This window comes from Manis javanica, chromosome 3, assembly GCF_040802235.1.
Source record: "Manis javanica isolate MJ-LG chromosome 3, MJ_LKY, whole genome shotgun sequence".
NCBI classification, from domain to species: domain Eukaryota; kingdom Metazoa; phylum Chordata; class Mammalia; order Pholidota; family Manidae; genus Manis; species Manis javanica.
The window spans coordinates 18,680,067-18,751,780 of record NC_133158.1 but is presented as its reverse complement, the minus strand read 5'-3'; the positions used below and the strand labels follow the sequence as shown (position 1 = coordinate 18,751,780).

The following is a 71,714-nucleotide window of genomic DNA, read 5'->3' as shown; positions in this document are numbered from 1 at the left end:
ACCGCAGAAAAGCTGGACTGATATCAGAGGAAGGGGTGTGTATGTACAGGGGGGGAGGACGGGAAGATCCCAAAATGGCAGAAATAACACATGCCTATTTGGGAGGATTGGGAAACCCTGCCCTGTCCTAACAAGCCTGGATTAGGCAGCATGTGGGCACTGAGACTCCTAGGTATGTAATACAGAGAAGAAGAAGACAGAAGGCCTTCAGCCATCCCACGGTGCTGTGGGGGAGGACCCTGTTTCTCTTGATAATGTAGGATAGCAAGAAAGATAGGGCTTCATAATCTGATAGACTGATAGGTTTGAAGGCAAGCTCGACCAGTTACTAGCTCTGAGGCTCTCGGACCTCCGGTTGTTTCATCTGTAAGATGGGAGTTGTAGTCCTCATCCCATAGGACCCTTCAGGATTCTTTGAGGTTGTGCATGTAAAGTGCCGGCAAAACACTGGCCTGTGGAAGCTAAAAGCTGAGACTAGGAGGGGGAGTTATGATGGGAGGCATCTTTATTCTCTATTCCACAGAGTGGAGGACACTTTCCCACTGCCCATGTTCTCTGTTCTCCTATCACTTGATGCACTTCAGAATCCCCACGCGGGAGACCCGCCAGGTGAGGTCAGCACCCCTTGCTTGACCCACCAAGACTGTCCAAAATGGGGGTGGAATGGTTTCCCAGAGGAAAACCGAGGTGGTCTCTAAGAGGGAGATTGGGTGCTGGGTAGGACAAGCCTAGAAGTGCACTGCCCACATCCTCCAGTGCAGGGTTCTGGGCAGCCCTGACCCATACTTTAGCCCCCACTTGGCTCCTTGTGTGAATTTTGTTGACTGGTGGCACCCAGAAAGAAGGTGGAGGGTGATTGTGGCTGACACTGTCAGCACCTCCCCTAAGGACTTCTCTACCCTTCCAGTCATAGTTGGCAGAGCAAGGGTTACGTCCAAGAGTGCACCATCCCTTGTGAGGAGGGCAACATTGCTTAGTCTTACTTGATTGTGACAATGTTACTACCCTTGCCAGCACCTCGGGCATTCAGCTGTCATGGCCAATGGGATTTCAGCTGGTGGGTGGGTGTTGGAGGAGTGCTCCTGAATAAGAGGATCCTCATGGAAGAAAACCCTCCTTCTCTTCCAGCAGATATTGCTGGGTTCGCATGTGACACCCGGAACTGTGGCAGCCATCTTGGAATAATGAGGAGGCTGCTCAAGAGCAAAGTCAGCATGATGAGGATGGAAGAGCTTTAGAAAGATGGAAAGAGCCTGATTCTTGATCAAGGTAATCCTTTGCTGATCTACCCAAGGAAATTCCTAACTCTAAATTTCTTATAATGCCTTATTGCCTAAACTACACTGAGGTAGATTTCCTGTTGCTTGTGGACAAAGGATATGAATGACATCAGCCCATTGACCTAAGTCTCCAAGAACTAAAGGGAAGACTTTCAGATCTTTGGTTCTCCAAGTGTGGTCCCTGGACCAGCAGCACAAGCATCATCTGGAAACACCTTAGAAATGCAGATTCTCAGGCCCCCGCCCAGTCTTCCCGGATCAGAAAGGAGGGATGGAGACAGTAGCAACCTGTGTTTTAAAAAGCCACCCTAGTGGCTGAGATGCATGTGGAAGTTTGACAACCCCTGCTTTCTGTGTTAACCCTGTTCTCACACTCACATCAGAACTAACCAAGAGCGTGAGGGTGTCACTCGCTCATTATCCCTTCTAATCCACACTCAGAAAGAAAACAAAGAAAAAAAGAAAGAATTTGAAAACTTTCTCTTAAGGACCAAATAAACGTGGTACCCTAAGTTTCAATTTGCTCACTTGGGGTTATCACCTCCTTGCAGACAAGTTATTGGGTTTCCAAGCAAGTCTGTAATAGCTAGAATGTGGCAGATGTTGCCAAAATGTCTAGAAACACAAATAACCTTTGTTATTCATAACGGTCTGTGGGGCTCTCCTTTGAACTCTGGGAAGTGAAGTTGGTAAGGCGTGTTGAGGGTCTGCACTCTCTCCAGGGCAGGCAAAGAAAAAGGGGGATACAGAGGAGCTCTGAGAATAATGGAAGAAGAAGGTGATGAAGAAAATCACTGCAAAGAAAAAAAAATAGGAAAAAAGAAGAGAAGACAATCATTTTGGTTGTGGGAGGAGCTAAAGATGGATTTGTTCTGTGGGATTCAGTGTGTTTAAACAGACGGAAACTGGGGAGGTGATCCAGTTGGGGAAGGGGCGTCAGCAAGGTATCAGGGAAGGGGGGCTTGAAATGTGTCTGGACACCTGGGCAGCCATGGACACAAGACAGAGCAGCCCACAGGAGGCGCTGCATGGGACTGAGCCCCTCGGCAGTTGTGCTGGGCAGCTTCCCTGGCTCCTGGAAGCCTGTTTCCTCAGTACTTAATGCGCTCAGTAATACTTAGCACAGGCTTGGCTGGAGGTTTGCAGGAGCCAACGTGCTATTGACTTCATTGTGTCCCCACCAAGATCATATATTGAAGTCCTAACCCCCAGGGTGGTGGGTTTTGGAGTTGGGGCCTGTGGGAGGTAGCTAGGGTTAGACGAGGTCATGAAGGTGGGGGCCTCATGATGGGATTAGTGGCTTTATAAGCCGAGATCCTGCTGTCTCTCCACTGTGTGAAGATAGGGAGGAGGTGGTGGCCTGCAAGCCAGGAAAAGAAATCTCACCAGCAACCAAATCAGCCAGCAGCAGTGAGATATCTTGGATTTCCAGCCTCCAGAAGCGAGAAACTAGATATCTGTTGTTGAAGCCACCAGGTCTGTTGAATGGTGTTAGGGAAGCCTGAGTAGACTGAGATACGACATATGTCAGGGACCTGGCAGAGTGTGGCTCATTGCAAGTGCTCAGTAATTAAATAAATAAGATTTGTAGCAATAGACACACTACTAGGCACTGAATGAGTTTTGCAGATGAGCTTGCTGAGGTCTTGGAATAGAGAGGCTGAGGGAATAGTGTAGACAGCAGGGAGTTTGTGAGAGGGAGACAAAACGCAGTGGCGTATGTGTGTGGAGTTCTGAGGTCAGTGCGACAGTCGCGTGCCATATAAGGCAGCGTTCCACATGCCTTAACATCCAAAGCTCCTGGGGCCTTTTTAAAACACAGCTCCATGCTGCGCCTGCTCTCTCCCTTGGATGCAGTAGGTCTGGGATGGAGTCTGAGTTTTTGCATTTCACAGAAGTTTCTGGGTGATGACAATGCTGCTGGACCAGGGACCACACATCCAGGGAGGGAGGAAGAGAAAGATGAGTCCAGCATGACCTTTGGGCAATGACTGGCTGCCTGGGATAGCAGCAGGAGGCTTGCCTTGCAGATGTTCAGTCCACACCAGGGTAGATGATGGCTAAGGTAGGTGGTACGTGGAGCTGCCGAAAGAAATTGCTGCAAGCATGGCAAGCAGTTATGGCCTTGGGTTTCTGTTTCTGCCTTAAGGGTAAATCACTGTAATTATAAAACTTGCAAAGCCCTGATTTATGAAGTGAGTAGATATAGGAGGTGAAGAACCACGGTTTTTCTGCCTTTCCCGAATTGTGGATTTCTGTTCAGGGATGACTGTCTGGGGCCAGTTGCCAAAATGACACTGACTAGTTGCAAGGGAGCATCATAAATAAGGCTGGCCAAGTCAGCCGAACCCACAGGTTCGTTAAGATGTTGGGTTGAATGTAGATGGTAGGAGTGAGATGGTCTGTCTTTCATGTTATTTTTCTTATGGCCCTGAAGTAAACATGTGTTGTTTCTTCCTCAGCCTGCCTTCCTCCTTTGTACGTGAACCTACACTCTTCCTTCACCTTCTTTCTTTGGGAAATTGCTTGTCACCGTAGAGCTCCACATGGTGTGGAACTTGTCAGGTTGCCTGACAAGGATCTACAACCTCCTTTGTCCTCCTTTCTGGCCACAGGATGGACACGTGATTGAGGTCCAGCCAATCATAGCATCCCATCCCTTCAGTCCAGGGATTGGGCTGAGGATTAGGCATGTGACCCAGCACAGCCTATCAAAATCCTTCTCTGGGATTCATTCTGTGGGCATCAGAAGTGAGCACCTCTCTGAAGGTGCTAAGATGGGATGATGTGAGTACAGCCTGCAGCTTACCCAACTCCCATAGACATGGCTGAGCCTCTTGTCATAGGAGGGAATGAGCTCAACCTGCAAAGAAAAGCGAAGCTGGGACTTGGAGAGGGAGAGAGGGAGGGAAAGGTCCTTATCATGGTATCACTAGAACCCCCAAACCAGTATTACAGGCAAGTGCTCATTGCAAAAACTTCCCCTCTTGACTTAAGCTTTGAGTTGGTTTCTGGCACTTTTAACTAAATGAGTCCCAACAATAAAGTGCATTTATTCAACCTGGAGCCCTCAGTTCTAGAAATCGGATTGTGCCCTGGTAATTGCTTGTGCCATATTCACATGCATACTTTGTCTGAAATCTCAGGGCATTGTCCCATAGGAAGCTTTGAGCATTACACTTGGAAATGTCTGTCAGGAAAAGAGAAAGGAAAAGTTTAGCAATCTTCAGATGCCCAACTCACTATATTTAGGAGAGAAATTGAAAGGGAAGGTGGTGAGGGGGTGCTGGTCGTGTTTTTAGGTGATGAGATAATGGAGGGTCTTCGTTTTCAGATAGTAGTCAAGAAATTTCCTCCAAAAAGCACACTGGTACTTTTCATGTTTTTCGGGGAGAATAACACTCCTGGAGGCCGATCAGAGGGAAGGTACCTAACTTACACACGGAGCTAAAGTGAATTTGCCCCGACGTCGTCCTCAAAACGAGCAAGAAAAGGGAGTAACACATTCGCCACTTGAGACGGTGAATTCCTGCCTGTCCCAGTTGAGCGTCTTGCTGGGCTTGTAGGCATTTGAAGGGATTTTCCGAAAGCAATTTCAACTGTACCTAATTTTCATCTTTGTGGAAATTTAGAATCCGTCTCCCTAACTAAGATGAAATACCGCTACAACAATGCCCGTTTCAAATTGTTACTGACACATATTCAGAGGGCTTGAGGTGTGTGTGCGCATGTGTGTTTCTCTAAACATGTCTGGTGATTATTTGCGATTCATTGTTAATAAGCCATATAATAACTGGGTTCTGTGGTATTTGAAATCCTACTCGGTGTCAGATTCCTCTCCTCCTCGGGGTTGTAGTAAACGATAAGAACATCAAAATGCCTTGTGATGGTCATGTGGGAGGATAATGCTCTCAGCCCAATTTGCCCAGCAGCTTTTATCCCATTGAATAAACTCGAGATAGTGGCTGCCACCAGCCACACGTACGAAAGGCGGAACTTCGGGGTCGGTCTTTGTGTGAGGTGGGCGCTTGCTGTTCTACATGCCCAGTGGTGCTTTTTAATTGGAATGATTTTCATCTGGTCTGATTTCTTGAAATAGAACACATTGCTTGCTAACTCCAGAAGGCCTGTCAGCCCAGAGCACAGACTGCCCTGGGTGGTTCTCAGCTTAGTGGTTTGGGGAAGAGACGTGGCTGTGGGCAAGTGGGGGCAGGGGATGTGGCCGCATATTCAGATCTGCTATTGAAACAGTTTGTGTGTGTTTAGGGAGTAACCACAAAATTTGACATGCCATCTCCCCCCTGAACCCCAAACCCCAAGCTGGTTCCAGTCCAATAGCCAAGCCTGCTCCAGTCAGTGGCCTCAAAGCCTCTTTTGAATGGTTTATTTCTTCCTGTTTACAATTCCCAAAGTGAGCTCTTTTTTTTTTTTAAGGGAAATTCAGTTTCTATTAATGTCTAGGACCCTGAGTGGGTCTCTGCTTCTTCTTTGTTCTGTTTTGTTTAGGTCAAGGAACACTTTGCATTGGTAACCAGGCGAGCAGGGGCCTGTGACAGGCACAATCACCTGAAATTGATTTATGCACAGGGATTCAAGGAGCAATCAGAGTTTAAATAAGGTTAATCAAGCTGTCTTTTTTGTGAAAGTCCCCCAAACCACACACCAGCCTCACCTTCAGCACGTTCTCATTTCCATTGAGGAAAAGCAAAGGCTTATTAAGAACCTGATGCCGGCACAGAGAGTGAAGCAGATGCTGGCCAGCACGTGGGCACAGCGGAATTCTTTCCAGAGGGAGGATGACGAAGGGGCAACGTGGTTCTTGCAAATTAAGGGACTTGATGCATTCCTCTGGGTGTGATTTTTCTGTCTCAATTGAGCCACTTTGGATCTCTTCCCTTACTTTGTTTTGGTTGACTATTTTCCTTTATCATAATTTTGCTGCTTGATTATCCAGGCCCCAGGCTTCCAAGGCAACATGCCAAGAAGATCAAGTTTATTTTTCAAGTCTGTCGCCTCTTCTTCCTTCTTTGCTCACCTCTTTTCATGCTCCTCCTTCCACCTTCCATGACAACCTCTGAACCACGTGCTACCTCCAGGTGGGACTCCTTTTGTAGACCACCCAAGTCTGTCATTTGCTTTAAAGCTACTATTTATTGAGCATCTACACTGTGGCAGTGGTCAGCAAGTTTTTCTGTTAAGGGCTGCATTAAATAGTTACAGCTTTGCAGGCCATACTGTCTGTTGCAGTGACTCTACTGTTATTGTATCCTGAGAGTAGCCATCAACAATACAAACAGATGTGCCAGTGTTTCCAAAATGCTTATCTACGAAGAGTCAGTGAACTACATTTGGCCTGAGAACCAAATGGAGTGAATCCTTATGACATACACAGGAGACCTGTAAGACTTTTGAGATTGTTATATCAGCAAAAAACACTGCCAGCCTTTAGTGGAAGGGACAGAGAGATCAAAATGAAAGAAGGCTGCTGGATCCCCAAAATCTACGAGCAGAAGACAGGCTGATAAAATGACCCAGCTGCAAAAAATGCTACCTCACATGACAAAGAAAGGAGGGCTTAGCGAGCAGAGTCACGGGTCCAGAGCAGAGCTGAGAGCCAGGGCTTGCAACCTAGTGGAGTTTGCCCAGTTGGATTGAGAAATTGCTTGAGGCCAGTCACTCCTTTTATCCCTTTCATTTTTTCCCCCTTTTTGGTAGGAATGTCTGTAACTGGTGTCCTGGTGGGATCTGTCTTGTTTGCTAGTTTCACAGCTGCATAGATGGAGAGGAATTGCACCTCTGGGTGGATCATACTAAGAGCCTCACCTACACTTCATTTAGATGATTTTGGGGGTGAGATTTGAGATATGGAGAAATGAGACCTACATGAGATTTTGGACTTAGTCATGCCATAATTGGTTGAGAGTTTTGACCTTGAAATGGGGACATGTATGTGGGACAGATACGAAATTTTGGGGACAGAGAGTGAATTGTTGTAGGTTAAATAATGGCAACCCCCCCAAAGCTATCCACTCCTAATTCCCAGAATCTGTGACTATGTTAATTACCTCACATGCTAAAAGAGATTTTGCAGAGATGATTAAGTTAAGGCTCTTGAGTCGGGGAGATTATCCTGGTGGGCCCAATATAATCACAGGGGTCCTTATAAGAGGGAGGTAGAAGCCTCAGCATCAGAGAAGAGGTAAGGAATCAGATGTGGGGGAGGAGAGAAGATGCTCCACTGATGTCTTTAAAGTTGGAGGAAGGAGCTATAGGCCATGGAACATAGGTGGCCTTCAGAAGCTGGAAAAAGCAAGGGAACAGACTCCTCCCTGGAGCCTCCAGGAGGAATGCAGGCCTGCCAACATTGGATTGTAGCCCAGTACGTTCATCTCCAGATCTGTAGAAGCATACATTTGTATTGTTTTAAGCCCACTGGTTTCTGGTAATTTATTAGAGCAACAAAGGAAAGCCGTACAGCTCTGTCAACCATGGCTCTAGCCATGCACTGTATTGGGGCCTTTCCTGGATCGCCTTCTTCAGTCCTTACAACAACCCCTGAGACTGCTGTTATTATTTGCCCCACTTGCCAGTGAAAAATGTTGATTGGAGAGACTGAGCCAACTACTGTCTTAACTATAAATAGTCTGGTCTGTTGAGCATCAAAGTATATGTTTCTATATCAGAGTGCCCTGCTCAGGCACACTTCTGTCTCCCTTATTGTAGAGTGCCTCCCAAATCCCCAGGAAAGTGTAGCTGTCCTGTGTCCCAATTTCTGGGAACTTCTCCCTTGTACTATCAATGTGTTTTTCATTCACTCCCACCTACAGTTTCTGAGACCTCCCAAGTGCCGAGCCTGGGTTTACATTTTAGGAGATGTATATAAAACATGTCCGCACTAAAAGAATCCTCGTTCCTCTCTCTGAGAAACATCAGTCATCTCCTCTGACAAAGTAGGCAGCTCATCTGTTCAGCTGGGGAATGATGTGTCCCCTCCAAATCCCTCTGTTGAAGCTCTTAACCCCTAAAGTGGTATTTGGAGATGGGGCCTTTGGGAGACAATTTTATGTAGGTGAGGTTGTAAGGGTGAGGTTTCCAGGATGGGATTATTGTCTTTATAAAAAGAGATGCCAGAGAAACCTGTCCCCCTCTCTGCCTCTCTCTCTCTGCCATGTGACAGCACAGCAAGAAGGCAGCCACCTGCAAGCTAGGAGGGACTCTCACCAGAACCACATCACCTGGCACCTTGATCTTGGACTTCCAGCCTCCAGAAATGTGAGGAACCAATGTCTGTTGTTTAAAGCACCCAGTCTGTGACATTTTGTAATAACAGCATGAGCTAAGACGACCTGCAGGGCAAAACAACAACAATAACAAACAAACAGCACCTGGGCTAGCAGCAGAACCAGTCCTCCAAATCTGCTGCAGCGGGCTAGGCAGGAGGCAGGACAGCTCCGTGGCAGGCTGACCCTATGACAGCGGTGGTGATCCCTGCCTCCTGGCATTTGTGCATCTGTGTAATCCCTACTCCTGGAGTGTGCGTTGGCCTAGCAACTTGCTTCTAACCAACAGGATAAAGCAAAGAGGATGCTGTGTCCTCCCATGATTATATTACATGAGATTGTAACGTCCATCTTGTTGATAGACTCTCCCCTTTGCTGACTTTTGCTGACTTTGGTGAAGCAGGTTCCATGTTGTAAGCTATCCTACAGAGAGGCCCAGGTGGCAGAGAACAGAGAGTGGTCTCTAGCTGACAACAGGCAAGGAACTGTGGCTCTTTGTCTGGCAACCTGCCAAGAACTGGATCCTGCCAACAGCCATGGGTGCTTGAAAACAGGTCTTTCCCAGTCAAGCATTCAGATGAGACCTTTGTTCTGGCCAGAACCTTGATTGCAGGCTTGCAGACAATTCCACTAAGCAATTCCCAGACTCTTAACCCACAGAAACTGTGAGATAACCAGTGTGTGCTATTTTAAGCTGCTAAGCTGTGATGATTTGTTACACAGCAATAGATAACTAATACAGGTTGAAAGCATGGATCTAGAGTTATCCTGTCATATGTCATGGGTTCAAATCTTGCCTCTACTATATACTCCTAAAATCTTGGACCTGCCATGTATGCACTCAGAGCCTTAATATTCTCATGGGCAGAGTGAGATAATAGTGGAGCCCTCCACGTAGGGAGAATTCAATTATTGTTGGCTGTTACCATTGTTTAAGTTCTAAGGAATCACAGAAGGAGCAGATTTAATATTCACTGGAATCAGGGAAAAAGTAATTCAAGCTAACACTTTGACTGGGCTCTCAAATTCATGAGCTCACAGAGTAATTACTAAGTTCGATGCTTTCTGCTGTGATTCTCTACTGTGGGTTATTTTGTCCTGCAGGGGATATTTGGAGATATTTTTGGTCATCACAAGTGGGGGAGGGTATTACTGTCATCTAGCAGGTGGAGGCCAGGGATGCTACTGAATGTCCTGTGATGCACAGGACAGTCCCTACAAGAACAAGTTCATTGGACCAGAATGTTAGTAGTGCTGAGATTAAGAAACCATGCCTTAGCATCCTGTGAGGATGGAGGTGGTTATCACGCATGTTCATACAACAGAAAAACAGGTTTAGAGAGGCTGAAGTCCAGAAGGGGGTGGGAGGTCACACAGGTGGTATGGAGCTGCAGTCTCTGTCTCCAGGCCCCAAATGCTTTGTTTTTTTCTGCACCCCAATTTTACCTACCATCCCTGTCTGGAGGCCCATTGAATTCAGCCTGGAGTCAATAGATAGGATGCTTGAGCCCACAGAAGGGGCCATGATGGTGGAGATTTCAGACACTAAAGCAAATGGGGATAGAATTCTTCCAGGAACTGATATTTTCAATCCCACTTGGTAGGCAGGTGGAAATAGGGATGACAGGCATGTTCCCTTAGAACCCAGAGTTAAACATAAACTTGAGTTTTATATTCTCTTCCAACTCTTGAGAATATTTTGGGCCAGTACAAACTCTTGTACAACCAATATTTCTGATCACTGTTTCTGCTGAGACTTACATCACTAAGACTCCACACTAGTATATTTGTGTCCCCATTTGACAGACCAGAAAACTGTGCCTTAGAAATGATGTCTTATAAATGAGTGCACAGCTCCCAAAAGGCAGAGCTGGGTTTCAAACCCAAGCTTTTCAGCTTCAAGTCTAGATTTCCGCCATAGCACTGAGCCCCTATATACAAGGCTTTCTTTGGTGTGTGTGTGTGTGTGTGTGTGTGTGTGTGGTGGGGAGTGTGAAATATTTCTTCCTTCTGAGGAATTTGCTATCTAGAGAAGGGGGTGGAGTTATGAGCAGTAACTAAAATGTAAATGAAAATGTGTGCCTTAGCTGATTGTAAACTCCACTCTTCCACGGGAAAGAGAAAGAGAGAAGGGTTCTTGGGGGCGGGTCTGAGGAGCATCTGGCAAGTCTATAGGGAAGAAGTGACACTTGAGGGGAGGCTTAAATTGCAGGCAGAACAAAAGCCCGGCACCCCAATTGAAACAAAAGATTCACTGGCTAAAAGTGGTTTCTGACTCCAGATGCTAAAAGATAAAGCTCCTCATTCAACCTTCTGACAGTCCTCCGTGACGAGGCTCTGGGACTCCGTGCACGTTCTGATTATTGCTCCTTTTTTCTCCTTTCATAATTGCACAGCCAAGCAGCTGGAATTCCATAAGCTTCTGATCAGGGCTGCAGATCAGCTGTATTTGGCAGGCCTTGCGATTTCCATCGTTGTCATTATCCTAAGTTTATGAGACAAGGCTCTTATCACTGCTATCAGCACTTTTGTTTTCCCATTTTCTGCTCATTTTTCCAAAATAATAAGATCCAAGAGCTCTTAAAATAGTCAAGTCAACCCACTAACGAACACTCTCCTGGGCAATCACGGTAGCCGTGTGGAGAATGGACCCGGCGGCAGGAAGATCACACACTCTGTCACCACTCCTTGCACCATCAGCTCAACTGCGTGGGGACTGAAACCTGATACTGTGCATGATTTGTGGCTCTCAGTGCAGAAAGTGTGACTGTGCAGATGACATGCATACATTCATTCGTTCATTCACTCCGTAAATATTTATTAAATACCCACTCTGTACCAGGCACTGTTTCAGGAACTGGGGACACAGCCATGAACTTGCCATACAAAGTGCCTGCCTTCATGGAGCTTCCATTCTAGATGGAGGAGATAGACAATAAATAAGAGGGGGCAGGGAGCCAAGAGGTCTTTGACAATCTAGTTAGTGTTGGAAGCCATTCGTCATCGATTCCGCCATATCTGTTAGAAGTGAGTCCCTACGTCCAGCCCCATATTCAAGGGGAGAGGAATTAGGTTCTACTTTTCAAGGAAGGAGTGTCAAAAATGTGTGGGCATATTTTTAACTACCACAGTGGTATCTTGTGTGTGTGCATGCTTGCACGGGCTGGGAAAATTTCGCTCCCTAACACTTCGATGATATTATTCTTCCAGCTCTGTCCCACCAAACTCACCCCTGCTAATAATTAAATACTATCTAGTCTGTAACTTATCTGTTCTTCTGTCTTCTAAGTTATGCTGAGCACCTTGTGACTTGGCTTACGCAAGCCCAAACCACAAGAACATTGCGCTTCTCTACCTTTCTGCTTTCAAGTGTTAACCTAACTGCAAGTAATTGACACATCTGGCCTCTCACAACTCTTGGGGGTCCAATGCTTGGGAGAGAGAGAAGGAAAGTGGAGGACTTTTTCCTCTTTGAACTCACTTAGATGAGCGATTTTATACACTATCTCCTTCCATGATAGATTGTTGCAGAAAGGGATGCACCAAATTTGCTTTTTAAATCATCAGCTCAATTTTCCCTTCTCTCTCTTTCACCTTTCCCTCCCCATCTTTCCCTCCCCCCCTTTCTCTCCCTTCCTCTGAATGCATAGCACTCTAAAAGATAGACATGTCAAGACATGGAGGGTTTCCATGTCTCACTGGTTTCTATATTCCAGTGAATACCGAATATTCTAGAATATATATAATAATGTAATTATTCTAGAAAGAAAACTGGCCCGTCTAGGATGACTGTGGCAAAATGACGTCCTAACCTTTCAAACTGTCACACCAGCTATTCCTGCTGGGTTTCCCCATCACTGCCAAGACACATGTTTCTGCTGTTCTTGACTTCGCCCCATGAGGTCCCTTCCAAAGCCAGATATATGATGTGTGTAAATAGATAGATAACAAAAATAGGTAGGGAGATAACACAGATAGATGATAGAAACTTTCCCACCCTCCTTCTCCTGGGTTAGATTATTTTCCCCTAAGTCATATCTGCCCCCAAACAGAGATACCAAGAAACTGATCAGAGCTGGCCTTTTCTGAGCTGGGGTGTGGCCAGCCAGGCTTGGCCTGTCAAGCTGGAAAACATGGGATGGGAGAGAGATAGGATCGCAACAGTGTCAGAGAGCCTTTCTTTATTGTTGTGCTTCCCAGCCACCCAACACAAACCAACGGGGAGGGATTTGGGGCCTGCCTTTCCAGGCATCCCTCCAAAGGCATTTGTAGGTCAGAGTCTGGAATAAGTTACTGTGTAGGCCAACTGCCCGCAACTCAACTCATTCCAACCTTTTAAAATAAATGATACCTAGTGAAAAATGAGCACCAGAAATGACCTTAAAAAGAATTCAAGAACAGATACTGAAGCGTAAGATGTACTTCATTCCCTCTTGGCTTGGTAATGCGGGAGAGATCATGGATCTGGCCCGTGATAGCAGAGACTGCCAGGCCTCACCTGTACCCCTCTCGCAACAGCCAGCACCTCTATTGCTTTGCCTGGAAGCTTTCTCTTGCTGCTGGAACCCCTTGTGAGCAGCCCTCAACTCATTACTGATAGGAGCTGGTGTGTGCAATCCCAGCTTCCTCCCCTCTGGGGCAGGGACATGCTCTACACTGGCTCCTAGAGTTTTTTCTGTGAGAATGAGCTCTAGCCATCCACAGGGAGAGCTGCTTGAACATGTACCTTTTATGGAATGCTGTCACTTCCCGCCTCCTCAATCCCTACTTGCCTACTGGTGTGTGCTTCCTTCTCAGATTACCTCTCTGCGTCCTAATCCTGTCCTGGGGACCACTCCAGCAGAAACCCAAACCCAGACAGACACACATTCACTCACAAGTATCCCTCCAATGCCCTTGTTTCATCCAAGGCTGTGGCCCATACGAGATACAGGAGACAGGGCGAGCACCTCAGGGACTTAAAACCTAGCTGGCAAGACGGGTTCACCCAACGAATGACGATAGAAGATCCTTTGTCAGGAGCCTGGCCAGAGAGCCCCTGTGCTACGTTGAAAGAGAGAAAGCAAGAGAGAGAGAGACCAGCAAAGAGGTCAGCTGACTGCTCAGCCAACCTCATGGTGGGGAATTACTTGGTGCATCTCCTGGATCTTCATCTTTGTGGGTACTAATCTCTCTGAGGGATGTGCACCCTGGGTTGACCCAGCTTGGAAAGTGACTCACATCAACCAAGCCTCCAAGAGCCTGGGGTATAAATCAGAGTGCCAAGCTGGGAGTCTGGAGAAAGTGAAGTTTCACCAGTTGCCAGGCAAGCTCAGGAGGCTACCATAGCCTGCGCTTTTCCTGCCCCACAGGAAGGTTCCCGACTGACGCCAACGTGCAACCCCAAAGTCATGAGGTTGTTCAGGAAGCCGGGAAACAGCCAAGCTCAAGGTCCAGCAAAGATGCCCAGGGATTTTAAGACTAAGAGGGAACCTAAGTCATAAATGGGTGATGTTTTTGAATGACCCTTAGGATGGGAAGGAAGGAGAAGGCGTGTTCAGAGGGTCAAGAAGGCAAGGCTAGGGTTCAAAAACAGCAAAGTGTGTAGCCGCTGTTCTGCAGAAGACCATAGAGAATGAACAGATCAGAATGAGAGGATTTCTGAGCAAGAGTAAGTGCTCCCCAACCCCCCACACACATATACACTAGAAAAATTTGAATGTGAATGTGGCCAGAGGATGGGCTTTCCAATCAGGCAGACCCAGGATTTAATTCTCCCTGCACCAGAAACGGGCTGTGTGTGGATCTCTAAACCTCATCTGTAAAATGGGCATAATAAAGCCTCGGGCTCCTAAAGTGGATGAGCATTTAATGGCATTATGCATGGCAAGCACTGAGCACAGAGCCTGCTCATAGTAATTGCTCAATAAACGGAAGCCACATTATCCACTTCATTTGTGAAATTTCCACGCTTGGCTTTCTACAGCCTGGGAACAGTAACAGAGAAGGCCCATGTCATCTGTACTTGGCAAAAGCCGAAGGTTCAGTAGTTGGACAAGGGAATCCAAGCAACAAGGGAGGACTAAAGTGAAAGTCAAATGCACTCAGGGGAGGGGAGAGTGTCCCAGGGTAGTTCTGGGACTTCACTATGCATACAAATCACTTGGAGAAATTTTTGAAATTCAGATTCTGATCCAGCAGATCAGGCCTGCAGCTTCAGATTCTGCATTTCAAACAAGCCCTGGGGTGACATCTGTGTTGCTGGTGTTCAGCCCATGCATGGGGTAGCAAAGACCTAAGGCTCAAGGCTTGGAGAACAGATGTCAAGCCCAAAAGAAAATGATTGGAAGTTGGAGTACAAAACCCAAGTGTGGTCAAAGCAAAACATAGTATGCTTTGGATGATATTTCCTGTCGCACATCTGGAGCTGAACTGTCCAGTATGGTAGCCACTAGCCATTGGCACTTTATCCTGATTGAGACATGCTGCCTGCATAAAAATCCACGCTGGATTTTGAAGACTAGGTACACAGCACAGAATTTGAAATACCTCAATACTTTTAAAATATTGATTACACGTTGAACTGATACTGTTTTGGATGTCTCGTGTTGAATAAAATATTAAATGTCACCTGTTTATTTCTACTGTGTTTTTTTTTCTTTTTTTAATGTGGCGGCTAGAAAATTGTGAGTTATGTTTTTGGCTTACATCACATTACTATTGGACAGTACCGGTCTAGAAAGAACCTCTTGCTCCCGCCCTCTCTGAGCTCCTGCCCAAAAAAATCCATCCTCAACAATTCCCATGGTGCCTTGGGGAAAACTGGAGACTAGAGGAGTTAGTGCTCTGGAGGGGAGACAGGCAGGCCCAAGCCAAGGAGCTGTTTGGGACGAACAAGGCAGAAACATGCCAAGTCATTCTCTGCAACAGAGGAGCTATTGCCATGGGGCCGGCTGGGCGGCCTGGATCCCAGAGGTGCCAGGCTGCCATGCTCCAGCGCCTTCTGTCTGGGCCTCTTCAGTCCTTTCTCCAGTTCTCCTCCCTGTCCTGGGCGACAGGCAATTAGCAGGGCCAGCTGGCAGCCTCCACTGGGCACTGCCGCCAGAGAGCCGGCCGCCGGCCTGCAGTTGCTCTAATCCTGGCTTGGCCTTCCTCAGAGAGCTCCACTCAGCCCTCCCTCGGCAAGCCGGCTGTGGGGTGACGGGGCTTGTCACCTCCACATTCTCAAGGTGTCTCCTGGCAAAGACAGACGCACAGAAGAAAGTCTCCAGTGTGCTTAACTGCTGCAGACTTCCCTTGATACCTAACTGGGCAGCTGGGCCTGTCACTGTCTGCTGGCAGCCTGAGGGAGGTGGGCAGTACTTGAAGTCTCGGCCAAGCCATGTATTCCTCAGACAGTTTCTTTTACGTGTACCCAGCATGTCCTTGTTCAGGAAAGCATTTCCCAGGACCAGCAACAAGTCTGGCTGTATTCTAGGGAGTTTGTGCGGGGCAGATCCAGGCACCTCAGAAATGAGTTAAGAATAATATGTTAAAAAATCTATGAGTTTTGGGTTCCGTGATGCTGGAAGGGAACGGGAAGAAAGGCTCTTTTTTCAAATGGGAACTATAGTGGTCATTGGGGTGTCATTTTAGCTTCCAAAGCCTCACTCTCCCCCCACGTAAAACTGGCATAACAATAGGGCTGTGGTGGGGGTTAAATGAAAAGCTCCATGTAAAGTGTTTGGCAATGTAAGCACTCAAGTGTGAGCATTAAAAACTAAGTAAAGCCATAGGGAATGAGCTCTATGAAGCTAGATAGATGGAATGTGGATAGATCTTACAGGTTGGAATGTTCTGGATTGGACCATAGAGGTTTAAACAGGGAAGGGCTCCTTTTAAAGGAGTGGCCTCTCCCTCTGGGTGGGCGGTGAGAAAAGTTTCCCTTGGAGGCATAGTGCATGGAGCCCTCTCCTTCCCGCCAACAGAAAAGTCACACTACCTCGTGTGTGAGGGACAGTGCAAAATGAATGTGTAGGAGCCCTGCTCAAAAGCAAGAGAAAGCTGCCATGGAGGCTGTTACGTTAGAAAATGTTTCAGCTCTTCCACTGTGTGTCTCTGTCTTTCTCTCCAGCTCTTTCACCTGTGTTTCTGTTTGCTACTGATGCCACACGCCCTGGGATAGGGGACAGTTCCCTGGCCCACACAGACATGGCGGGCACCTGGAACCCTGCATCTCAGCCCCTCCTCATCTGTCCCCCTAACTGGTCCCCCCGCCCAGCTGTCAAGACCACCCCATGTCCCTGTGCCCCAGCCAGGGGTGGCGGAGTCAGTCCCCAATCCAAAGGACGGGCAGCACCGTGCTGGGGCACATCCAATGCAGGCCAGGGATGGGTAAGGGACTCGCCTCCGCCACGCTGACTAGCAAATGTACAACGGCAATACCATGCCTTGATCTGCTCCTGGGTGTCACCAAACTTGACTCTTCCCATGCCAGACTCCAGGTCTCTGTCAGGGGTGGAGGCCACAGCAGTTGCTTGGTGGGGCCTGGGGGCCGGAGGCTGGTGGGTAGCCATGGTCACTGGGCAGCAGTGGGGACTGGGAGGCTGAGCAGAGTCTGGGGTATCAAGCTTGCAGCATAGGCAGCAGAGAACTGATCCTGGGAAGCCAGAGGGAGGAGAGGCAGCCAGAGGTGGGAGCTCACAGCCTCTACCCTCCAATCGGAACTGACCTACAAAACCCCAACTCAAACACAATGCTTAGGATTTCAGGATGGTGACTAGAGAACCTTAGAGCCAAGTGCAGGGTCCCTGTGAGCATGAGGCCCTGTGTGACTGCAGGCCTGAATCAGACCTGGGTGGAGACAGCCGGTGTACGGTAACTCTACACCACATTTCCTATCCCAGGTAGACCTGGTGGTCAGATCCCAGCTCTAATACTCACTAGCTCTGTGACCTTGGCCAAGACTGCTAACCTCCCCAAGCCTCAGTTTCTGCATCTGTAAAATGGGAAGAATGATTGACCACTCCCCTCTGACCCTCCACCCCCCGCCACCACCAAGTCATAGTTGTTGCAAGGCTCAGGGGAGATGTTGCAAGTAGGGTTTAGCTTCGCACTTGACATAAAGCAAAATCTTAAAAAATAGTTAGCTATTGCTAGCAAAGTGACTTTTTACGGGTAGGCATCCTTCCCATTGATCTCTTGGAGAAGTCATCCTTCACAGTCTTCTGAAGCTAAGGGATCCTGTGTTTCCCTTCTTCATGGAACCTGGTGAGTGGCTGAATGAAACCAACTAATAGGCAGGGCTCCACTAACACAGATCCGAAAGTGGATGAGCTTAGCCACTCCCAGGCTTCTGTGCCAGTGAGGACTGCTTGTGTCAGAGATTCAACCTGGGCCTGTCTGCTAAGAGACAAGCTGGAAGGCAGTGATACAGCTTCTGCCCAGCCTTATCTGCCTCTTCTTGGAAGTTGACTTCACTCCCTATTTTCCTAAGAAAAGCCCTACTCTAAACTCCCTGTGAGAACTCACAGCCTGTCCCTACCTGCATGGTCCTGAATGAACCACATGTAGCAGCTTCTCTCAGGTGTTTAATGATGATCCCTTACCTGGAAGGTAAGCTACCTGAGGACAGGGTCTATGTCTGGTTTTGGTACTATTGGGTCCCCTGGTGTCTGGCATGATTACCGACCTGTGGGCGACATGCACAGAATGTTTGTTAAGGTCATGGGCTGGCTGACTGGCTGGAGAGATGATTGTGTTTTATGACCTCTGAGCTCATTCCCAAATCTGACAATCTCTTGTGCTATAGGCCCAGACCATTGCTTCTTCCCTTTCCTTTGAAGAATGAAGTTGGATGTCTCAAAGCCTTCTCTTCACATGACGGGCCATGCAAGGAGGAGACCAAATCAGAAGTGTAGGGGCTGTTGGTTGGAAGGTCCTGACACAGTGAGGGGTTGGGAGCTGGATCTACTAGTGCCATTCTCCTAGGTCCCCTTCTCTTTGAGGTCACATTATCTTTAGTATCTCAGGCCCCCACACTATTCCCAGGGTCTGGGCTCATAGGGGTCTTGGGTAGCCAACCGAATTGAGGCAAATTCTCTGGGCGCAGAAGAGCCACAACCCCCCTTGTATGATTGGATGGCCGCATGTCCGTGAGCATTCCCTAGCAGATGGCTGCGGGAAGGGCAACTGGGCACCACCTGGGCTGCCATGTGGCTCCCTGGCACTGGAATGGATGGCGTCACTCCTGGAGACTGGGAGTCTCTTGATCTCACTCAGCTTCTGTCTCCATGGTCCCTCTTCTGTCCCCCATTGAGTGGAGTTTATAATTTATCTGACAGTGGGGGAAAAAATGTGTTCTGTAAGTATGCATGCAAATATTTCTGCTTTGAATTTAACTAATGTTTTTTGTTTTTGTTTTTTTTAACACAATAGTCAGGAATTTGCATCCCCCTTGCTGCTTGATTTTCTGATCCCATAGCGATTGCTTTCTCTGAGAGCAGTAGGTGACTCAGAGTCCAGCTGTCTGGGCTGGAGAGGAAGATCCCTAGGTGGGGGAGTGCTTCTCAAACTTTAATGCACATATCAATCCCCTGGGGATCTTTTTCAACTACAGCTTCTGATTCAATAGGTCTGGAGCAGGTCTGAGACTACAGTTTCCAAGAAACTTACAGGCCATGCCATGCCAGTGACCCGGGCCACTCACTTTGAGCAGTAAGGTTCTATGGAAAAAAAGAAAAGTCCTAGGAGGGAAGGATAGCACACTATCTGATATTTCAACAGTCTTGTACTGCACACAAGCTTGAGTTCTAGGTACAAGTCTGATGGGGGGGGAGAGAGAGAGAGAGAGAGAGAGAGTGAGAGAGAGAGAGAGAGAGAGAAAGACTGAGGAAGAGGAAGAGAAAGAGAAAGAGAAAGAAAATGAGAGGCGTATGCAGCCAACTGGTCTACTGTTTTCATTCCAAATTGAGGCTGAGAACCAGACAGTAATGAAGTCATCAGCAGGCCGTCTTCACAGCCTGGGAGGTCATAGGCTCTAAGGAGGGAAACTGAGGCGCTGTAGCGGTGAAACATTTTCCCCCAGCCCCCAGAGACCACCCTTCAGATACAGGAGAGAGACGCAGGCGTTCCCTATCTGAGCTCTCCTTTGGACGTGGGCTGCCTTCCTGCCCATCCGCTCCAGGGAGGCAGTGGAGGGAGAGGCACTATGCTTGCCCCTCTGCTGCTGTCACACGGCTTCTCCAGATGCTTGGGGTTCCCTGGAGCTGAGACAGGGAGATGGCTCAGGGCTTGAAATGACATTCTCCTCCTGCTTCCTGGCAAGGCCAGAGGGCCAAGGATGATCAGAACCACCGAGGAGAGGGGAGTGAGGGCCCCTGAGTGGCCAGCACTCACAATTCAGTGTCTAGCGGGCTTGGACTTTGGGGCCACTGGAGAGAGGGACAGCATGGCATCTTTTATGGCTTCATGTTGTCCTTTATTTTGATAAAGCAGGGAGGCAATGACAGCCCCAAACGGATTAGATGCTCAAGAGCCCTTACAGGCCACTTATTCGTGCATTGGGACCTTCAGTTCTGAGGCTCAACAAGAGTCCTTGCACATTTCCTTTCAAGCCGAACTCCAGCCAGCCCTTTAAATCCTTCTGAAGAAACATGGGGTAGGGCTTAGGAGAAGACTGTCCGCACTTAGCTCATGCATGAGGATCTTGGCTCGCCTTTGTAGGTGAAGGTTGAAATTAAGGTTTTGCTTGACTTTCCAACTAATCAATCTAGGGTCAGGGATTGGAAGCCCAGGTGCCTACAGGGCTGGGGCAGGAATGTGCATGAGCCGAGAGGGCTGGATATGAGCAAGCCGAGAGCCCCACAGTGAAGGGGGCAGTTTCAGCTGATTGTTGCCTTATAGGTCTGAAGGTACAGCTTTTCCAGGTCCTGGGCTTTTAGGGGAGATTCTGGAAACTTTTTTTCTTATATAATAGTAACAAAAGTATTTATGAAGCATGTGCAATGTGCCAGGCACCGCTTTTAGCACTTTAGATACTTTATATTGCTTAATTTTTGCTAAGAACTTTTGAGGAACTATTGTTACTCCCATTTCACAGGTGAAGAAACTGAGGCCCAGGGGGATTAAATAATTTAGCCAGCGTCTTTCAACTGGGAAAGTAGCAAAGCCAGGATTTGAATCCAGGTGGTTTGGTTCAAGTCCACATCCCTAACCACTATGCCCTACTGTTGGCCAGACAAGAAATTTCTAGATTCCTTGTGTTCACACTTGTATTCATGTTGTAACAAATTTTGTAACAACTTGCCAGTGTAACAAATTGCCACAAACTTATTGACTTAAAACAGCACCGATTTATCAGCTCACAGTTCTTTAGGCCAAAAGTGATAATGGGTGCAGTTCAGTTGTCTGTTTAGGGTCTTGCAAGACCAAAATTAAGGTGTCATATGGGCTGGGCTCTTACCTGGAGGCTTCAGGGAAGGATCAGCTTCCACAGTCATTCATGCTGTTGGCAGAATACAGTTCCTTGGGTTGTATGGCTGGGCGCCCATTTCCCCACTGGCTGTAGGCCCAGGGTCAGCTCAGCCTGTAGAGGCTGTGCTCGGGTCTTGCACATGATCCGCTTCATGTTCAAAGTCAGCAGCGGAGTGTCGAATCCTTGTTCTCTGAATCTTTCCGACTTGCATTCTGCTACCTGCTGGGGAAAGCTCTCTGCTTTAAAGGGCTCTGCTGATCAGGTCAGATCCACCCAGATAATCTCCTTAATTAAATTGACTGACTTGGTACTTCTATTCCCTCAGCAAAGTCCCTTCCCAGCAAAGCCCAGATTCCTGATGGACTGAATAACAGGGGATGGGAATCTTGGGGGGCCGTGCTTAGGATTCGGTTTTCCATAGCCCTTAACTTAAAAAAAAAAAAATCAAAGTCCTGTTGTAACACATAAAACATTTACAGGAGAGGGACTGGGATTTCTAACCTTTGGTCTTGTGTTTATTGAGCAAATCTTTATTGAGTGCCCACTGGGTGCCAACACTGTGCAGAGTGCTGGGAATACATCAGCAAACAAGGCCAACCAGTGCCTGCCCTTGATCTCCCAGATAACATGTCACTTGGGCACCGGTGGGAGTCTGCTCAGTGAAGTGGCAGTCACTGGCCCTGGGCACCATTCCTGTTACTCCGCTGGCGTGTTTGTCTTCAGTTACACAGCCCACAAGCCCTGTTTGCTTTCTCTCCCCACCCTGAATATTCATGACCACGAACTGCCCAGATTGATTAATCAGTCTCCCCAGTGAGCTACATTCACACAGGGGACCACATCTAACACCTCTGTTCTGATGTATTGGCCAAAGCATATAGAATTAGGAAGGAATGGGATGCCTGCTACATTTCCAGTCCCCTGAGACAGATGCTACCAACAGGGCAACTGGAAGTCCCGGGCACTGGGCACCAGATGCCGGCTGGCACTGGCAAGAAGAGGCAGCGTGGTTTCCCACTGCCAATTTTTGTGCGTCCTGTGGTTTGAGGTATCAGCAGCCTCCGAGAAGTAGGGGATTTCTCCCCCCATTTTGGGCTTAATATTCCTGAGAGCTTGAGCTGTTACCTGCTGTTAAAATATGATTATACACAGCTAAATGATCTGATCCAATATGTATAGCCCTATGGCTTAATATTCTCATTTGTTCAATTTCTTTAGTATTTACTGAGCCTCTCGTATGAGATGCTTTAGAAATTTAAGTGCCACCTTCACCCCTACTCCCTTACCTTTCGTCACACACCTTCCACCTGCACATCCTGTCTTATACAGCCCAGAAACAGATCTGTATATTTAAAAAATATGTCCATGTGCCAGTGTTCCTCAGAGTGTGACACCCAGGAAGAAACAGAATAATGCAGTGACCCCCCTCGGTTGGAATGACTCTCTCCTTTCTGGCTTTCTTCCACACTCCTTTTATCACTGACTCCTGAATGCTGGGACCATCATAGGGACAAAGCCAGACCCTGAGGGGCAATTGCACTTTACTGAGAATTATCTCACCTCTCTTGATTCCTAGGAAAATGTGCTGGACTCCCTGCAGGGTCCTTCCTTGTGACCGCAGCATGCCTGCAGGCCACCTGGGTTTTAGTTGATCAGCAACTGTAGTGAGGCTCATAGGACTGAAACCCTAAATAGGCAAAGAGTGTGTGGTGGGGGGGATGGTGAGGGGTTTGAAGCCCACCCTTCTGCCCCTAAGATGGGGCTCTTTGTGTGTGTTGTGTTCAGCGTGGCTTCTGTTATCTCAAGTAATCCTGACAATATCCCAAGAGGTGGGTCCTGTTATTATCAGCCCTGTAAGTGAAGACACCGAAGCTCGAAGGAATTCAACATCTGCCCAAGGTAATAGAGGCGACAAGCCCCGTGCCCAGGCGGGGGAATCAAGGCACTGCCAAGACAGCCTGGGGACGTGGGTTTCTATCAGCTGGTGGGGAGCATCTGCAGGGAATGCTGAAGGTAACAGTCGTCTGCTTCCCCAGCTCAGCCTGCCAGTGTAATGAGAGAGGGAGGGAGATTTCCAGTATTGAGGGGGGAAAAAGAAGGCTTTTGAAACATTTTCAATATTAGCATTGAGGGGGCTGGCTGGGAGCAGACAGAAATGAGCTCTGGGCCTCTCCTGGGACCGAGTGCTCATGGTTTTACTTGGTTTTAATTTTCTCTCCTGATGAAGAATTTGCCATGGTTAGAGAGGCATCGCATAAACAGAACTGTGACTGATGATTTCCAAGTTATTCTGCGGATTCCACATATTTTTTAGAGTTCCATCAATATTTCAGCAGTTTCAACTTGATTCTCCCTCTGGGAGGCTGGGGTCGAAGCTAGGATCCCCAACATCTCCTGTCCTCCGTGCAGCCAAGGCTGGGCTTGTGTCTAGGGCCCCTGAGGTTCAGAATTTGGGGTGCAGGGGCAGGCGGTATTGGGGCCTCACCATGTGCCCTCGGCTCTCATCTTCACCACAAGGCAGCTCCTGCAGGCTTCTGGGACTCGGCTTATGGGTGCCCTCTCTGTAGGGCGGATACTCCAGGCAGGGTAGAAAGCGAATGTTCTGGAAGCAGCCTGTTATGGATGGAATGTTGGTGTGTCCCCAAAATTCATGTGTTGAAATCCTAAACCCCCAGGGGATGGCATTAGGAGATAAGGTCTGTGGGAGGTGATCAGGTCTTGAGAGTATAGCCCTCACGAATGGGACAAGTGTCCTCATAGAAGAGGCCCCCGACAGCCCCCTTGGCCCTTCTGCCATGTGCGGACACAGCAAGAAGATGGCCATCTATGAACCAGAAAGTGGGCTCTCACTGGACACCCAATCTTCCAGCACCTTGATCTTGACTTTGCAGCCTCCAGAACCATGAGAAAGAGTTATCTGTTGTCTATAAACCACACAGTCTATGGTATTTTTAATTTAGCCATCTGAACAGACTGAGGCACACCATCAACGACTATGGATGGATAGACAACACCCAGGCCTGTCCCATCAGGTGGGAAAGCTCTGAGGCACAGTCTGCTCTCTCCCAGAGGTCCCCAGAAGGTCTCCCCATCTTCCCCCAACAGGACCTTGCTTGGTAATGCCCTCTACTGGCTTCTCCCTCCCTGGCTCGCTTCTCCACTCCCTCACTGCACTTCCTCCCAAATAAACTATTTGCGCTCAAACCTAAGCCCAACCCAAGAGGCGAGGGTGCACTGCTGGAAATCCAAGTTACAGAGCAAGAGTTAGACACCTAGCAAAGGGTTGCCCCAGTACCACGAGAGAGGGAAGGTTCAGAAAGGGCCCAGCCACAAACACACAAGCCGGAGGAGCCGTGACTCATAGGATTAGGCATCTGCTAGAATAGACTCTGCTCTCATCTTGTCACAGGTGTGAGGGCACATCTCAGAGGTGCGTGCCCCATCTGTCCTTGTCCTACTCAGCCTCTTCTAGTGGGTGGGCAAGACGGCCAGGAAGCAGGGCTGGGCTGAGGTCCACAGAGCCATAGCATGCGTGTGCGTGTGTGCATGAGTGTTAGTGTGCGTGCACAGGGGTGGGGTCTGAGCGTCAGCAAGGAGAACTCCAAGGAGCATCCTTGGCCTCACCCAGGCTGGGCACAAGGAGTTACATGGGCAAATAGCCTGTGCTGTCAGCAGAGACAGATGTGCAGTTTGAGAAGAGCTCCTGGCCAGATCCTCCCGCCCACACTTGGCAGAGCACACAGAGCCCTGGTCTTACTGTTCCTTTCCTTCTGATCCAGGGCATCCCAGAATCATTGCCATGAGCTAAGACTTTTCCCCTCCACTCAGAGATTCAGGCTCCCCCATCCCTCCACCTTCATTCCCTCTCATCCCTGTCTTTCTGCTTTCCTAGTTAAAGATCCCTCTGGCGTGGAGCAGTACACAAACAGGATCTGTCTCCCCAAATCAGTCGAGACTCACTGAGCAGCAGGCCCTAGGCTCAGTGCTTTAAATGATGATCAGATTAAGTTTAAATGAAGATCCTGTTCAGCTCCACTTTACAGAGAAGAACGCTGAAGCACAGAGAGGTTGAAAGGAGGCCCAATGTCACCCAGTTATGTGGCCCATCTGGGATTTGACGTCACGGTTGGTTGCCCCTGCACCGTCGGTTCTTAACCACTCTGCTATTTTGCCTCCTGGAGGTTTGTTCAAAGTATAAATATCTGAAGTCGGTCCTAATGCTAATCAGACCTTGGATATTTATAGCCCTTTACAGGTTACAAAGCCCTTAAATCTACATTATTTGATGCAGCTCTCACTATAATAATTCTTTGAGTCACATAGGACAAGAATGGTTAGGATATGGTGCTTAGCAAGGATGTAACTCATAGCCACTAACAATAGCAGCGTCTCTCTCCTTGAGAGGAAACTGAGTCACAGCTCAAGTGGCTTGGCAGAGACACCCAGTAAGTGAAGAGCCGGCTCTCATGAACCTGCACAGAGTTCACTCTGTCCCTCTTTATTCACACCCAGTGAGCAGCCTAGTGCATTCTACCAGCAAGTCCCTGGACTGAACTCTCTTATTCAGAGCCTGCTGGCTGATTTTCTCTGCAATGCACAGGGCTTTCAAGAAGAAGTGTTTATTCCCTACTGTACGCCTAGCACGGAAACCAGAAACAGGATGTCAGAATCACAAAGGGCTCTGGTTGCAATGCTGTTGGAATGCAAAACCAGGAAACTTTTCTTCCTTCTCCTGAGGGATTGTAATGGGGTGGCTGGAAATTAACTCGGACTTTTCTGGGGCATGGGAATGAGGAGAGAAAAGCACAGACACAATATGGTGCATCAGAGCCTGCTCTGATGGGAAATTTGCTGGTGCTGTGCTGCACGGTGGGGGGGGGCCACAAGCCATTCCCGAGGTATTGGGCCACTCAGTCTGGCAGGCACACAGGTGAGGGGGGAGAGAAGGGACGGTCTGCTGGCTTTATGGTCCATGTTCCCTGTCCTTACAATGCCACACCTGATTACACCAGGACAGTGGTTCTCAACCTGAAGGTGCTTTTGCCCCTCAGGGGACATTTTTGTTAATACAAGTAGGGGGAGGAGGTTAGCAGAATAGTACTGGCATCTAGCAGCTAGAGGCCAGAGATGCTGCTAAACAGGCCACAGTGCACAGGATGAATAATCCAAGCAAGTGTCAGTGGTGCTAAGGCAGGGATACCCCGCGCTAAAACTTCCTGAACATTCCTCCTGAATTAGCCCTATCAGCAGGGAACAGTGGGAAGGGCAAACCCATGCCTTAAGTGTTTTGAGGACACAGAGGTGGCATTTCTTTGAAATGTTTTATCTGCAAATTTCAAAACACTACTGTGGTCCTGTGATTTATAATAATAACTACTCATGTGTTGGTCTCGGTCCACGTTTCTGGCATGGAGCTCTTCAATCTTTGGGATTTCCGGTGATGTGAGTCTCTTTTGTTATGTTAATGAATAACTTTTGAAAAACCCCTAAGGTGGGGGGCTGGTTGCCGGAGAACCAACCACTGATTAGAGGGTTGGAGCTTCCAGACCCACCACTGACCCTGGGGACAGGAGAGGGGCTGGACACTGAGCTCCGTCACCAGCACTGAGTGGTTTAATCAATCATGCCTGTATAACGAAGCTCCATAAAACCCAAGAGGATGGTTTGGAGAGCTTCTGGGATCTTGAGCACAGGGAGGTGCTGGGAGAGTGGGGCCCTCGGAGCCAGCGTGTTAGCTCCATGCCCTTCCCCACACTTTGCCCTGTGTATCACTTCTGTCCGCTGTTCCTGAGCTCTGTTCTTTTACAATAAACCACTAATCTAGTAAGGGAAATGGTTCTCTGAGTTCAATGAGCCTGTTTTTGGAAAGTTAAACCCAAGGAGGGGATTGTGGGAACCTCTCATCTATGGGTGGCTGGTTAGAAACACAAGTGACAAGTCTGGTGGGTCTGAGCCCTTGATCTGCAGGATCTGACACTCTAGCCAGGTAGTGTCCAAACTGCATTACTTGTAGGACACCCAGCTGGTGTCACAGAGACTGTAGTCATTCATTCACACAGCTGGTATTTACTCACTGAGCACCTACTGTGTGCCACGCCCGTACTGTGCTTTGCTTTTGATTTGCTATAATATGATCATCCCATTATTTGGGTCTTAGCTTAAACATCACCTCCTCAGAGAGTCTACCCTTGCCGTCTAAAGGAACTCACCACCTACTTGCCGTACTCGGCCTCCTGAGTGATTTTGGTTTAGCACTTACACAATCCGTGAGTATTTTAGTTAACTTGCCTGTCACCTCTGGTGTGTGGCTTCCATGAGGGAAGGCACCATGCTTGTCTAGCTGCAGCCCCAGTGCCTTGCTCAAGGCTAGGTGTTTTAAATGCACAATCTTCTTATTGACCCCATTTTACAGCCGAGAAAAATGAGGCCCAGTTCCTTCACTCACTTGCTAAGTGAAAGAACAAAACTAAGCACTGCCACCTCCATCCCAAAGGTGTACCAAGTTTATGCTGTAGCTTAGTATATCCTTGCTAAGCTCATGCTCTCGGGGGGCGTGACCCCACCTGAGAAGTTTAGGGAAATGAGCACACTGAGGATCTGGCACAGGCCTGCCCCTTGCTCCTAAGGTGTTCAAGCTTGGCTAAGTCACACCTTCATTCAGAGCCTCAGTGCCCTCTGTGTTGAAAAAAAAGGAAACAGTGTTGCACTATGTCTGTTGCCTCAAAGTATATGCCTTAGAACATTGACTCCAGGACATGATTAGATTTTCATTTAAAAACAAAAAATCCAGAGGGTCCCTAGTCAAGCATATGTGGAAAAGAAATCTTTTTTCAAGTGTAGGACTTATCAGAGCAATTCATATGCTACTGTGTGGTGTGAATGCCCAGAAAATGTAAGTCATTTTCATTGTCTCCCCAACATATCTGTTCAAGGAAACTGGTTTCCGAGAGGTACCTGGCAGGACTTGAATTCTTTGACATACACGTTTGATATACTCACATTCAGAGTTTCTACAGTGACTATGGGGTGGTGAGTGTCATTATTCTCAGCTGTGGGCCCCCTGTTTGTGTCTGAGCCTTGTACTGTTTCCCATGCCTGAGGGCTCCTCTCCTGCCTCCACACCTTGTCAGAATGCATTCCTCAGCCCCCTTATCTCCAGGGGTGGGGTCTGGGCCTAGTCTGGCCAACGGGACTCTGGGAGCGGCCCCAAAGAGGTCCTCTGCACTCTCTCCCTCAAGTCCCAGCTAGATGCTAGGATCCAGTGAGCAGCCCAAAGCCCTAGGAAATGGTGGAGCCACCAGATGGAAAGCATCTGGGCCTCTGAAGGCTGCCCGAGCCCCTGATTGGACCCAGACAGGTGGGAGAAGGCAGCCTGCTGTTGTCTGAAGCTGCTGAGGTCTGAGACTATTTGTTACAGTGGTTCACAAAGGCTGGCTGACTGGTGGTGGTCACTCAGTTTCCACATTCCTGCACAGCTGTTCGCACCCTCCCCTGTAAAATAGACGACGTCTCCTTTGTCACTCCTCATGTCTCCAACCACGAGGCCACCGCTGACATTAGTAGGTGCCTTCTATTTCCTGGGGTTAGAAGCCAGAGGCAAGGAAAGGCCCCCAAGGAGGACTTAACACTGTCCGAGTGCCTTTATGATGACCATGCTCACAGAAATGCTTTCCCCTCTTTTCTCCCTTCAATTCAGAACCAAAAACAGAATGCAAAAGAAATCTCTGGAAATCTGTGCATTGGTGTCAAGCACAGCCCAAGCTTCCGCTAAGCTGTTGTCAATTTCTGAGGCCAGGGTCCCTCTTGACACCTGTCCAAACACAAGCACTTCCCACCTCCCTGTGGTTAAGATGCTGGCGGGTCACTGACGAGGAGCAGGAGCTGTGGACTGCAGGCACGGAGTCTCCACTCGCTGCCGGCACCGGGATGCCTGGGGTTGCTGTGGGCTGCAAACGCCCCTGCTTGGTGCCAACAAGCTCTGTGCCCAACCACGGGAAGGGGCATCCTTGCCGCCTCTCCCCACAGCCTGTGTGTCTGGGATTTGGCACTAGGACCCCTGAGGAGCAGAGGTCAGACCAGGCCAGGCTGGGTTCAGTTCCTTCTGTTTGCAGTTTCTGTTTGGCATCTTGGCTGTGCTGCTAGGAGTCCTCTGCTATTCCCTGCCTCTTTCAGCAGCTGCTCAACAGGAGACAGGGAAATCGCCCTCCCTACAGTGGACTGGCCTTGGGAAGAGCCTTTTGCATGAATCTTCGGGCCAAGAACAGCCCAGGGTGGCCAGGACCGAGAAACTAGACCAGGCAGGCATCTGAATTTTCACACTGAGACTTGTCTTGATTCCTTTCCCACCTAGCATGGCTGCTCCAGGCTGAGATTTTAGCCCAGATAAACTCAACATGAAAATCATAATCCAGCAAGTCGTGGCCATTCTTGTCAATTCTCTTAAAGGTTAATCTGCTTTTCTCCTTATTAATGAAGGGCCTCAGAAATGCAGCCAGGCCTCTCCTGTATTTTGGTAGATTTGGGCTAATAGGCTATTTTATTTCCATGGTAACAGCTTCCAGTGTTACAGGAAGATAATTTTCCAGACAAAAGATTTGTGGGTCTTATTATTCTGCAGGGATGTGACTGTGAAGGCTGTGAAAGTGGGTTCAAGGGCTGCCCAAGATTGCGAGTTTGACCCATTCTGGGGCACCTGTTTGCCTTCGGCTTCTGCATCTCAAGGCTTGTTAGGGGCCGCGTTGTAGGAAATTGGCAGGGACTGAATAGGACATTGGCAGGGACTGAATGAAGATATTATTTGAAAGACAATGCCCTCAATTCATTCTCTTATCAGCCAATGCGATTTGAGTGAAAAGTCGCTTGAATTACAGTAATCGCTGGGATACCAGGAGCCTCTGCCCCATGGACTGAGCCAGGAGCCCGCCCTCATACGTGAGGATCTCCCAGAAAGATGCCTCGACATGGAGCTGTCACCTTCTCACCTCCCATTCCCAGGGCAGACTGGCAGACTTCTCTCCTCTCCAATGTTCAGCACATACTTTTCACAACTACTGGGTACCAGGCAAGTTGCAGGGAAATGAAAAATGAACAAAAGAGGCGTGGCTCCTGGAGTTCCGAGTTTACCGGTGCGTTAGGGAATGGGTAGTTTGAAATAAAGACAAGAAACGATGCACCGACAATATCCTGTGATAGGTGTGATAACAGCGGCATCCAGAGTGCTGGGGGACACATAGTAGGTCAAGAAAGACAGGAAGGCTCTTTGAGAAGGCCTTGAAAGCTGTGAGGAGCAAAACTGCTGAACCATTAACTAAATGATTATAATGAGCCAACCACCATCCTAGATCCTGGAGATTCAATCATGAACAAAACCAGACAGATTCCCTATTTACACCCCAGGGAGTAAAGAGATATTAATTAACATTATAATTTATGATTGCAACTGAGGTAATTGCTGCCAAGGGTGTGTTCTTAATGCCATGAGAAACTGAGATGGGAATTTGATCAGGACAGGGGTCAGGACTCATGCCTGGCTGGGCAGGTCATGCACTGCACAACTCTAGGGAAAGCCAGTCACAGCACAAATGTTGTAGATTTGAATATTTATTATGGCATTTTTCTGGAAGATGTAATCCAAAATGTCTTAAGAAAGGGGTGCCATTCCCTAAATGGCACAAAAGTAATTCTATGCACCGGTGGAACTTCTGCCAGGAAAGAAAGGAAGGTCTTCCTCAAGTAAGTAATGATCTCTAGAGTCTGGGCAGTGGGTAGGAGCTCAGTGGGTGAAGACAAGGAAGGAAGGATGTTTCAGATACAGGAAACAGCAGGTGCTTGTTGGGGTGGTTGCATCCCAAGGACTGGAAAGAGGCGGGAAGGCTGGAGCAAAGAGTGAGGCTGGTGTCATACAAGTGAGGCTAGAGAGGGCGGCAGGAGACCGGGCCACGTCAGCATGCCACTGCCCTGTCTAGAGTTTCCAGTGGTCCTGGGAATAGTGTGTGAAGTAGATTTAAGCTATGAGAAAGAGCCACTGGTTAGTTATGGAAACAAGGCTGGCTTGAAACCCTGAGTCAGACCAGTGACCCTAAGGGTCTGGTCCATGCATCACCCACAGCAGAAACACCAGGGATGCTTGTCGCAAATACAGCCTCCTAAATCCCACCTAAGACCTACCTACCAAGATGGAATCTCTGGTGCCAGGTCCAGGAATCTGCATTTTATCCAGCCGGCCATGTTTTGTTGCAACCTAGGTTTGAGAATGATGCAGTTATGCTTGTGCCTATAGCAACTACAATTTGATCATTATTTTGTTTAGCTGGTTATGAGGCCTTAGGACTGATTTCTGTATTGATCCAACCAGTTCCATAATGTCAGCCTATTCTTCCTAGAGGATGATTATGTTCATTCTTCCCCAGTGTTCACTGAGGATATACTATATTGAGTAGGCAAAAAAGGTTTCACCTCATGTGTTATATGCAGTTCCTCAGGAGCAGCTGAAGGAAGAACAGTGTTGAGAAGGATTCTGAAGCTGTGTATCAGTTGATTAGGGATGTCTGTTATGCACTGAAAGGGAAATGGTAGTACCTCACTTCTGGAGCTAGCACCGTCTTAGATGAGACACCACATCTTCGGAGCAGCCTCCCCTGAATACCTGAAGGGGTGCAGCATGCCTCCCTTGTGTCACTGACTAACACACCTTCATGTCATTTCCTTCAGAGCCTTCATTCCAATCTGTGTCTCTCTCCTTTACTTAATGGCATTTACTTCCCCCTCTGGTCTTTTTTCCCGTCATTGACTCTAAGCTCCACACAGTAAGGACAGTGCTCTTTGATTTTCCACTGTCTCCCTCACTCTTGTCCCAAAGTAGGTGCTAACTGAGCGTGTACTGAGTGCATGAATAAAACCTCAGGGAATTGCCATCCTGGGACTCAATGCACGAAATGTAGTAACGTTCAGATAAGGAGGTGAGACCTGCTTGCAAGGAGAATGAAACTTGAGCCCAATGAAGGAAGCAAAGAGAGTGCGGTGGGACAACAGAAAAAACACACATGGTAGAAACCCAAAGACATAGCCTTGTAAAGAGAGCGTCGTAAAGATACAATGAGATGAACAGTGTCCCTTGGTCTGAATGGTTGAAAATGCTTTATGAACATGGTCAAGTCAACATCAGAGAGGGGGCCTCATCAGTGGGGATACAGATTCGGATCAGAGAAAGTTCAACCCAAGTTTCAGTCCTTCCCCAAGCCGTGAAACCTGGGGTTTTTCCTTCTGTGATAGCAGCTTTATTCACAGGAGCAAACCCCTGGAAACAACCCTGGTGTCATTTCAGGGGGTAAATAGTTAACGGTGGTACATCCATACCATTGACACTAGTCACTAAAATAAGAAGCAGACTGTCGATGCAGGCCCTCTCTGGATGAATCCCAAGACTTCAGAGAAAAAAGCCGGAAGGTGGCTTAGCCTTCTGGAAATGACAAGATTGTAGAAATGAAGAACGGATTAGTGGTTGCCAGGGCTTAGGGAGCAGGGAGAGTGAGTTTGCAGGGAGGGAGATGGGTCCGTGTGGGAATGGGGTTGCTCTTTACATCCACTGCCCTGGGTGGACATGCTGACATACGTCTGTGATAAACCTTTGTAGAACTAAATGCACAGATACACACACAGATGAGTCCAAGTAAAACTGGGGCAGCAGGAATAAAGTCTGTGGATTGTATCAGTCTTAACCTGATGGTGATATTCTACCAGTTTTTCAAAATGTTAGCACTGAGGGAGACACGTGGGATCTCTCTATACTACTTCTTACAATTCCATCTGGAACTTACTATCTGAAAATGAAAAGTTAGATTAGAAAAAACAAATTTCTTATCTTCCAACCTGGTGGGAAGTTGGGAGAATAACCAAAGTACAGTTCAGCCCAGTGGATTCCATCATGCCCTCCCCCTTCTGCTCCTGCTACAGTGGGGCCAGATTGTGTACAGTCCATTCGCCCAGAGACTTCTGGCATCTCACCTAAGCTGTACCATCTGTGACAGACTGTAGCTCCAGCAAAGCTTTTTAGAAGATAGCACTGAAACCCTGAGTGTCCAGCGTGGATACAAAGGCAGCTTATTGGCTTCCAGACTGGCCGGATCTGAGAGCACTTGGGTATTGGAACAAGGGAAAGCAGAGCTGAGAAATGGAGAGAAAGCAACTTATGGTACATCATTTGAGCACCTGGATCTAGCCATGCCTGAAGCTATTCTATCCTTGGCCTTCTCATTCATGTAGATTACTATCATGCCTTTTTGGCTTAAGTCAGTTTGATTTGGCTTTCTATCACTTGCAGTCAAGACTCCTAAGTCATCCAAGTGCTTCGTAAGTATTCAGCAAATGAATGAATGGATAAATGCAATTCTGCAAAGATTTACTGAGTATCCCCTATATGGCAGGCTCTGTTTCAAGTTCTAGAGAAAGAAGCAGAGGAGCAGGAGAAATAACTGCCTCCCTCAAAAGCCAAGTATGTGGCCTGACAACCTAGATTTGGGTCAATCCATCCAATTATGGTGGCTGCTTAGAAATACCTCTTTTCCTCGCCGCCTCTTCCTCTCTTCTCACACCAACATCACTGTGGCTCCTGCCACTTCTAAGCCATGGTCCATGGACCCAGTAATGCCAACGCTCACACTCACTCCCAAGGCCATCTGACTTGGTTCCGTCTGGTTATCATATGAACACTTAGTCTCAGCAGGGGTGTAGGCTAGACACTAGAGGACTATTGTGGTACCAGATGGTGTTTCTGAAGAAGGTTGTCCTATTTTTGCAGTTTTAGGATTTGACAATAAATCTGCCTGGCAGGCCTCGGATGTGATTTGGCCTCAAAATCGTCTCTGTTAATCCTCGATGCTGCGTGTATCTGTCAATGTCCAACCAGGAAAACAGAACCCGCTCTAAGTATTTGAACAAAAAGAATTTAACCTAAGAAATGGATCACACGGATGAGGGAAGGAACCAAGAAGCAAGCAAGAGGGGACTGAGAGGCACCCCAGGGATCTGCCACAACAGGGAGAAGCTCCCCCTCCTAGGCTAGAAAGACAAAGGGAGCAGGTGGTGGTCCCTGGGTCCAGAGGCTGGAGTCACCCAGCGGAGGCTGGAGTGGTGGCAGGACTGTGGGGTGGAAGCTGGTGCCAAGAAAGACAGATGGTCCTTGCGAGAGAAGCCACCGGAGACAGAGTGAGGAGGAGATGCTCTGTCTTCCCCCTCCTCCCACCTTCCAAAGTCACAACAGCTGCCGCCTAGTGGTCACGCCTAACCCAGCCTCTCTTAGTGGCCAAACCCAGCCAGGAGCCTCCAGCCAGGCAGCCTTCTGGGGTAAGGAGCAGGGCAGAGACAGCAAGAATGGACTGGCAGACCCACAGACCCAGGACAGCACACCTCTGTCCCCCAGGAGGAGCCAGCCCTGGGCTCCCACATTCCCTGACCTTGGTAGAGATGGGCCATTGGGAAAAAAATCATGTCAACAACAAGTCTCTGTCAGAAATGGAGATCTGGTTCCAAGACACTCCCGTACCACTGGTGGGAGGGTAAAATGGCACAGCCACGCTGGGAGAACTGTGTAGCAGTTTGTGATGAGTTATACATACGTCCACCCCATGAGCAATTCCACTCCTGGGTATTTTACTCTATGGCCATGAAAATATTGCACAAAACTAATTCTACAAGAATGCTTATAGCGTTATTTTCATAATAGCCAAAAACCAGAAACAACTTACATGTCCATCTGCAGGAGAAGGGATAAACAAAACAATGGTAGAGTCGCACAATGGAATACTACACAGCTATAAAGAGGGACACGCTAATGCTACACACAGCAATGTGGATGAATGCAGAAAACATTAATGGAACCAGACACATACAATCTCATTCCATTTACGTAGAATCCAAGAAGAGCCAAAAATCTAATCCATGGCAGTAAAAGTCAGATAGTGATGTTTAGAAATACCTCTTTTCCTCCCCACCTCTTCCTTTCTTCTCCCAGTGGGGATGGGGACTGACTTAGAAAGGACTTGAGGAAACTTTCTAGTATGGTGAAAATGCCTTTTATTTTGGGTAGTGGTTACCCAGGTGCATACAATTCTCAGAACATTAAACTGAAACCCTAAGATTTGGGCATCTCATTGTACATTTTTTATATGTCAAAATCGTTCTAAAAATAAAAAAGAATCCATTTTCAAGGTAAAGGACAGATTTCATGCTTCCCTACTTGGTGTGTCCTATCAAGAAGGATGGCATTATTATCTCCTGGCAGGTTTCTTACTCCATATGTCCATTCTGTGGGATGTAACCCAGGCGCAGGTGGAGGACACTCCATTTCTTAGGCTGATTAATATGGCAGAAGAGGAGCAAGTTGCAGTCTCAGTGCCCCCACCATCCATTTGACTCATGGGCATCAGGCTGATGGGTGTTTTACATTAAACTCAGTGACCATAAATATTTCATCATATGACTACTACTTTTAAATATATATATCACTTTTAAAATACATTCCTTTGGGAATTACTGCTCATCTGGCTTCATCCAGATACCCAGGAAGGATCACTGACAAAAGGTATTAAGACAACAAATGTAATAACCACAATGCAAATGTTGCTTCCCACCCCCCACACTCACTTCCTGTGCGCCTGCCCCCACCCCCAGTGTGTAGTTAAGGGTCCATGTTTTAGGGAAGCTGACTCTCCCCACCCAGCTTCCGGGTTTATAGCAGGGCCTATCTAGACTAAGCCAATCACTGTTCTCACCCAGCCCCCCACCTCCCACCCACCACGATTGGGTGAAGGTGGACAGGTGACATAAACTAGTCCAATCATAATGAATCTCAGTACTTTGGCTTGCAAAGACTGCCTTTTCCTCAAGGCAGCTGTGGTTTGGAAAGGTGAGGCTGTGCTGCTGTAGGCGTTTCTGCTTCTGTGAGAACCGGGATAGGGACCCCACAGAAAGGAGAGCTTGAGAGAACTACAGAAAAATGGAGCTTAGCCCTGCTGATGTCATGATAATCTGTCTGAGGTCAACCCTCTACTCTCAACTTTCTGGTTATTTGAGCCAATAAACCCTCCATACCATTTAGGTCAGTTTGATTTTGGGTGGTATATTTGCAGCCAATAACGTTCTAACTATTAGGGACCAGCCAGAATCTGTGAAAAAGGATATAGTTCTGATGCTGACTGAGTCGTGGTTGAACTGTAAGACCCTGGGCAAGTCATTTAACCTGACAGGATCTTTGTTATGTCCTCTGCATCATGAGGCAAATAGAAAGCAGGGTCTCTGAAAACAATGATAACAGTAGATGACAATTTATGACGTTTTTGCTGTGGAGCCAGTGCTACACTAATTGCTTTATATTCATTATTTCTCTTAATTCTCGTATTGCTCAAAGTTTAAGCAGGAGAGCAGAGCCATGTGAGTATTATGGAATAAGGGATTTATTCTGAGAGGAAGACCTCACACAACTGTGGGCAAAGCTGAGAACTAAGAGTCCAAAATGGGGAGTCGGAGGGTCAGAATAAAGTCAGCAACCAGTCCATGTATCAGGCCCCCTGAAGCCCTGGTGGAGGTGGGACTGGAGGGGACGGCATGTCCTTCTGCTGTGGGTGGGGCCGCAAAGGAGAACCTGGGATGAAGTCTGTAGAGGGCTATTGTCGCAGAGTCCGGTAGGAGGCTTGGGGTTGTCGCTGCAAGGAGGGCTGGCAGTCAGGAAGAGCCGGACGTGGGAGAGAGTGAAGTCAAGCTGGAGTGCGGGACCTCTTCCTTAAAGCACCATACATGCCCCAGAGATGAATGGCTGCTGCTTCATTTTTCCCTTCCAAATTCATGCCTTCTGTTTTTTTAATAAAAAAAGGTGTTTTTTGTTTATTTGTTTGTTTTTTTCCCAGCTGCAACCTAGACATACCCAGGGAAGGGGATTCTTGTAAAAGTACTTTGTGCTTGGCCAAGTCAATAGTGCAAACCAACAAACCATCTGAGGAGGGGCTAGATAAACATTCCCCCTCAAAGTTTAGAGAAGCTGAACCATTTGCCCTAAGTTATCCCCCTGGCTAGTAATAAGAAATGGGACTAAGACCCAGAACTTCTTTGTTCTACCTAGCCCTTTTCTATTGAGCTTGATTACTTGTTCCCCAAATTTAGCTTCACAAATTTTAGTTGTAAAGTGCAGTTGATTTTGTTCATTACTTTTTTAATTTGTCATTTTCCTCTTCACTGACCAATGTCATCAATGACCCTTCCTCTTGCTCTTTCTGCTTCTTTGTAGTTAGCTCCTTGGGTCCTGAGCCTCATGGCCACAAGGTGGCTGCTGAAGTGCCGGGCAACACATGGCATCTGACAGCAACCCGCTGAAGGGGTGACAGGAGTCCTTCTCTTGAGACCCTTTTCCTTGATTAGGAGTCCCTTTCCCTAGGGACTGGGTCACGTGCTTATGCTCTAACATAAAGGAGGCTGGGAAACCACATACCCAGTTTTCAGCCTCTACCCTGGGAGGGAATTTTTGCCAGCAAGAAAAAATGTGGAGGATATACTATCGGACAAGCCTCCAACTGTGTCTGCTGTACTCTTACCAGTTCCTTCTTTTTGAACCTTATCCATCAGTTGCAAGAATAAATGGTTTTGTCTATGTCTGACTTTACTCAATGAGTAGAAACATCCCTTTTCTACTTGGGAACGCTACAATTGTCCTTGTTAGCATCACCGTGTGAAGGCCCTGAGAACAAAGGCCCCCACTGCACAATGCCCTCCAAGAAAGGGGTGTTAACACTGCACCAAACATGTAGGTGAATGTTCCTCAACTCTTTTTTATTATCATCTCCTCCAAATGACCTTCTTATACATTTTCCCCAGATCAGCCTCCCATGGAATTTTAAAGCCACCAGTCTGTATCTGTTCATGTGCCATACATATGTATCTGTGGTTTATACATAGGAAGGAGAATATTTTCACACCTGAGAGTCAGTTTTCTCCTTCCTGACTGTCCCCCAGTCCCCTTTGAGAAGACATGACCTAGATGTTGAGTTCTTTCAGACAGATATTTGTATTTTCCAAAGATGCTGAGATTAGTATTTGTCCATTCACAACATTCAGATGTGTCCACAAAGCCCTGACATGTGTCAGCAAATATTTGCTGCCATTTCTGACATTCCGTCTCCATTTTTGCCAAGACTTCAACTCATCCACCTTACTTTACAAGCCTTCACATGTGCAGCTTGTAATAAAATACCAGAAAAAGTTCAAGACAGGGCCCTGGGGAAGAGGAAGGAGACCTGATCAGACTGCAGGAGGAAGGCTGTTTATTAGTTGAGGCTCGTGGTTGGCAAGAAACTGACTGAATTACTTTCGGCAGGGGGCAGGGAGGGCTGGGCGTCACTGTGGGCTACCATGTTCCTTCGCTAGGGCTGCTGTTCCTGCAGGCTGGAAGTCTCAGCGCAGGGTGTCGGCAAGGTTGATTTATTCTGTGGTGTCTTTGCTTGGCTTGAGGTTGGCCACCTTTTTGCTGTGTCCTCAGATGGCCTGTCCTCTGCATGCACATCGGTGGTGTCCCTTCTTATAAAGACCCATTCATAATGGATTAGGGCCCCCCTCATACTTCATGCAACTTGAATTACCTCTCAAAGACCTTATTTCTAAATACAGTCATTTTCTCATGTCCTGGGGGTGAGGACTTCAACATATGAATTTGAGGGAACACAATTCAGCCCAGCACAGACACAGAACATCCCAGGGAGTCCATCACTAGGCTAAACAAACAGGCTGTCACAGAGCAGGGACCAGGTGTGCGCCACCTGGTATTTGAGATATTTTCCTTCTAGGGCAGAATCCAAACCCAGATGCTTCTAAGCACTAGGAAGGAGAATGAATAAGGGCAGCAGGAATAAAAGGGTATAGCAGGGCTTGGGGGCACCTGGAGAGCAGGCACCCCATCAGAAGAGGGTGCTCGCTGCTCAGCTGCAGCAGGGCGCCTGCTGCCTTCTAGGAACACAGGCCCAGGGTGGCCAGGTTGTAAGGCTCTCTGAGACACTCAAAACCTGGGCTTTTGGCTAAAACTTCTAATTTTTTAAGAAAACAACTGCAGGCCAACTAAAACGTCTGCCAGCTGGATCTGACCCCTCTGTCGTTCCTTCTTTAGGACTTTGCCGGATGTGGCTCAGCTGTCTTCTCTGTAGCTTGTTTCTGAGGGAACAGGTTCTGCTTGACAGCCGAGCTGGAGCCAGCCGACCCTGGGAAGGAGAATTCGGCAAGACTACAGCTACCGGGAGGGCAGAGTGACAGACAGGGTGGTTCCTAAAGAGGAGGATCTTGGCAGAAACTGCAAAATCCCCTGCAGGGGAGGGATCAAGATAAAGCTGGTTATGGTTTTGTAGTCCACGGGGCTTGTGTCATCACTGGGGAGCAACTTTCCACAGCTTCCAGAAAAGAAAAAGATGGAGATGAAACAGGCTTAAACGGAATCACAAGGAATTTAAATGAGACAGTGAAGGAACTTGGAAGGGGAGGTTTAAAGCTCGGAGGATGTACCTTGGGCAATTGGGGCCTATCAGATTGAGTCAGAACAGATCTGTCATGGCTGCCCTCCAGGGAAACCTGGGCAACCATCCATCTCAGCCTCCGCTCCTTTCCCAGCCCCCAAATCCCATTCATGCCAACCCCCAGAACAGGGCCATTTCTCACCTCACCAGCTTTTGCAGACCAAAGATTGGTTCAGGCACCAGAGGCCACTCCCCCCCCACCACCTCCTCTTACCTCCCAGTTGAATCAGCAAAAGCCCCAGCAAATTCTCTGATATTGCTGATTCTGTATTGAGGTGATATCTTTATTTGAGGAAAAAAGGAAAAAAAAATCTCTCACTGTGATGGGCTGATGCCAGTGAGAAAACGCAGGGTGTCAACTGTTATTAAGGAAGAGGATGTGTGGAGGGCGATGATAAATTCCATGCATAATTAGTTATTAAGAAACAAGTTGGCACCCCTATTCATCTACTTTGACATGTTTCCCCCATCTATTAACTGTGGCTATTTGAAGGTTACAAATGCAAACAGAGCCCAAGAAACCAGTTGAGGGGAGGGAACCCCAGCTGTTTGGGGAAACAAATTAAATCACATCCACTGAACTATGTTGCTGTTTAAATCCAGTCTAAAGATATCCTATGACCAGTGAGGGTTCTTTCTTTCTTAGTCAATCAAACCCAGCTCAGGCTCCAGAACATTCATTCTTCTGCTAGTTCTGTCCAAAACTCAGAGGGTGGCAGCTGCAGAAGGGGAAATTACAGCATCAGAAACTTCCCAGCTGCTAAACTCTGTGTGGATCTGTTTCCGATGGATTTTGCATCTTTCATTAATTTTATAATTGATTTGTAAAATGTTTTACAGTCAACACAGTTGAAGGGGTGTTTTCAAACCTTCATTCTTTAGAATAAGTTTCTGGGGGCTCCTCTCAAGTGCCAGGTTCCACTGTGATGGGGAGAGAGAGAGGTAGGAACATAAATGAAGAAATAAATGAGCAGGACAACACACGTCAGAGCTGGGACGTAATTATAAGGCGGGCCTATGTGCAGGAAGGGCTGGGGAACGCATTGTCTAGACCAGTGGTTGCTGACCAGGGATGACTCTGCCCCCCGCCCCAGGGGATATTTGGCGATATCTGGAGACATTTTTGGCTGTCATATCTGAGGATGGGAGGAGGTCACTGGCATCTAGTGGATAGAGGCCAGCTAAATATCCTACGATACACAGGACAGCCCCCCCAAATACCCAGCCCCAAATGTCTGTAGTGACCAGTGGCAAAACTCTCTTACAGACAGAATGGTTTTAAACAGAAGGAACAGCAAGAATACTGCAGAAATCAAAAAGAAAACTTAAGGTCTGAGTATAGTAATCAGCTCTTGGTGCAGTAACGCTGTGACGGCAACACAAAAGTCAGGGGCTTATAACTGTGAGTGTTTACTGTTGCTCACAGCTCTGGGATCTTCTGGAATGGCTGTGCTTCAGGCCACTGCTTATACAGGCTTGGCTCCAGACCGTGGATTGGGTTCAAATCTGCACATTTTCCCTCACTCTCCTTGGACAAGTAGCTACCTGGGGTACATGCTTTTCCTGGTGCATCCAGAGCACAAGAAGCTGTGCCAGTTCACTTATTTCAGGGCGTTCCTACATCATAACCACTAACTCACCACTAGCCAAAGGAAGTCTCATGTCCAAGCCCAAATTCAGGGATGGGGGAATCCACTCTACCATGTAAAGCCATGGCAGGGCTATTACAGAGGGCTGAGAACAGAGAGCAATAATGCAGTCTGTCTCACTGGGCGCAGCAGAGTGGGAGAGGGGACTGGAGAAGCAGGCTGGGGCAACGTCAGAGAGTGTGAACTGTGGATTTCATTCTAAATGCATTAGGAAACCATGGGGTGGATTTTCTCTAAGGGGTGACACGTAATCAAATTACACTGAACATTTAGAAATGGTTGCTCTGTAAGAATAGATTGTAGGAAGAAGAAGGCAGGGAGATCAGGTGGGGTGTCATTTGCAGTATAGACCAGGGAAGCCACAATGGGTTTTGGACTAGAACAGGGCCATGGGAAGAAACCAGAGGCACACTTTCCGGATGTATTTCAGAAAGGGAATTATCTAGGCTTGTTGATTGATTTGGGGTTCGAGGAAAGGCAGAGAATAGGGATGACTCTAAATGTTTTGTCTTGGGCCACTGCAGTAGATGGGAGGTGTAGATAAATGGTAGATTTATGGAAATGTGCCCACATTTGGAAAACTAGAGAATGAACAGGTTTAGGTAAAAATCAATCTTTACTTCATTTAATTTAATCGTCTTAGCGACCCTGTCTAGAGCACTTTTATTACCTCGCTTTCCAGAAGAAGAATCGAGAGACTAAGAAAAGTACAGTAACTTGTCCCAGTTCCCAACACTGGTGGGTGGCCAGAGCCAGAACTGAAATGTGGTCAGGCTCTGCTCGGGGCACCCAGCCACGCACGGTTGTTGCCCTAGTTCTCTGCCCCTTGAAATGAAAAGATCCTGAAGGATATAAAGCTTTTTATCCATCTTACAGTATTTAACACTGGTTTCCCTGTATCTGCCTGAGAGGGTAGAATCGATAATGGATTCACTTTTGCATCTCGATGACACCCGCCACAAGATTCGTATAGTTGTTAAGAAGGGCTTGTTAAATGAATGAGTGAATCATGTAAAGACCCACCAGTATCTAATGCAAACCTGCATACAGTACTAGCCCATCGTAAGGCCCATGGCAGAGGGTAAGGAACGTAGGGAGAAAGCAGTCAGAGCTGATTCATCCCAACACCCTCTAAGGTGGTGGGGGTGGGAGTGGGGGAGGGCAGGGCCCATTGGGACTTCCAAGTGAAAGTGTCCATGTGTTAGTTCCTGAGACCCAAGAACCTAGGGCTTCCCTGGTTCTAGTTTTTTCCAAAATCTCATTTTACGGCTTTTCATTCAATCCTGAGAGCTATACCGTTTCTTCCAATCAAGTCTTCATTTCTCCTTAATTTGTCCTGATTTCATGACTCAGTGTCTGTCACTTGCAACCTCAGAACCCTAAAAAGCACTGAAAATACATAGCCATAGCAAAAACACCACCACCACCACCACCACCACCACCCACAAACCAGTGTCCTCTCGTCTCAGCTGCACATTCTGTCTCCAGTGGTGGTAGTGTGGTGACTGTGTCATCAGGCCTGCTTCCCTGTAAGAGGTGCTGACTTTAACAGATTAGAAATGTTCCCAGCACGTCCCACGCTTCTGCTAATAAATGATTCCATATCTATCATGAATGAATTTTTCAAGTCTTCCATTACTGGGCTGTGTACCTACTCAGCTAAGTACATTTCCAGGCGATTTTGTCTGAATTACATGGTTAATTGCCTCATATTTCCAGCTCATGTTACAGGCCCTCTGAGTTAAAATGAGAGAGAGAAGTGCCATGTATCATTTTCTACAGGGGACAAATTCATAGATCGAGCAAGCCACGTGTCAATGGTGAGTGCTAATTTGTTTCTAGCTTCCAAGTGCAGCTAAATTAAAAAGAGTCAAAAGATCAAGGGGAGGGGAAAGTCAGCCAGTTATCCAGATAGATGTTTTAGCTTCTGAGTTTTATCCTAATCCTTTCATTAATTTTTCATCAAAACACACATGTGGAGAAGGATCTGTGATAGGATTGAGGGTGAAAACTCCAGAGGGCCCTCACGTTTGAATCTGAGTTGTAATATATGCACCTATTTAAAAAAAGAAGAAAAAGAATAAGATTTGAATAATACCATCACAATACAAAGCAATATAAGCATTATGATGCAGAGTTACCTGGTGCCCTCAGATCATGCACCTGTGGGATGTACTCCTGTCAAGCTTCTGGGAAGCCCCTCCTTTCCTTCTCCCAAGGAAACCAATCCATGTGTAAGAAGAGAGCCAAAGGATGGTTCAATAATGGAAGACAGAGTTCTAGACAGAGAGAGATGCATGAGAAGCTCAGATGGGAAGGGATACGGCAGGTACCAGGGACTGAAAGGAGCGAGGGAACCATGGGTGGTCCAGCAGCCGATACACTCATACAAATGTGTGGGTGGCACTGCATAAAACCAGTGATTCAAGAAGGTAAAATGAAGCTATAGATCAAAGTAATCCAATAAATAGAGAAAAATGACTTGAAACTTGATTTGAATGAAAGTTGAGTAGCCCCCCTTATTCGTGGTTTGGCTTTCTGTCCTTTCAGTGACCCGCAGTCACCTGCGGTCCAGAGGCAGAGGATCTCCTGACATATCATCCCAAGGGGTGATAGCCTGATGACACGTGTGTCAGAGCACCTGTGCCATTCACCTCCCTTCATCTTATCACGTAGGCATTCTGCCGTCTCACATCATCACAGGGAGAGGAAGGGTAGGTACTGTATGAGATGACATTCTGAGAGAGACCACATCTGCGTATGCAGTATGTTGTTATTGTTCTATTATTATTTATAATTAACTTCTTATTAGGGCTAATTGGTAAGTTCAACTTTATCGCAGGTATGTATGTATGCATGAGAAAAAACACAGTATTATAGGGTTTGGCATTATTCACAGTTTCGGATATCCCCCTGAGGGTCTTGGAACATAGTCCCTGCAGGTAAGGGGGTACTGCTTCACATTCCAACTGTGTTCATTCATGTTCTGAAGATTGCCCGTTCATGCCTAGTCTGGCATACCATTCAAAGGCTTCTCTGAGTCCTCTTTTTGACTAGCATTCATCCTTGGGTCTTGTCTTTGCACTGCTGAGTTCAGTTTGTGCAAAAGAACCTATTAAGTCAGTTTAGAGAGAACTCCCACCTTTGATAACTGATCACCCTAGCCTACCTGCAGCACGAATCCTATTAAGTCAGTTTAGCAAAAATCCACCTACACTTGATGTCTCCTCTTAGTGATTTTCCAACTACCAGTCACCCTTCACCCCACTCTGCTCCTTGGCTATAAATCCCTAGCTGTCTTTACTTTATTTGAGGTAGAGTTGAGGCTGACCTCTTCCTCCTCTGGCAATAGTTGGATGCTTATCAAAATCATTTGAATAAATTCTTCCTTCCATATTAACAGTGTGATTTATATTGCATCAGATCCTTATCAGATTGAGCCTGTGATAAATTTCATTTGATTCTAGCACCGAATTGCACACATTGTGACATTCTTTGTCTGTGTCGTCTCATCATGTAGGCATTCAACTAGTCATGTTGAATGGCTACCTACTCACCACTTAAAAAAATTAGACCAGGTACCACTTGGTACTCATTGTCTAGAAGTGCAATTCATAGTGAAAATAAACGGGTCCTTCAAAGGTGGTCAGAGCAAGGTCAATGAGAAAACCAAAACCAAGTCATAGTTAGGTTCAGCATAAGATACTGAAGATTAAGAGGAAAAGGCATCTCAGGAAGAGCAGACTGTGCCCAGGTATCATATATAGGAGGAGGTCAATGGCTAAGGTTGGTATATTTTTTGGTTGCAGGTAACAGAAACCCAAGTATAACTGGCTTAAGGAAAAAAGTTAGCTTACATAATCCGAAAATTCCTGTAGGATCCCCCCAGATGTAGTGGGCGCAGGGTCTCAGCTGAGGACACCGGGGACTAGAGCTCTCTGCACCTCTTGCCTCTACTGCCCTCTATACAAAATCAGGGTTTTGTTAATGTGGCAAAGTGGGGAATGGTTGTTAAGTCAGAAGGCAACAAGTAACCAGACTAGGAAACCCCCCTACCTTAAGGTAACCTCTCTTCACAGAATGGCACCCAGCAACTCTAGACCTGCATCCTACCAACCCCAAGTCAAGCAAAAATAGAGCCTCTGTCTTTGCTACCATTCTGAGACAAGCCAGGCAATGGACCACGTTGGTTGACTCGTGTCATTCTTTCAATTGTGAACCTATCATGATGGACAAGGGAGTACAATGCTCCGATTACTAGCCTGAGTAGCATGTCTACCCTAAAGACAAAGGTGGTGATCATCTCAGTGTGGATGGAGACAGCAGAAGGACTGGTTTCCCAAGGGAAGTATGGATTCTGTTACCAAAAGTTGAGCAATTGGAAGTTGGACAGAGAAAAATAATAGTCCTCTGTAAAGATGAAACAACCAGATGTTTAAATCTGGAGCATCCTTCATGAAACCCCACGATAGACCGTAGTTGCGTATATCAATAAAGTACCTGGATGCTTGAGTCAATTGTGTCCTTCTCCTCCAGGTGTCTTGTCTATTGTGGAACCAGAGCCTCTATTATGTCAGTAATTCTTCTCATTCTGAGTTTTAGAAATAATGTCAACAGATCCACAATTGCCAGGCTTTGGGGGAGGTCAAGCAACTCCCTCCCCCCAGGCACATGTAGCTCTATTTGTAGTGTTGTTCTTGGAAAAGTGATTGTGAGGACTAAAAATAAATCATTTTGACAAAGGAGGGTAGATTAGGACAGTACAAATGACTTTCAGGATCATGGCATCCCCCCACCCCGAGTGGATCTGATGGGGATGGAATGTTCTGTGCTCCAAGTCTCCCAAGTGATTCCAGCCCTCAGTGAACACAAGAGTCATAAGGCGATCACCTGATGCATGGTTTATAGACATTGTTCTAGAGAAGCCAGCAGAGAGAATGTGTGGGGGTGGGGGGCTATAATACACTGAAAGAGCCAAAAAGAATACCTGCTTTCCATGAAGCTGGACTTGCTCCCTTCTGTTGGTGGGCAACCTAAGGAGTGATGAGCATTTACTAGTCCTAGGAAGCTGTTGTTGTCTATCCGATACCCAGTTCCCACCTTGCCATGTTAGTAACCCTCGATTTTGTACAGAAATGAGGCAACCATATCTTTGGGGTGCCCAGGATCTCCCCAGTCCTTTGATGGAGTCATGGTGTGGCATAGGCTGCTGATGGCCAATGTCCATAGTATTGCACCCCATCCTTTTCTGTAGTATTAGAAATCCCAATTTGTTTTTTTTTCAGATGGGCCCATAAGTATCCAGATAAACACCTTTATCTGCATCTCTTTCAGCTAAGTAAGACAATGTGACCAAGTTTGTCCCAGTTGGAGTAAGCAGATGTGGGGTGTACAACTTCTGGACGTATCCTTAATAGAAAGGGATTTTGTTTTCCATTTCTGTTTTTCCTTCCTCCATGCTGGAATAAGGACTAGAGGACAGGAGCTGGAGCAGCCATCTTGGGCTGTGAAACAACTTCGAGTGGAAGTTGCACATAGAGGAGCATAAGATTAGGAAGAGCCCAGGTTCCTGAAGCTGGAGGTGCCAGAGAGACCTGGGCAGCATAGCCAGACCTCCAGATGTCAAAGTCCACTTCTGTCTTATTTAGCCACTGTTACATGAGGTTTTCCATTTCATTCTGGCAAGCGTAATTCATATATACATGCTAATTCTGTGTCCCTCACAAAAGACTGGTTCAGCATTGGCCACACAAGTTTATTCTGAAAAGGGAGATATATAAGGGGACATCTGCTAGGACTCTAGGGATTTTTTTTCTCTTATTAAAGAGTGAGATACAACAGTGCTCCTTTCCTTTGCTGTCCTGTTTTCATTTGCACATGATGGTGAAACTGCAAAAGTTTCTTGGGAGGCTGAGTGGACCCAGCCCTAGGCTAAGCAGAGGCCAGCAGAGCAGCTAGTGGGAAAGAACCTGCATCCTTGGTGACACCATGGAGCCATTTGACAAACACCTGACCCCAGGAGCCACAAGGGATATGTTTTTCTCAGTGGCTCATATCAGAAGGCACACAATGTCAATTTGTCCCATAACTAGGGACTTTAAGTGCTCCAACATTGATTAATGGGGAGTCTGCCAGGTTTCTCTACCTTCAAGTAGCCGTTTTCCACTTTCTAGGGAATACATGTTCCATGGGAAGGGACTTTGATTATCCTACTCTGAGACTATGTGAATAGCTGTTCTTCAGCAAACTTGCACCTGATCGTTCCAGGACCCAGGGAAGATTCTGGAAGTGATCAACATCGGTTGCTTTGATGTTCGCCAAATGCTGACTTCCTTGAATCTTGTGTGTCAAGAGAATGTCCCTCTACCCCCTAGGGGTGCCACCCTTCTGAGCGGGCTGCAGGTGGAGTCCCTCCACCTGACTCGTGGGGCTAGAATACCTGGCTGTGACCCCATTGTTCAAGGGGCCCAGTCCCCCTCTCTTCCCCAGGCTCCTCAGATGTGTGCTCTTTTCCCTGTCCCTGGAAGGGGGCTGTAGGTCAGCTTCCTCACACGTAGAGGAGGTGCCTCTGTGGCTTCAGACGCTGAGGGAGAACAGAGCAGATCTACAGGACTCCCGTGTTTGGGGTTCTTGATGGCCCTGTATTGCACTGTGCTCTCAACTGCCTTCCCACACCTGGGACTCTAAGCCTATCTGCTTCCTACCCTGGTCCCCCTGTTCTCACGGTCATAGCATGGTTTGAGATATAAACTGATGCTATCACTCGGTGGCACTTCCTAAGACTGCCAACCCTTCCCCACCTCTGGACAGTGGGGCCACCTGCTTTTATCATCTCAGGGAAAGGTTATGCGGAAGGCAATGCAGGCAGTTCTGAGGGTTTTGTTGTTTCAAAAGTCATACATGTTTTTAAATTTAGAATACTATGAAGTGAAATTGAGAGGCTATCTTGTTCCTTGGACCCCCCAGCCCCACCCTGCCCTCATGAAACTCTTACAGACCAGGCTACAGTGCAAGGAGGAGTGAGAAGCAGAGGGGAGGAGGAGAAGGCTTAGATGCTGGGAGGCCTGACCCCCCTAGAGAGCCGGGTCCTGCTGTGGGATGGTAGGACCCCCACGTTGATGGGGGAATCTGAACACACAGGCTTGTACCCTCATTCTGGGGAGAATCCAGGGATGAGGCAAGGGCCCCAAGAGTGTCATAGGCCTGAGTAACTGGGAGAGGCGCAGGGTTGGAGCCCAGAGAGCTGGCAGTCCTGGCAAGCAGTGTGGTTAGACATGAGGGAGGACATCCTGAGGCCGGCAGGACCTGCCTCCAGAGACCAGGAAGACCGGGCATGCCAGCGGACACCTGCATGGAACTGGACCAGGGACCAGATCACATTCCATGCACAGACATCATCCTGGGACACTCAAGTGATTCTGCACCAAGGAAAGGCAGGTCTCTGAAGTGACAGAAATTAAGTTTCTGCCACCATGTGGGATGGGGGCTTACAGTAAAGCTTAAGTTGTTAATCAAAGATATTAAAGAGGTATGTTTCTTGCAACCCAAGTTTGCAGCCTGAGCCCCTTGCTCACTGCACATGTCTTGTCTTCCTTTTGTCTCGCACTTTCCCATTGCTGTCATGCCTGTTTTCATTCTCACCTTCAATATCAGTCAGGTTTAAGTGAGCTGCATATACTGGAAAAAACAAAACACCAGTGGCTAAAACACGGAAGAAATTTCTTTCTCTTTTACCCAAGGCAGTCCTGAGGTAACAAGCCAGGGTTGACAACATTGTTACCAGGAACCCAGGTTCCTTTATCTTTCTGCTCCATCAGTCTTAGCACTGACTTCCATCCTCTAGGTCAACTATTCATCTAAAATGGTTGCTGGAGCTCCAGCTGTCACAACCAAATTCCAGCTGGCATAAGGAAAAAGCAGGGGATGACAAAACAGCCTCTTGGTCAGATGAGTCAGCCTCCTTTCAGGCACTTTCCTGAAAGTCCCACGGAAATCTTCCACTCTTTAGCTCATTGACCAGAATAAGGGCCACCCCAGTATAAGGGAGGTTGGGTAAATGTGATGCTTTGGCTGAGCATTGAATTAACAATTAGGTCTGTTACTAAGTAGGAAGGGAAAGTGGATATTGGAGAGGAACCTATCATTTTTTTACATGCATCCCTTTCCTGTCCCTGCATTTTCTTTCTCTCCTTTGCACCTCTTTTTTTCCCTTCTTGCTCTGAGCTCCAACCTCAGTTCATGGTGCCTGAAAGAGGTTGCAGCCTCTAGGCCTGGTGTCCATCCATAACTCCACAGAAAGGGGCATTGTCTCCCTCACAGAACTGGGACTTGGCCAAACATGCCAGCATTGTCCCGCTCACCTTGCCCACACGTTTTCAGTTTTGTGAGTTTGCAGTGGATACGCTTCCTTCCTGACACCTATTCGTTTCAGCCCATCTCCTGTTGCCCCTTGGGTGTGGCCGTGAAGTCATTCCAGAAACTGCAGGAAAGTGGCCAGATGGCCCACTGAGCCAGAGCCACTTTGATACCAAAAGCCTGGGGTGCAGGTGTCCTGGAAAATGCTGGAGCGTCTCCCTTTGTGAAGGGAGAGGAAGGAACTGACATTGACTATCCTATACCGAATCTTGGGTTAATGATTCTGTTCTGATCTCATCTGTTTTTCTCTAACACCAAAACTATGGGAAGGTAGGCACTTTTCTTCATATGGGTTCCACCACCAGCTCACCTGAGACCAGGGCTTGTGCGCAGGTATTTATCTGGGCAGAGATACCGGGAAGGAGGCATGAGGACGTGAGGTGCCAGTCAATGTTTATCAGTTGTCTCTCCAACAATAACAATAAAAAAACAAAACTAACGACCTGATTTGTAGCACTTGGTGATCTCCCCGGTGTAAATGCACCACCAGGGCCAAGGTCAGGCCACCATCCTGCCATCTGTTAACACTGAGTTGGGAAGGGATACACACTGGGCTCTCACACACCAGGGCAGGCTGGCTGCAGCCCAGCAACAGTGAGGTGACTCTCCCCCACCTCCAGTTAGCCCTTGAGGAAGCTCCCCCGGTGCCTAGAAGGTTTCCAGAGAGTGAAGGAGCAGGGACACAGGTATCTGAGGTGGGAAGCTCTCAGCATGCTGGGAAAGGCCTGTGTCTGCAACAATAGGTGAAGTCAGGTGGGCGAGTGCCAGCCAAGGCCACCACGTGGGATGGACAGCAGCAGAGTCTGCAGGAAAGGGGCCAGCACACTTTCTCGGTAAAGGACCAGAAAGTAAATATTTTACTGTTTAGCTTGGCATGCCATGTAGGTCTCTGTCACATGTTCTTTGATTTTTTAAACTTTGTTTTACCACCCTTTAAAAATGTAAAAAAAAAACCCGTTCTTTGCTGGTGGAGCTGAAGAGAACTGGGCTGAGAGCCACCGGTTGCCAACCCCTGCCCTCTGGAGCCACCAGCAGTAACAAGCAGCCCCTGCTCAGAAATGCAGAGTCTCAGGCCCCACCCAATACAGAATCACGGTGTGCATACCGTGAAGCTGGAGCAGCACCGGGGTTGCTATACTGCTCTTGCCATTATGCAGATGAGGAAACCTAGCCCTCAGAGAGGCTGAGTCTCTTAATGCAGGTCACACAGGACTAGGACTCAAACCCAGGTCCCAAGGCCATTCTCTTTACAGGTCTAGGCATAATTATAAACAAAGCATAAGCTGATCATTTTTAAAGTATCATATTTAAAGGAAGCTGGCTAGTGCAGAACAATATCAAAGCAATTTAGCACAAGCATCATGGAGAGAGCCCTGGGTATGGGGAAATGAGTCTGTGGATCAGTCAGTTTGCAGGAGGACAAGCAAGGCAGAGACCCAGAGTGGGGCTCCTACGTCTGTGGCCACCATCTTCCTCATGCAGAATCTCACCTATCTTACCAAGTCCCTCCGTAGAGGTTCCGATCTAGTGGGACTCTCAAGGGTATTCTTTGTTCTTGATGACCTCCCAGATGGTCAATAAATTGATTCCACAGTGGAATACAGACAGGAGGTATGCAGACTCCCACTGCTGGGTTGAGCTCAGTTATACCCTGTGCCAAGATAGAGGTCAGGATAAGTGGTTCAACTTTGGGACTACTTCTTGACAAGGCACCTGCCTGCCTGGGGCTCCTAACTCACTGTGCAGGACAGTGGCCTTCCTGCTGAGATGAGTCATGGTCTGGAAGTGAGAGCACAGATCAGGCCCTCATGTTGCTTGCCAGACAGTCTGATTTGTTCTTTCTGCCCAGGAGTTCTATTATATGTGTGTTGGATCTTAAGGACTTAACCATTTTTAGCTCTCTTCTTTCCTCATCAGTCTTAACTGTTCAATCTTTTCTTCAGATGGCTTGGAGAATATATGCTTAAGCATGTATATCTGATCTTGATTTTCTGTAGAATCCCAGGAAAGGTACTGCTTCTATTGTGTGCATGTATTTAAAGGCTTTATTGAAATATCTTTGACATATAAAATCTATTGTATTTTTTTTAATGTGACACAATGTTCATCTCCATTCAGTCTTTGTCAGATACTAGACTGATTTTCTTCATGACTATCTGCCTTCACTTCATAGATATTATGTCCCCTTAAGTCATGTTGAAAATACCAATGATAAAATACCTACTTTTCACATGTTTATCTTTTGTAAGAAGACATTTGCTTATTTTTTTTCAGATCAGTCCCCTTTCCACTGCCCCAAGGAGTAATTTCTGTTTGTTTTTCTGTCATTCTTACAGAGAGTAGTCGTTCTTCCTAAATTACTGGGAGCCAGAATGGATTCTTTCAGAGATTGTGTTCATTTGTGTCTGAATCCATGATACTCAGATGAATGTGATACCGTAGTGTTAGTGGGCTGGGCTCTGATGCTAGTCCCAGCTCTGCACTCCCTCCTTGTGTTATTTGGGGTAATTTACCTAACTACTCTACACCTCAGTTTCTTTATCTATTAAGTGGGGACACTAGTAGTACCAACCTCCTGGGTATGACTTGGAGATCAACACATGGTGGGCTCTGAGAACGTGTCAGTCACAGTGATGATGGTGGTGATGCTGCTGATGACAGTAGTGGTCATCATTTTACTTCATTCATGCAGACCCTTTGGCTTTCTTTCCAAGTTTATTGTTTCTTTGCACTTGGGTCAAGTTGGTCTTTGAATCTTCTCTTGTATCATGGCATTATGCAGAACTTCATTGAGGTTTCAGGCATGTGGACATGAGCATCTTCCCAGATATAATAATGTGGCAAATTTATTATTTGATCCAGAGCAAAATCTGCCTGCCTACCCAAGACAGACCTATTTTCCTTGGGAGCTATTTCAGTCCACATTCTTTAGACAATTGAGCCTGAGACAATGCTTACCTGACAGTACTTTATTAGGGATACCATCCCAAGTCATAGGAAAGAAGGAAAAAGAAACAAAGCAGAGAAGAAGGGAGAGCAGGTGCGGGTCTCATTGCAGAACCAGCCACAGCTTTTCAATGAAACGTAGCAGGAGGATCGTGTGGGACATCTGTAGAGGGGTGACGTGGAGTCCTCGGGCCTCAGAAGAGCCCAGCAGGAGAGCAGTGTACGAGGAATCTAACCGCTGGCTCCTTCACTCCTCGGTCTCTAACTGGTCAGTGCAGCACTGTGTCTGACTCAGTGCATTGCTAGGTTGTGTTAACCTCATCCACGCAGCTGCTGTGGAAGTTCAATCCCACACCCCACAGTGTGCTGCTCCTCCAGGCCTGGGACGGTAGAAGGAGTCAGAGCTCAGTGAGCCAGGCCTGTACCCCAGGGCAGGCACGATGGAAGCTGTGGGAAAACCTGGCCTTTACTCCGGGGGAGCCTGGGGCTGCTGTGGGATTAAGATAAAGGGGCTTGGCATATGATGTGGTCTTTCACTGAAAGAATGATGAGAGGAAAATATTATGTGCTCAAGGACAGCATATGCCCAGCCAGCCAAGAAATACCTATTTTTATTGGGAGATTTTTTTTTTTTTTTTAAGGTCAGGTTGCTTAAAGAATAAGGTTTAGAATCGTGGAGGTGAATGAACACGGGGAGGTCTGTAAACTGGATCCCACATCATTTGAACAGCCAGGGATGTTAAGGAACATCACATGTCCATTGAACAGCTTTTTAAAGGCCTATATTCCTGGCTCTTGCCTGTTGAGTAGGGGATGTAAGCTGAGAGCCAGAGGGAATGGCACAGAACAGTAGGGGTCAGGGGGAGACAAGGCCCCCATCTCCTTAGGAGTAACCCAGAGGGAAGCAGAGAGGCTCCTCCAGGAGTTTTATGAAATGACTGCGCTGCACTCTAAGTGTTCTGTCCCATTTTACCCAAGATCATCAGGAATGTCTATATTATCTCCCAATGTGTTTGCAAGATGGACCTTTTTTTTTTCCCACAACAGGGACATTGGTCAAAGTGCTGAGTTCAGCCTCAAAGGAGGCACAGGGCAAGCTCAGGATCTCATTGAGGTGTCTGCTTTTCCTGCGTCTCACCAGGTCCCCTTTTTCCCGTCAACCAGTTGGATTCTTGAGTTCAAATAAAAGATGTGAACTCTGGCTTACTTCAGCGGAAAGGAATTGGGAAGGATATTAGGGACCGGAGGACTGGATGTCAGGAAATGGGCAGGAACCAGGGCAGCTCTAATAGATCAATCGGCAGGAAGCCCCACCATGGGTTATCACAGCAGGCATTTGTCTAGGAGGCCAGGGCTGCCTCACTCCCTGCCAAGTTAGGGTCCAACTGGTTCAGCCCAGTCAGACTCACACACATTCCCGTAGGGCAGGGAAGGAAGCATCTTCCAACTGATGCTATGCAAGGGTGGGAAGGGGAGACTCTGCTTGTAATTCACGTGGAGAGACAGAACACTGTTCTTTAAGGAGTGAGCTCTGGGACCACATGACCTGGATTTCAAGCCAGGTTCTACCTCTGTCTTGCTCGGTGTGCTTGGGAAAGTCACTTAAACTCGCTGTTTCTCCATTTCCTTACTTATGAAATGCAGCAAAATGGATCATTCCCTGAAAATATCCTTATGCAACAAAATGGTTAGAGCCCCCATTTTTAGGGCCAAAAGTTGTTTATCAACTAGTACTAGTTTCCTGTGGCTGCGGTTGACAGTCACCATAAACTGGGTGGCTTTAAACAACAGAAATGTATTATCTGGCTACCTGATGGCCAGAAATTTGAAATCAATGTGTCAGCAGGCTGCACTCCTCCTTGGGGATTCCATTCCTTGCCTCCCCTAGCTTCTGGTAGATCTTAGCATTCCTTGGGTTGTGGCCACATCACTCTTATCTCTGCTTCCATCTTTCACATGACCTTCTCAGACTGTGTCTTCTCCTCTCTTTCTCATAAGGGCACTTGTCATTCAATTTAGGGCTCACCCGAGTAATCCAAGATAACCTAATCTGGGGATCCTGACTTAATTATATCTGCACAGACCCTTTCTCCAAATACTGTCACCTTCACAGACTCTCGGTGGATATATTTCTAGGGAGCTGCCATGCAGCCTACTACAGGACTCTTTTTTGCTGTCTCTTCCAAATTGACAAAGGGATTGAATGCTAGATAAGAAGCCAGCAGACCCTTTAGTTATTGAGGGGTGGATAATCCCAGTGGGGACATAGGAATTGGGCAGGGGGTGGGTTTTGTAACCTGAATCAGGCACCTGAACCTGTACCATCAATATAGTTCTGGTGAGAATCCAGAAGGATGTTTTTAGAGCTCATGTAAGAAAGACCTCAGAGGAATGAATGTAGAGAAATGAAAGATCACTCCCAAAACATACTGTTTCCTGCCTTAAAGCCCAAGCTGTCTTTCATATAAGCAGCTGGGTGATTGAAGGCTTTTCAACCTGAGCTAAGATGATGGAAGGGCTTAAGGCTGCAAGTTGGACTGTAACCTCAGCAGTAACATGTCAGTGACCAGAAGCCCTCCCATGTTGCACTAGACATTACTTTCCTGCAAAGCCAGCCCTGTGTGCTGGAAAAATACAATTTCCCTGGAAGAACCTGAGAGTGGGAGAGGGAAAAGTCAAAAGGTCCAGAGTTTTTCTGTTTGTACCCTCCTAGGTGGTGGCAGAAGTGGGAGACACTCTGAGCTCTTTCAGTAAAAAGTCAGGGATAGAGAAGTGGCTGCCTCATTTTGTACCATAAAGGCTTGTCTTACCTTTGGAAGGAGTCCGGAATGCGCTACTATGGCAGGAAAATTATTTTGAGCAGAAGGCATTTTGAGTACCTGCAATTTCTTATTGCCTAAAAACGGAGCCTCCCAAAAGTACTCAATTGTCATAAATCCCCTCCTCAGAAGCTGCAAGAGAAGACTGACTCTTATTTCTGGAGATCAGAAGTCACCGTACCACACCAAACAGAAATGGTCACAAAACCATCATAATGTCCCATGTCTTCTCCTAAGGGTCCATGTATCATTCCCAGAACTCATTTTCCAGCAAGTGTCCTGATCCTCCTCCTTTCTCCCTCTTCAGATAGTATAGAAGCCCCAAATTCTAATCACACCTTTGAGTCAAATATTCTGTGAGCGTCCAGTGTGCATGATTAAATCTGTCTTTTCTCTTGCTGATCTGTCTTTTTGTTAGTTTAATTTGCAAGCCTCTAGTAACTAAACCTGAAAGGGTAGGTTTTCCTCCATGGCACTTGCATGCATAGTTCTGCATCATTCTCGCTTCAGGCCGTCGTCTTGATTTTTCTCTCTGTTATTCAGCCACTCAGAGGTTAAGAGACCAAGATGAATGAAAGAAAGGGAGACCATGGAGAGCCTCCCTTGTGTCAGTCTGACACGCCCATCAGTGGGGACCGATGGTGTGGCTACCATGGGGGCAGAGCCTGCACCCTCCCATGGCTGCTCCCGGTGTGTGTGGCCCACTAGAAGTCACACTGTTGAGGAAAAGGGCTGTCCCTTCTCATCCTCCTCAGTGCGCGGAGCCAAAGAGAGGGCTCCTGGGAACGGCTTCTTAGCGCTAGCCGCAAGCCGGATCTGGGTATTAGTCCTGGCGTAATCCTGCATCTCAAAATGGGTCTGCTAAGCATGAAGGTCTTCAAGTGTATTATCCTTTGAATCCCAGTCTCCTTGGGGGATCAGGATTGTAGCTGTCTTAGCTCAGATTCTCTAGAACACAGAGCCTGCAGCAAATGCTTCTGTGCTAATATTTGGGATATGCAATCCCTAAGGGGCAGGCAAGTCACCACTCAGCGAGGGAAAGGGGGAACAAAGCTGGGGACATGGCAGCAAATAGGAGATGTGTGCCGAGCTGGTACTGATTGCCCCATTTCCAGTCACCTCATAGAGACTGTGTGAGCATCTCAGATCAGAGAGCTCATCAGGATGGAAGAATTTATCCTTCAGTACCTGTCTCCCTGGTCAAAGCTTTGCCCCATGGGGCATTACCTGCCCCCCTACTTCTGAGGGGGGTTGCACATGTTGGCGTGAAGGGCCATCTTGCATCTCATTAGCACCAGGGATGCCGCAGGGTGGGAGAGGAGAGGAGAGCATGTGGCAGGGGCTGTCAGGTTACGCTCTGGCAAGAGGTGACAAAGCCTTTCTCCTTGACCAAACTCTCGTCAGGCTTCTCTGATCATTTTTTTTTTGACTGGCCCTTATCCCTGGGCATGTCCTCACAAGCTTGATTTTAGCAAGAATCCTGCTGAGTCAGTTTAGCTAGCACTACACCCCCCCACTGCCCCAACGCCCCCACCAGTCCCCAGGTGATGTCTCATCTCCCTGGCCTGCCTTCAGCCTGACCTGTTAGGTCAGTGTAGCAAAGAATTGCCCTGCCCTTAGTAATTTTCCATCCACTGACACCCCTTGAAACTTCATCATGCTCCTTGAAACTCTTTGTAACCAAGGAGGGGTTTATAAGGGTTTAACCCTTTTATTATTGTCTTTGGAGTGGAGCCCAATCTCTCTCCCTTGCTGCATAGCCCCATAGTAGTAGTCCCCCCAAAAAAGTCTTTCTTACTGCCTTTAACAAGTGTCAGAATAATTTTTTCTTTGGCAGTGCTCAGACCACACAAAGGCAGTTGCCCCAGTGAGTTCAGAGTCTATACAGGGTGTCTGATATACTCACTAGCTTAGGACCCTTGCTTCAGGAAAGAGTGGACTCCAGGGAAGACTTAAAACCTAATATTTTGGGGGGCAGCAACTCAGCACTAGACACCCTTCTAGGCTCTTTACACTGTTCACTTATTTTGTACCATTTTTAAACCCATTTTTCAGAAAAGGAAACCCAGACACCAAGCATTCTAATGAACTAAGTCAAGATCACTCAGCTAGTAACTAACAAAGCCTGACTTTTGAACAGCAGACTAGTTCCACCATTACATTTAACAGACGCAAAAGAACATTACAGCAAACAGCAGCACACGCTGGCTCCGTCCCATATGAGCCATGTGATCTAGCACATCTCTGTGCCTTAGTTTGCCCATCTGTACAATGCAAGTGAGCATTCACTGGGATTTTATGAGAAATAGAGAATAACCATTTTTAATTTTTAAAAATAACAAATGTGTTATTAATAAATAATAGACATTTTGAAATAAGTCACAGAAAATGGTTGCCCCAGTGCCAGGCTCCAGATAAACCCACACTCAATTTTATGTGTTATTACTATCAAATAACTTTGAAGTGTTTTCTTTTTACCTGAAATGGTGCTCATTGAATGCAATACACTTTTTTTGAGGGGGGGAGTACAAAGAATCACAATTAGCCTCCTGCAAGTTTTAATTCTGGTCACCTTTTCCTCCCCAAAGTGTGCAGCGCACACACACACAGTGTTGGAAGGATTAGCAATTGCACATGCAGTGACCCCTTCTACTTTCTGTGAAATCCAAATTGAGTGAGCGACACACCACAGGGACTGAAGAAAGCTGTTTGGATAATAGCTGATCATTCATGGGGATAACATAAACCTTTGCAGGAGACCTCATCCTTACACTAGATTATTATAATGCTTAAGCAAAATCTCTGACTTTAAAAATGTCTTGTAAATTTGGTTCAAATGCTTGTATTAGGTTTAATATCTTCTTAGTTTTCTGTTTCATGAATCATGTCAGTTTTTCTCTGGAGCTTGAAAGAAATGTTGTCCATTAATAGAAGGAAAAGTCGTTAAATGACTCATTCTGTCACAGCACAGGGGATGCTCACCCCGGCTTTGTTTCACGTGCTCATCTGGGTGTAGGATATGGAGATACGAAACCCACAGCTGACCCTCAGCCCTGTTCCTTTTGAAAGCCTCCCGAGGCTATTTCCACAATGTTCCTTATCAGCATACACATCACTGTCTTCTGGCTTCGGGAAGCGATTTTGCACAGCTCCACATCAGTCGCTCATCGATCGCCTGAGCAGAGAAAGGAGGAGCTCTCCAGGAGTGCATTGTTCAAGTAAATGGAACTTATCCTTGCAAACCACATGTTTAAAATTTTTAACCATATTTGAAAGAAATGTTTCAAAGAGGTGTGTGTCCAAGTCAGAAATAATTTGGTGGTGAATGACAAAAACCTCCTCAGACTAGCTTAAGCGAAAGGGAGAACGTATGGAACAGATATGAGGTCTCACAGAATCCAGCAGCAAAAATGACCTCGGTTTCTAAGGGGCAGGCAAGTCACCACTCAGTCACTGGCCCAACTCATACTCTCAGGGTCCATGATCACTGCTGATCGCTGATCTTCAATGAACAGACTATAATGCATACAACTCAGGGTCCTGATCACTTCCTGAGAAGGTGGGGAGCTGGGTTTGGGTACCAGCTCTGGCTCCAGCCTACACTCTAAAATTAAACATTTGTCGGTGGTTCTTGGGCAAGGAGGAACATGGCTCTCCTCCACCCCAAGGAAGTGTAATGAAATAGATTAAGGCATTACTGATTGTTACAGTGATTTGGAGGAAGAAGCTGCTGACATCAAATGAGCAGGAGTCAGGGGTGCTTAAGGTCCCCCATGCACACGCCAGTCCCACTCATGAAGAAATGGTCTCACTTCCCACCACCGCCACCAAATGCAAGAGCTGGGCTTACCGAGGAACATGAAATCCCTGTGAATCTTGACTTCACTGTTGCAAAGTGAGTAGCCTGGCTCTAGGGTCCAGTACAGAGTTTAAACTGAGACCTAACTGTGACTGTGTGATGTTTTAGTACAGAGGGGCCCTCTGGTAATGACTCGTGCCATTAGACAAACGTTCTGATCCTCCCCAGTCTGGGCACATGAAAGGTGGGGGCACGTGAAGGGCCCCGTGCCAGGCAATGAGCTGCAAGCCAGAAGCTTGTTACTTCCTGGATGAACAATTAGTTGTCAGTGAGCCATCTTTGAATGTGCTCTTTTCCCTTTGCCATGGCAACAGACATCGTAACAGATGGTGGCTGCTCCGTGAGCCCGAGTCCTAAAGTGAAGAGACTCATGATTCAGATTAGACTCTCCTGCCTATGGATGATCATATGAGCATCAGTGAAAAATACACCTTCATTATTTTAAGCCACTGAGAGTTGGGGGATTGTTTGTTACTGCCGTAAACTCAGCTGATCCTGACTGATACAGGTTCTCAGAATCGCTCTGGGCCAGGAACTCCTCTTAAGCACTTTGCAAATATGAGCCCATTTAATGCTTACAGTGACCTTTTGAAGTAGCTACTACTGTGATCCTCATAGATGAGAAATGTGAGTCACAGAAAGGTTGAGTCACTTGTGCTAGCCAGCAGTGACAGTACAAGCACCCAGACAGTCTGGTTGCAGAACCCCTATCTTAAATGCAATGCTATAGTGCCTCTCGTGTCTTACGCAGCAGTTGCTCCTACACTAAATGACCTCCCGCTAGGGTGAATCAGTTTTCTAATTTCTGCTTTGAATGGTTTTAAAAATTATATTCTTATTCCCTTTTGTTATCACTTCTTTTTGGTCATTGCTAGCCTACCTGCCTCGGGCAAAAAGCCCCTCCTGTTTTCTCTCCTAATATGCTGTTTCTAATCCATTATAGACAAGGAAACCGGATAATTAAGCTTGTTAATGTATGTTATAATTGTGACTAATTGAGTCTGGCCACCTTACTAGTCAGCGGTGCTCTATTCCACCCCCACTCACCCAGTTTGCTCTCTCATAATTGTGTGATTGGTGGCTCTTGTCTCTGTCTCCCCCTCTAGATAGTGTGTTCTTTTGAAGGAAGATAATGAGCTCCATTCACCTTTGTGTCTCTCTGTCCCTGTCCCCCAGCACCTAGTACAATGCTTTGCATATGTTAGGTGACTAATAACTATCTGTTAAGACTATTAAGTAATTAGGTTCTGAGTAATGACCGAAGAGCTTGCCTCTAAGTTAGTTAGATGGGCTTTGCTACTAGCCTTTGGGACATCTGTTTTAGCTACCTAGAGGCCTTTGGGACTTTTCCAGTTGTGTCTGGGTACTTAAAATTATACTTAAGATTATAAAGCAATCAATGAAATCCTTCATTTAGTCCTTCAATAGATATTTATTGAGTTCCTATCATAATATTAAAAGTACTAGCAACTTACACTTCCTGAGTATTTACCACGTGCAAGGTAATGTTTGAAATACTTTGTAAGTAGTAATTCATTTTGCATTCACAATAACCAATAAAGTAGGTACTATTATTACCATCTTATTTGATAAAGCTGAGGAAACTGAGGCACAGAGAGCAATTTTCCCAAGGCCTTATAGCTAGTGAGGCGTGGAGTTAGACGGGCAAGGCTCTGGGGATATAGGTGGACAAAATGGAGACAGGCCCTGCCCTCATGAGGTTCGCAGTCCTAGTGGGGATGCCAAATAAGAAACAAATGCACATATAAATCTACAAAATAATTGCACACTGTGATGGGTGCTCAGAAAGGAATAAACTGAGTACTGTAATCAAAGACAAAGCAGTGGCCGAGCAGTATGATCCAAGAAGACATCATGATGGCGTGAATTATTTCATCTATTACCATGGGCAAAATTACCCCAAAATTTAGTGCTGAAAATAAACATTTTATTATCCCACAGTTTCTTAGGTCAGGACTTTGGGGATGGTTTCATTGGGTGGTTCTGGCTCCCAGTTTCTGAAGAGGTTTTAGTCAAGGTGTCGGCTGGGGCTACAGTCATCTGAAGGCTTGACTGGGGCTGGAGGATCTGTTTCCACAACCGTGCCCTGTATCAGACAGAGCTCAGCCGGGGAGAGATGTATCAGGGAGTTTGGGGCCCTGGCTATAAGTCTCTCCCTATTTTTAAGGCTCTCCCGTGTCTGAAGCTCGAGTTTGAAATTCAAAGAGCAGCAGTCAAGATGGAGAGATCACAAGCAGGCTAAAAACCCAAGAGCACAAATTAGAACCTTGCAAGGATAGCCTGAAGCCTGTGTTCATTCTCAGTGATGAGGGCATCCTACAGTAGCCAAGGCCCTTCAGGACAGATCTAAACATGCATGTCTGGTTTAGCCCCTGCCTCACATCAGCAAAATGAGTCATCAGACCAGCAACCAGAGACAAAGCATAAATGCTGCAAAATTGCTGCTACCCACCTCCTCCCTTCCAGGTCCCTGAAAATCTTGTGGCCTGTCCTATCTGGAAATATACAAAGGGGAATTTGGTAGTTCAGCCTAGTCAAGTGGACACATTGCAAAGCCATCACAGCCTTCCTCTCTCCTGTGGCTTTTAGGAGACCTCTGTCCCTCCCTGTGTGGGGCTCTCTCATTAGGGATGTTTGCATGTCCTCATGTCACGGCAGTTGGCTGACCCCAGAGCGAATGATCCAGAGAAAGAATGGAGAAAGCTACAGTGTGTTTGATGACCTGCCTTGGAAGTCACATATCATCCCTTCTGCCATATTCTACTCATTACAAGTAGGTGACTCAGACCAGAACACACTCAAAGGAAGGATAATTGGACTCCACCTTTGGCAGAAAGGAATGTCAAAGACTTTGTGGACATATTTTAATAAAAGGCAGCAATTCAAAAAGCCAGAGCAGATGCTGCAGGCTGAGGTGACAGCAAGAAGCCCTGAAGAGCTTGATGTGTGCAGGACCCTTTGTGCAGGTCAGTGTGGCCAGAGCTTCATGGCCAAGCCCTGCGGAAGGGCAGCCCACCGTGCAGCTGGGCCTTCTCAGTCCTGATGTGGAGTTTGCATTGTATTCTAAGCTCATTAAGAAGCTGTGGTGAGGCCTCAAGAAAAGCAATGCAGCGTGATTGCATTTTGGAAGTGTTTGGTCTACTCCATGGGGAGCGGATTGGAGGGGGACAGAGAAGCAGGAGCCTGCAGGAGGCATTGAGACACTGGGTCTGTTCTTGTCCAAGCCCTGCCATTTATTTGATCAGCTCACTTAACCTTTCTGAACCCGACTTTCGTCATCTGTAAAACGAGGTGCCTATTCCCTGTACACCTCTCAGCATGACTGCAGGACACTCAGAAAGGACGCATGCAGAGATGCTTTGTAAAGTGCAAAATGCTCTGTAGATGCAGTCGGGAGCTTTGACCTGACCTGCTCTGGGTTAGCACCGCTGCCAGGATTTAGGTATTTTTAACTCCAAAAAGAGCACAATGGTCACGAGAAGACCACTTTTGCTTCAATTTGTCTATTTGTACAGTTGCTAGTCAATGTTTTAACAGAATTGATGGCCACTGTGGTGGTTAATTTTCTGTGTCAACTTGACTGGGTCAGGTTATCAGGTGCCCAGCTATTTGGTTAAACATTATTCTGGGTGTTGCTGGGTGAGATTAGCATTTGAATTGGTAAATGGAGTAAAGCAGATTAACCCCCCCCCCCACACCCCGGTGTGGGCGGTGCTCATGAATCTGTTGACCGCCTGAACAGAACAGAAAGAAAGAGGAAAGGAGAATTCTCTCTCTGCCTGACTACTTGAGCTAAGATGCCTGTCTTTTCCTGTCCTCAGACAGGGCCTTACACCATGGGCCACAGACTAGAACTGTACCGCTGGCTTTCCTGCATCTCCAGCTTGCAGGTGACAGATCGTGGAAATTCTGAGCTGCCGTAACCCTGTGAGCTAATTCTCTTTCTCTGGAGAACTGTGACTAATAGACCCACGAAAGTATTTAAATGACCAAGGACCATTATGCTGGGTGCAGTGCATGGAGATCCCAGTGACATCCTTACCACCATCCACAGTGGCTAATACCACCCTGGCCAGGTGGCATCAGCAGAGTGCCCTCAAAGCAGAGCCTGAAATGGGGCATTTTGGGCAAGTGATATATGATCTATGCAGGAAGTGCTCTCAAAAGAAACCTGTGAGGGAGTGAGGGAAGCAGGAGAAGGCAGGAGAATGGGCAGGCCCAGGTGGATTCAGAAGCCTGGCCTGTGCACCATCCCATGGGGGGCTCAGGAGCACGAATTGAACCACAGATGCCCTGCCCCGTGGGGTGCAGGCTTGGCAGGAATGCAAAACCCTTGCCACTTGTTGGGTAACAAGTCACCCGAGACCCAGTGGCTTAAAACAACAGTGATCTATTTGCACAGCCATGTTCACAGCAGCATTATTCATCACAGAGGAAAGGTGGAGGCCACCCAAGTGTCCACCGATGGGAGGGTGGATAAACAAAATATATATCCATGCAGTGGAATATGTTCAGCCTTAGGAAGTTCATCACAACATGAATTTTGGAGGCATTAAGTGAAACAAGACAGAGCAAAAAAACAAACAAACACCATATGATTTATATGAGGTAGTCAGAGTGGTCAAGTTCATAGAGATGGAAAGGAGAAGGATAGTTTCTGGGGCCTGGGGGGAGGGGAGAAGTAGAGAGTCGTTTGATGGGTAGGAAGTGTGTTTTGCAAGATGAAAAGGTTCTGACCCTTCCTAACACAGCACAGTAAATGTATTTAGCACTACTGAACTATACGCTTAGAAATGCTTAAGATGGTGGATTTTATGTTATTTTTTTTAACCATAATTAAAAATCAAAGTGAATTTTAACACAACAGTAATCCTTTCTGAGCTGCCAGTGTCTATGGCCCACAAAGGTGGGAGGGGCTCCACTGGGCCAGGCTGTCCTGACTCGTGGCCCCTCACGAGGTTGCAGGTCACGGTGGCTGGGCTTCCGTCATGCTGAAGGCTTCTCCACTCACAGGCCTGGGCCTGGGCCTGAGAAGCCTTGAAGGGTAGGGGCTTCTTGGGTGGCCTCTCCATATGGATGCCCTAGCGTGGTGGCTTCAGGGGCACTGAGCTGCTTACCCGGTGGTGCGGGACTCCAGAGGATTGTGTCCTGAGAGAGGCAGAGACAGACAGGGATTAGGCTCAAACTGTGTCATTTCTTATAGTCTAGCTTTGGAGCTTACATCGGTTTCCTAGGGCCTTCCCTAACAAAGTACCATAAATAAGGTCACTTAGAATGACAGACATTTGTTTTCTCACAGTTCTGGAGGCCAGGGGTCTAGAGTCAAGGAGTTGGCAGGGAGGGCCACTTCCCCCTGGACGCTCTAGGGAAGAACCCTTCTTTGCCTGTTCTTAGTTTCTGGTGTTGCCCACAATCCTTGGCATCCCTTGGCATACAGACGCATCACTCCAACCTCCGCCTCTGTCCTGGCATTCTCCCTTTGTGTTGATCTGTGTGTCTGCATCTCTCCTTACAAGGACACGAGTCACTGGATTTAAAGCCCACCCTAATCAAGTCATACCTCATGTTAACTTGATTATATCTGCAAAAACACTATTTCCAAATGTAGTCATATTTACAGATACTGTGGGTTAGGATTGATCTCCTTGGGGATACAATTGAGCCCACAACAGAAGGCATGTGGCCTCACTTCCACCTCATTCTGATCCTTAGAAATGAGTCATTAAGGCTGAACCAAGGGAAACTTGGTTAGGGGGGAAAACTTAACATCTGCCTTTGGTTGGGAGGAAGGGTGAAGAACCCAGGGAGAGTGTAACCCCCCAGACATCTCTGCATCTATGTCTCCTGCCAATCACAGGCCCGTCCTTCCAGAATGGGTGCAACTGTGAGCTGTTACTGCAGCAGCAGATTGAAGGATGCTCTGGCCTGGTAATGGGGATCTGGGCATGGCCCCGCCAACGCCTGCTACAGGGACATGGCCACCAGCTCTTCTCACACTGTGGCTCAGCCCTACAGGATGTGCCACAGCAAATCTTCTTCAATTACAAAAATGGTGCAGCTTTTGAAATGGAAGAACATTTAAAAAATTCTCTTAAAACAATTACATTTGGTTGATCCTGTTTAGACACTTAAATAATAATGCATAATAATGCTCTCCCTATTAGAGCATTTACAGTGGGTGAGATACTGTTCCAAAGACTTCTTAGATATTAAGAAATTGAATTCTTGCAACTATGAGAAGCCTGTACCCCTTTTATTCCCATTTTAAAATGAGGAACCTGTGGCCCAGAGAGGCTACAAGACTTGTCCAAGTCCACAAGGCCAAAAAGTGGTAGGGCTGAGGTTTGAAACTGGGTGTTTCGATCTGTACTCTCTGCTCCTAGCCACACTGCCATACTGCTGCCCTGCAGCAGAATCCCGTATGAGCAGACCGAAACTTGATCAGCCACTGTGTAGTTGCTCGGATTTATAGTCGAGTTTAAACATCGTTCCAAGAAATTCAGGACCAAACAGGCCTACGACCACCTTCCCAAGAAACTCCATCCACTCAGTTATGACTAAGTGGATGGAGCCTAAGCATTCCTTCCAGAAGCAGGAACCCAGATCAGTCAAACCCAAGGCTGTGCCAGGCAAGGCAGAGGCGTCCTAGAGGCACATCTAATCGAGGCTCTGCATTCCAGCCCTAGCAAACCCTTCAGTGGTGACTCATTGGCAACAGAGAAGCGGTGCGGGAGAGGTGGGCATTTTGCAAGCAAACCCTCTCTGCTGGTGGTCAGATCAGGTACATCCACTGATTTCCCCAATGAGACGTGTGTTCTGCAGGCTTGTGCTTTCACTTATCCAGATGAAGAAAAAATTTCCATTTGGGGGGCTCCTTTCTGGATCTTGATTTCCTTGCTCCTTCCCAGCTCCTGAACACTTCCTCTGCTGTAGTGACTTGGGACCAGAGATTCTGATGTTTCTGCTTAGCGGACTGTGCTGGGTGTGTGTGTGTGTGTGTGTGTGTGTGTGTGTGTGTGTGTGTGTGTGTGTGTGTGTGTGTGTGTGTGTGCGCGCGCACTCATGCTTTTCTTTGGGGGACTGGGCGGGCAGGGGTGGTACAGTGCTTTAAACAATCATGGATTACCCAACAAAATGCCCTTGAGCTGATGCGTTTGCTTCAGACCATCAAGCTACTTCACTCAGCAGCCTCCAGCTGATGGATTTGCAGAAGTGCTCAAGGATAATTGGCGTTTTAATGGGAAAATGCCATGTCAGAATAGCAATAAGATACCCCAAGGGCCATTAACACGGTCCTTGGGTGATTAAAGTCACTCACCCATCAGTCTTGGTCTCAGAGCCTACCACAAGCTTGCAGCAGTGCATCTGGGGTGCCCAATTCTCACGAGTCACCGAGTTGGAGCGCTAATGATCAAAGGGCCCTGCCCGTCCACACACACACGCACAGGTATGGGGGAGCCCTTGAACCTGTGTCTCTTACTGTCTTTCTTCTGTCTCGTCTTCAGCCAGGGTTGATCTCAGGTGAGAACTTGGAGAGCTGCTGGTAATAGATGGAGTAATTCTTCTCTCTGTAAGTCTTCTTGTGTCAGCCTGAGAGGCTGCATTTCACAAGGGCGTTTTGAGCCAGTGCGGCCATTTATCGAGTTTCCAGATGCCTGGTACAGTGTGTGTGTGTGTGTGTGTGTGTGTGTGTGTGTGTGTGTGTGTGTGTATATACCCATCTGGCTTGGTGTGTAGGGCTGGGGCAACGCTTGAGCCCCATTCGTCCCCTTATCAAGGCACTCTGTCTGGGTCTGCACAGTTGTACGCTGGTCCTTACTCATGTTCTGTGAGCGTTTGTTATGCACCCGAGCATTTCCTTACTCCACCTTTACAGCTGTAGTTACCTGTAGGGATTAGCAAGCAGAGGTCGAGAGCGGGAATGTGGCTTGTCCAAGGCCACACGCAGGAACTGGACATCAAGTTCAAGCTGTCTGACTACACTATCCTTCTCTCATTCTTTTCCAGAATTTGGAGGCAACTCATGTCTGTACCTGTTCCAGAAGTATATCCTCCTAGCAGAGAATTCTTAATTTCTTATTTTGCCCGAAGGTTCTCCCCACTGCTCTCGTGGGAGCATGGAATAGGGCTCAGGCTAATGCATGAGGATGAACTGAGGGCTCTGAGATGAGGCTTTAGTCTTCGCCCATGCATGCTGCCATAACAAAAATACCACAGATGGGGTGGCTTGCACAACAAACATTCGTTGCTCACAGTTCCAGAGGCTGGAAAGTCCAACATTAAGGCACCAGGAGATTTGCTGTCTGGTGAGGGTCCTCTTCCTGGTTGGCTGTCTTCTTGCTGTGTCCTCATGTAGTCAAAGGGACAAGGACCCTCTCTGAGATCACTTCCATTAGGGCACTAATCTCATTCATGAGGGCTCCATCCTCATGACCTAGTGACCTCCCCAAAGCCCCGCGTTAAGATTTCAACATATGCATTTGGGGGTGACACTAACATTCAGTTCATAATCTGGTGTGGTGGAATGGGGGCTGTCCTTGCCCTGGCAGGCATCCTCTTCAGTAAGAGAGCAATGAGAGTTAGGGTTCTCATGGGAAGCAGAGGACTCACACAGACAGTGTAGGCATGACCTATTTATGAAAGGCCTCTACACAGCTGAGGGCAGGGTGTCTAAGTAAGGAAGGCATGGGAGAAAAATTCCAAGTCAGGCAAAAGTCAGCACTGTTACCTCCTGTAGATCTGAAGGGAAAGAGGGCCTGTGTTTCCAGGTCCCCAGAGAAGGTGGCTCATGGAGATGGCTTCCTGATGGGAGCTCTGTCCTTTGGTAAAAGGACACAGCCAAGCCTCAGTGAACTGCCGAAGAGAAGGACAGGGGGAATAAGTCCCAGTCTTCTCCTTCCATCTTCTGCTCTCCTGCCAGCATTTGCCATCAACTGAACCCAGCCCAAATCTGAAGGCCAGGGGATCACCATCCACAGGGGTGCACATGACAGAGACAGCAGGGGTTGGGGTGGAGACAGGTTTGTAGTGGGAAACAACAAGACAGAGTGACAGAATAGGCACGTGTGTAATGGGACACCACATGGGACCAACATCTTGTTTCCTAAGAGCTGGAGAAAGTACACATGCCCCTACTTGTGTTTTTGTTCGTTTGGTTGAATTTTTTTGTTTGTTGTTTTAGATAAGGAGAATCTTGGCTTCCTCCTGCCCCTTCATTTATGTATTAGACAAGGAGGAGTTCATTGAATGGTGAGCATGGGGCAGACCAGGCTTGGTAGCCCAGCCTCTCCTTCCCCAGCCGTCCCCCTTGGGAACCTGCCTGCTTACAGAAAGGATGCGTTCAGGTCTGCTCTCAGCTGGGCAGCTATCCTACTAATAAATCCCTGGCCCTGAGAAGAAAGACCTGTGATTTCCAGTGTTTCCTGAGACTGGCTTGGGTAGATCCATCAAACTCTGGCAGTACTAGGGAGTCCTTTGGCTAGATACATCTTCATCCAGCTTGTCATCCAGCTTTCTCAGAAATAATGCTGGTATTTTGATCTCAACCTGCCTTACACACCTGTCATTGCTCAAGTTCCAACCTGAGGTGGCAAAGCAAAAATTATATTGATTTAATCTCAAAGTTAGCAAGTAGGACCCAAAGGTGAAGAAAGTATCAAAGAGGCACCAAACAGGCCCATCTCTAGGGCTTATTAGAAGCAGATGGCCTAGTCTACCACCACGGGGCAGCACCCCTGCTTCCTTCCTCCCCGCCAGGGTCCGTGAGCCTGAGGTATTTGGAGGGTGGGTTCCTAGTGGGTAGTATCTCCCATCCCTCCCCATGAGGGACAGGAAGGGTGGCACTTCATCCCTGAAGCCAAGGGAAGGGAGTTACAGAAGGATCCCCACAGGATTAGACAGGGGGTGAAGGATCAGAGGACACCCCAGAGCGGCAGTGGGTCACAAGATGCCATGGAATGTGGCTCGATTTGGGTCATCTTGCCACTGAACTCACCCAAGGGTTAGGAGCCCCAGCACCAAGGACAGGAGCTGAGGGGGTGTTCTGGTGACCTAGGACTGTGTAACAAGCCACCCCAAAACTCAAGGCTTAACACAACAGACATTTTCTTGTATGTCAAGATTTTGAGGGTCAGGAATTCAGGCAGGACTCTGCTGAAAATTCATGTACCCTGCGTGGCATCAACTTGGCGGTGTGCAGCAGGTAAAGAGGCTGGTCTGCTGACTTGCTTGGATGGCTAGAAGGCTGGGCTCATCTGGGACTCTTGATCAAAGCACCCATATGTCACTTTGCTAGTAAGGCAATCTCAGAATCATCAGACATCTTATGTGGCGGTTCATTGGGAATGTCCCAAGAGACCCTGGTGGCAGCTGCAAGATTTCTTATGACCTAGCCTGGGAAGTCCAGAATGTCCCTTCTAGTGCATTCTATCAGCAAATAGCGGGGAGGAAAGAGATGTTTCCTTTCCATGGAGGTCTGCTTTTTAGCTACCCCAGAGGTGTTCGGCAGGTGTCTAACCAGAAGGTGTGTTTCAGGTCAGGGAAATGCAGGTAGGAAGGCTGCTCTCCCAGGGCCTCCTGTGTAACTTAGTTATCTGTCCCAGGAGAAAGCATCGCCAGGGAAATCAGAAAGCCTCAATAAGAAACAACAGCACCAGTTTAGACACAGTTTAGTCCCTTCTTCTCCAGCCTGCTTCTCAATCCCCAAAGCCCTGGAGGAGAAGGACAGAGAGACGAAGGGGAAGGGGCTGAAGGAGAGATCCCAGCCCTCCCTCTCCTGACCCCTGGCGCTTGGGGCTGGGAAACGAGAGCCAGCTTGGACGTGAACTCGAAACTTGAAACTAGTCTACACTGGGCTTGTAAAACCTGAAAACGACTACAAAGCTCTGGGATTTTTGGAGCTTTCATTATGGGAGATTTGATATAACATAGTTGAAGGCAGCCATTGGAAAAAAGGACACCATTGTCCGTCTCCTGGCTGAATGCAGTCTATTCAGTAAACTTGCCTAGTAACACATGGGTGTCCGGCAGCTAGCAGGAGAGGTTTTGTAAGACTTGTAGGAGTTTGTTTCTGAAGCAAGTGCAGGACCGGAGCTCTCTCACACAGCCCCCCCCCACCGTGGGGTTCCTATCTCACTGCTCTGAGATGGAGCAGGGGTCCTGGGGAGGCAGGAGGTGGAAAAGAACAAGGACAGTGGGGACTTGGGGGCAGGAGAGAAGGTGGCAGGGGCCAGAGGGCGTGGGCAGAAGAAGAAGTGGATGCCTGAGGCAGGGTGCCTGCAGAAATGAAAGGAAAAGATGCCCTATGTTACATCACCCTCTGGACTTTGTGTGCGTTTCGGATCAGTCAGGAACAGGAATGTCCCCTGCTGGCACAGGATGTGGGTGGCAGGCCCTTCCTGCATGGCAGCGTAGCTGAGGGCTCACGTCTGGGATGAAGCAGGAGCAAAGGTCTGGCTCTCAGTTTACACGAGGTCTGAAGAGCATCGTGCCCTTAGGAAGAGAGGAACAATGGAGGATTACAAACGGCAATACCTGTGTCATTCAGGGTTGCAGCAGGACCCAGGTGGCCCACTTGGTGTGGGTGATGAGGAATGTTTAGTAAAGGGACTGTTTACAAAGGGGTGGGTGGGTGTAGGGATGTACAGTTGATATGCAGAAGCACTGGGCTGGTAGCAGGGAGCTATGAGCCCCGCCCTGAAGGCCTGAAGGGACAGGCAGGGGGCAGCTACAGAGACCTGGAGGTGGCAAGGGCTGCCTGCAAGAGCTATGACCTTTGACAGGTTCTGCCAACCCAAGACAGCTCTCGAGAGGAGAAGGGGAGATGGATTAGTGGAACCCAGCCAGAAACCAGAGGACAAGGCCGGCAGCTCCCTGGGGCACAAAGCAGGGGAGGCTCTCAGTCAAGAGCAGAAAGTGAAAAATACCCAGCATAGGGACAATAAAATATTATATCAGTAATTGTGGCCAAACAGACAACTCATTAAATTCCAGAGCTTGTGCTGAGCATTTTACAGGTTTTTGCTGACCTAATCGTCCTAACTTTATCAGGACAGTTTCTATTAACACTGCCCAGATCACAGGTGTTGAAACCAGGTCTCAGAGAGATGGAGTGAGTTGTCCAGTGTCACACAGCTAGGAAGTGGTTGAACTGCCTCCCAACCAGGTATTTGGGCTCCAAAGCCTGTGCCCTTGGCCCTGAGCTATTCTGCCTCTTCCACTCAGGGAAGCAGGGAGACCTGGACGTCAGGACCTAGCAAAGACCCAGTACTCTTAGAAATCAAGCATCAGCTCTAAGGGGAGAGGAAATTGGGAACTTTGTGTCTCCCCAAATTCTCAGGACTGCCAAGGGGAGAGACTGGTCAGCCAGCGAAAGGGCAGAACACGTGGGGTGGGGGTATGTGCCTGTGAATCATGTTAAAGGAAAGTGTTTTTTAAAAGGTGAAATCATGACTCTTATACACATAAAAGGA

General features: G+C 47.5%; 1 long non-coding RNA gene across 3 annotated transcripts; it reads right to left on the bottom strand.

Moving 5' to 3' along the window:
* Positions 1-36,435: 36,435 nt before the first annotated feature.
* LOC108390954 (uncharacterized) lies at positions 36,436-45,829 on the bottom strand. Of its 3 annotated transcripts, none has more exons than XR_005061529.2 (4): positions 45,685-45,829; positions 43,326-43,463; positions 39,114-39,226; positions 36,436-36,837 (listed from the first exon to the last, which is right to left on the bottom strand). It is a non-coding gene; the product is annotated as an uncharacterized lncRNA (long non-coding RNA). The 3 variants fall into 3 exon arrangements; XR_005061530.2 differs by lacking the exon at positions 36,436-36,837 and adding an exon at positions 36,865-38,552; XR_012128970.1 differs by lacking the exon at positions 36,436-36,837 and adding an exon at positions 36,865-38,549.
* Positions 45,830-71,714: the final 25,885 nt, after the last annotated feature.